Consider the following 72,089-nt stretch of genomic DNA (forward strand, 5'->3'; position numbering starts at 1 on the left):
CCACTTGGAGGTCACCAAGTCCACAATGACACCTCAGGAAATGATGCCAACACCACTGGAATGCAACTGGGACAGCAGGGGAAGCATCTGACACCCCAAAATCGCTGGTAATAAAGTCACAAGTCAATGTTATACAGGTGAATTACCTGGTTATTAGAGATGAGTGAATAGTGAAATATTAGATTTGATTGGATTAGATTCAAATAGCTCCAGTTTTTCGACTATTCGAACGAATATCGAATCCCATTATAGTCTATGGGAGAAAAGTCCTTGGGACCTGGAAATCAAGATTCAACGAATTGGAGGTCACCAAGTGCACAATGAAACCTCGGAAAATTATGCCAACACCTCTGGATGCATATGGGACAGGAGGGGAAGCATGCATAGATGCCTCTGAGGCTGCCTACTCGCACTATTACACCAAATTCTGGGCAACAGCATGGAAGTGATCACACAGTGAACCATTAAAACAGAGGTAGCATATAAACCATCCCAAAATTGGTGACAGCAAGCAAGGTTACTGTGTGTTTCCATCCAGTGACAGCAAACAAGGCTACTAGGTGTTTCCATTCATTGACAGTAAACAAGTGTACTGGGTGTTTCCATTCATTGCAGCAAACAAGGTTACTGGGTGTTTCCATTCAAATATGTAGTAGCAAATCTACAAGGGGTAGTGCAAGCACTCTGCTGACAAAGTGCTTGGTGCTGCTGATATGTGCTTGACTGCTCGATCTAAAAAAAAAAGAGTAGTACGTGTGTTCATCCAGTGCTACGTGCTGCTACGTCATACATAAATACACAGAGTGGTACAAGCAGACTGCTGTGCTACTATAAGGCAACCTGTTTACCAAGTGCTACCTGCTACATAATAGAGCCGCCCAGCATTACCTATAAAATATTCATACACCCTTAAATAACCAGGTAATTCACCTGTATAATGGTGCGTTTACACAAAGCGATAATTGGCCCGATCGTACGATTAACGATGTCGGAGTAACAATTTTTTTTTCATAACGATCAGCATTTAGACGGTGCGATATAACGTACGGAAAAATCGTTTTGCCGCTGCCCGGCCCCCGCCGCTCTCATCGCCACCCGCCGCCGCTCCGGTCGCCCCCCCCCCCCCCCCCCGCTGCCGCTCCGACCGCCACCCCCGCCGCTGCTCCGGTCGCCCACCCCGCCGCTCCGATCACCACTGCTCCGCTGCTCCGGTCGCCCCCCCTCCGCCGCTGTCGCCGCTCCGATCGCCCCCGCCGGTCCACGGTCATACGTTACCTGCTCCGCGCAGCAGGTCTTCAGCCATCCCCGACTCCGCTCTTCAGTGCACTGATTGGCTGAAGAGGGGAGCCGGGAATTTCAAACGGCTCCTCTTCAGCCAATCAGTGCTCCTCTTCAGCACTGATTGGCTGAAGAGGAGCCGTTTGAAATTCCCGGCTCCCCTCTTCAGCCAATCAGTGCTGCCTTGCATTGATTGGCTGAAGAGGAGCCGTTTGAAATTCCCGACTCCCCTCTTCAGCCAATCAGTGCACTGAAGAGCGGAGCCGGGGATGGCTAAAGACCTGCATACGTTACCGGAGCAGGTAACGTATGACCGTGGGCCGGTGGGGGCGATCGGGGCGGCGACGGCGGGGGGGTGGCGGCTGGAGCAGCGGCGGCGGTAGGCGATCAGAGCGGCGGGGGTAGCGATCGGAGTGGCGGGGGGGGGGGCGACCGGAGTGGCGGGTGGTGATCAGAGCGGTGGCGACGATGAGAGCGGCGGGGGTGGCGAACGAGCCGGCGCAGGGGGCTGCGAATGGGGGGCCGGGCTGCGAACGGGGGGCCGGGCGGCGGGCGGCCGGACTATCGCGCGACGACTGTTTACACGGAGCGATCGACGAATTTTTTGCGAACGACGAACGACGATTTGATGACATGTTGAAAGGTCAAAACGGACGATTGCTCGTTCGTCGTTTGATCGTTCGCTGCGTTTACACGTACGATTATCGTTCGATTTCGATCGTTATTGCGCAAATTCGCCCGATAATCGTTACGTGTAAACGCACCATAACATTGACTTGTGACTTTATTACTGGCGATTTTGGGGTGTCAGATGGTTCCCCTGCTGTCCCAATTGCATTCCACTGGTGTTGGCATCATTTCCTGAGGTGTCATTGTGGACTTGGAGAACTCAAAGTGGTCGAATAGATGTTTTTCAATAATCGAATACTTGTTCCCATAGACTTTAATGGGATCGTATATTCAATCAAATATTCGAATTTTAGGAGATATGCGTACGAATATCGAATATTCCAGATTCGTTACGAACTTTCTCAAAGTTCGGTTCGGTGATGAACCGAACTTTTTGCGAAGTTCGTAACGAATCTGGTTTGTTACGGTTCGGTTCGCTCATCCCTAGTTTTAACCCCTTAATGACAAAGGGCGTATATTTACGGCCTATTGCCGGTAAGGGTGTTCAGAGCGGGGCCGCACGGTGACCCCGCTCTGAACCGCGGCGGTCCCAGGTGCCGCGTGTAGCCCGGGACCGCAGGTACTAGTGGCCACGGTCCGATCGCCGTGCCCGCTAATACAGTAATCAGATGCAGCTGTCAAACATGACAGCTGCATCCGATTACCGGATTCAGCTTATCCCTGGTGTCTAGTGGCGGAGATCGCTCCGGAGGAGCGATCCCCTTGTCTGAAGCCGGCCGGGGACTGCTCCAAGATGGCGCGGTCCCCGGCTCGGCACTCGTTTACTTCTGGCTGCAGCAGCCGGAAGTAAACGAGTGCCTATCTCATGGATCTCTGCAGCATATCTATGCTGCAGAGATCTCTATGAGAGATCAAAGCACTTATACTAGAAGTCCCCCAGGGGGGCTTCTAGTAAAAGTGTAAAAGTTAAAAAAAAAGTGTTGTTGTCAATAAAAATCCCCTTCCCCTAATAAAAGTCAGAATCACCCCCCTTTTCCCAGGTTATAAATAAAAATAAATAAATAAACAAACATGTTTGCTATCGCCGCGTGCGTAATCGCCCGAACTATTAATTAATCACATTCTTGATCTCGCACGGTAAACGGCGTCAGCGCAAAAAAATCCCAAAGTGCAAAATTGAGCATTTTTGGTCGCATCAAATCCAGAAAAATTGTAATAAAAAGCGATCAAAAAGTCGTATATGCGCAATCAAGGTACCGATAAAAAGTAAACATCATGGTGCAAAAAATTACACCTGACACAGCCCCATAGACCAAGGGATAAAAGCGATATAAGCCTGGGAATGGAGCGGTTTTAAGTGACATATATTTGTTGACAACGGTTTGAATTTTTTACAGGCCATCAGATACAATATAAGTTATACATGTTACATATCGTTGTAATCGTAACGACTTGAGGAACATGCATAACAAGTCAGTTTTACCCCAGGACGAATGGCGTAAAAACACATTTCCCCCAAATAAACAAAATGCGTTTTTTTTTTTCAATTTCACCACACATTTATTTTCTTTTCTGGTTTTGCAGTGTACTTTATGCAAAAATTCAGCCTGTCATTGCAAAGTACAATTAGTGACGCAAAAAATAAGGGCTCATGTGGGTTTCTAGGTGGAAAAATGCAAGTGCCATGGCCTTTTAAGCACAAGGAGGAAAAACGAAAACGCAAAAATCGAAATTGGCTCTGTCCTTAAGGGGTTAATCGTACCGACTTGAGGAACATATATAGTTAATACGGTTGAAAAAAGACACATGTCCATCAAGTTCAACCAAGGAGGGGATGGATACAGGGAAGGGGGAGGGGTGATATGTTCTATACATATGCATCTATATTATTTTGGTCTAAGAACTTGTCTAGGCCGGTTTTGAAGCCCTCTACTGTTTTTGCTGTGACCAGATCCTGTGGTAGACTGTTCCACAGATTCACAGTTCTCATGGTAAAGAAGGCTTGTCGCCTCCGGAGATTGAACCTTTTTTTCTCCAGGCGGAGGCAATGCCCCCTTGTCCTTTGAGGGGGTTTTACCTGGAACATCTTTTCCCCATATCTCTTGTAGGGGCCATTTATATATTTAAATAAATTAATCATATCTCCCCTTAAACGTCTCTTCTCCAGACTAAACAAATTTAATTCTTTTAATGCTCTATTTCCCTTATTAGTTTAGTTGCCCGTCTTTGTACCCTCTCCAGCTCTAGAACGTCCTTTTTATCATTCGGATTCCAAAACTAGACAGCATACTCCAGATGAGGCCGCATCAAAGCTTTATAAAGCGGTAATATTATATCCCTGTCCCGAGAGTCCATGCCTTTTTTAGTGCATGACAATATCCTGCTGGCCTTAGAAGCAGCTGACTGACATTGTGTGCTGTTCTGTAGTCTATTATCTACAAGTACACCCAGATCCTTCTCCATCAGCGACTCTCCCAGAGTAACTCCCCCCAGGACATATGATGCATGCGGGTTATTAGTACCCAGGTGCATAACTTTACATTTATCCACATTGAACCTCATTTGCCAAGTGGACGCCCAAACACTCAGTGTGTCTAAGTCATCCTGTAACATCTGCACATCCTCCATAGACTGTACTGTACTACAAAGCTTGGTGTCATCTGCAAAGATAGAAACATTGCTGTTAATTCCATTCTCAATATCATTTATAAACAAGTTTAAAAGGAGGGGGCCCAGTACTGACTCTTGGGGTACACCACTTATTACCGGGGACCATTCGGAGTAGGAATCATTGACCACCACTCTCTGGGTACGATTATTAAGCCAGTTTTCAATCCAGTTACACATTAAACTTTCCAAACCGATAGACTTTAACTTACCCATCAGACGTCCATGAGGAACTGTGTCAAACGCTTTTGCAAAATCCAGGTACACGATATCCACAGCCGTGCCCTCATCCAGGCTTCTACTTACCTCTTCATAGAAACATATTAGGTTGGTTTGACAGCTTCTGTCCTTAGTAAAGCCATGCTGGTTATCACTTATAATACTATTAGCCACTACATATTCCTGGATGTAGTCCCTTATAAGCCCCTCAAATAGTTTCCCCACAATGGATTTTACGCTTACGGGTCTATAGTTACCTTTTTGAAGATCGGCACTACATTTGCCTTATGCCAGTCCCTCGGCACAATACCAGTCAGCAAAGAATCACTGAATATTTCATACAAGGGTAGAGAAATTACAGAACTGAGTTCCCTAAGAACTCTGGGGTGTAATCCATCAGGCCCTGGAGCTTTGGTTACATTGAGTTTATTTAATTTATCTTGGACCATATCTATAGTAAACCAGTTCAGTACATTACATGTGTTAGCAGCACTGGCCCCACCCAACACATCTCCATCCTCTTCTTTTGTATATACAGAACTGAAGAAGCCATTAAGTAACTCAGCTTTCTCCTGATCCCCAGTTATTAATTCCCCTTCACCATTATTTAGGGGTCCTACATGCTCTGACCTTGGTTTTTTTGCATTAATATATTTAAAGAATTTTTTGGGGTTTCTTTTGCTTTCTATAGCTACCTGCCTTTCATTGTGAATTTCTGCTGCTTTTATTACATTTTTACAGGTTTTGTTGACTTCTTTGTAATGTTTAAAGGCTACTGCTGACCCCTCTGATTTGTATTTTTTGAATGCCCCTTTTTTGTCATTTATAGCCCCTCTAACCTCGGTTGTAAGCCATGTGGGATTGGATTTTAACCGTTTATATTTGCTACCCTTAAGAATATATTTGGCAGTACAGTTATTTAATGTGGATTTGAATATTTCCCATTTATTATCTGCATCAGTATGTGCCAGCAGCCGCTCCCAGTCTATGCCCTGAAGTTGTGCCCTTAACCCAGGAAAATTGCGTATAACATAAATAACATGTCATTTTTTCCATAGGACACACGGCGTAAAAACGAGGCCCCCCCCCCCCCCCAAAAAAAAAAGAATTGCATTTTTTTTTTTCACTGCGCATATAATTTTTTTCTGGTTTTGCAGCATATTTTATGCAAAAATTCAGCCTGTCATTGCAAAGTACAATTAGTTAAGCAAAAAATAAGGGCTCATGTTGGTCTGTAGGTGTAAAAATGCAACTGCTATGGCCTTTTAAGCAGAAGGAGGAAAAAACTAAAACACAAAAACGAAAATTAGCCCGGTCCAGAAGGGGTTAAAAGTTCAAAATTCTTCAAACGGTTAAGAAAATAACTCTTATGTCTACTGTGATAAATCTCATCATATCAAGAATACCATGTGGTGCCAATGATTTTGTGTCCTAGGCTCCAGATTACCTTTTGGATTTCCTATTAGATTTCAGAAGAGGGACAATGGCAACATTTGCCCCATCAGATTCCATTACATTTTGTTCTATGTGATTCCATACTGTACACTGGGAAGAATATTCATCCTTAGGAATAGGTGTCCTTTTGGCCCCCATCTGGCTGATACACATCAGCAAACTACTTTTTGTGGCATGAAAGAGTGTAGTAGAGTGCACTATACCATACAAAAGTATACAGGTAGAAAAGTAAATGTATGTTCTTACAATAGACACCTATTAGCCTCATATCCAATTGTATGTCTATATGTCGCAGTTTCCTGGAATGGAAGTTGTGATTAATCTGCCAGTAAATCTGCACGTTACGGATATAGGTTATTGTTGCGTATTTGTGACAGATCTGCATGAAGAAATTCAGACAAATTAGTAAAAGAGGTGGAATTCTCTGGCAGAGCCCCCACAGTGGAATCCCTCCTGTCTCAGTGTATCAATGGGATTCTGCATGCACCTCCGCTTTCCGCTCAAAGAATTGACATGTAAATTCCGATGCTTTTACGTTTTTTAAGCTATGTTCACACAACGTATACTTTCGTTAAACAATGGCCATTGTACAACGACTGTGATCATTATGAAAATATATGTTACCTTTCTGTGTATGGGATCCCGGCCGAAGCGTATACACATGATATACATTCCGGCTGGGATCCCTAGCGGCGCCGCAAACAACTGACATGTCAGTTTTCTGCAGCTGCTATTCATTGAATAGCACACTGTCAGTGCACACTAAGGAGCGTGTGGCTCCGGCTGTTCGCTCCATAGCATGCAGCGGAGAGTTCTGATGTGGGCGTGCACTCTGCGTATCAGAACTCTGCGGCGCTAAAGATCATCCAGCCGGTACTGCAGTACCAGCCGGGATGATCTTTTCAGAGACCGGATGTTCCGTGACCCGGCCAGGTCACGAAACGGCCGGTCTCTTACAGCGTGTGCACATAGCCTTAGTGTGAACATACCCAAGAGGGGGTATATTCAGTCCAAGCAGCTAGGGCAGCAGATGCTGTAAATTCAGGAATGTGTTCCATGCTATCTCCTCTATTAGTGATCATGGGATCATTCAGGGATCATTCAGTGTGTCAATTATTTCATGCCCTTACATATAAGTGTGTCAAGTGTCAGTGTCCCATGATTCACAGACACCAATTATTGTTGAACCATTATTCTGTTCTCCAAGGCTAAAAGCTAATGTATGTGTGTATGCGGATCAGATGTCACCATCATTTTCTAAAACTGCAGGGGTTTTATAAATATGGCGTTTACCTCAAACACTATAGTTACTCATGCTTTTATGCAAGAAAATTGCAGCATGTACTTTAAATTCACTCCCCCAACACAACATTACAGTGGTACCTTGGTTTAAGAGTTACTTTGTTTGAGAGCGTTTTGGTTTAAGAGCTCACAGTTTTTCAAAATTGTAAATTGGTTTAAGAGCATTGCTTTGGTATAAGAACTCCCTGTACTAGGTGGGAGCGTGAGTGGGGGAGGGGCATGGTCTGCATAGCAGGGTCTACAGCACTGTACTCTGACCCAGGAAGTCTCCCTCACCTACCAAATAATAGCAGATTCACTTCATGCTGGGGCTTACATCAGGGGACAGGACTGTGGAGGTAATCTCTCCATAGCTGTAACCCCTCTCTCCCCGGACAGAGAGTGCTGCTATACTGTGCCCACATCTGCCCTGCTCATTCCTTCATGCTCCCTACAGTCTCTGTCCCATTCTCTCCATTACTGTACAGTAACGTATAATATCACATATTCTGCTGTTTCTAAAGGTTTGTTTCATTTGTTTTACATGTTACTCAGAATAATAAATCATTATTTTTGGGGTGTGGAACCAATTGTCTGCATTTCTATAATTTCTTATGGGAAAATTTGCTTTGGTTTAACCCCTTAAGTACAGAGCCTGAAATGGCCTTAAGGACAGAGACAAATTTTATGAATATGACCAGTGTCACTTAATTCATTAATAACTTCGGGATGCTTTTACCTATCTGGCTGATTCTGAGACTCTTTTCTCGTGACATATGGTACTTTACATTTCTGGTAAATTGGAGTCAATACTTATAACGAATCTTTATGAAAGAAACCAAAATAACGTGAAAAAATTCATTTTTCCAACTTTGGAACTTTTCTGCTTATACAGAAAATAGTTATGCCACATAAATTATATATCAAATAGCATAAGCAATATGTCTACTTTATGTTGGCGGCATCTATTAAACTATCTTTCATTTTTTTTAGACAATAGGAAGCTTAAAACATTAGCAGCAATTTTCCTAATTTTCAGTAACATTTCAAAATCAGATATTTTTAGGGACCTGTTCAGGTTAAAACTGTAAGTGTACCCTAAGGTACTCTCACAGAGTTTGTAGAATTTCACACCATACTGTGATCTCTTATTGGGAGGGTACTGGCGGAAAAGACGTGTCTGGGGAGCAGCGTACGATACGCTACCCCCAGACACGTCACTGGATGATGAGGATGAGGATGAGGATGAATGGAGGAATAAAGGATCCCTCCATTCACCCTCACTGGCTGTTTCTGTGTCGGAGGCAATAATAACGTATGTCTCCGACGCCGAATAGTGTAAAACTTTATTTCATGTAGTGTGGTGTAATGTAGTGTTTTTTAAGTTTTTTTTGACAGTAGGAAAAAATATACCTACGCCAAGAAAGGAGCTGCTGATAAATGCCGCACTTATGTGTGGCACTTATCAGCAGACAGTGGCGGTAGGATAGAGGGGGGAAAAACGCCCCTACACCAAAAAGGAAGAGTTGCTGATCAGCGGCACACTTACTTGCGATGCTGATCAGCACTCATCGGCATTAGGGCGCATAAAAAGGAAAAAAAATTGAAAAAAAAAATCCTTTTTAACCCAAAGCAACTGATTAGCCGCTAGGGGGCAGTAGAGCGAAGATTGCCAAAGCCCGCCGAAGCCCGAAGAGGCGAAGATTTCCGAAGACTCGACCAAACCTGGAAGTCGCAGACAAAGACGCCGCAGACCGCCGATCGTTGCTCCGAACGCTGGGATCAGGTGAGTATAGTGCACCTACACTATACACACCTGTTCTGCACCCCTCAGCTAGGTAGCTGAACAGAACCCGGGGGGACACTTTTTTAACTGTTTGAACGCCGTGATGGGCTGGCCGGTACTGGCCGGCCTATCACGGCGATCGTGGGGGTGGCATCGGCGCCATCTTTAGTGGGGACACTAATGGCGATTGGTGCTGTTCCGGACAGCACCAATCGCCATTGTTTTCCCGGTCACCGATGACCTGGAAAGGTGTTTTCAGCTGCTATCGGCTGATCTGTATTGATCAGCCTATAGCAGCGATCGTCGGCACGGGGTGGGGGGGGGGATGGTTAACCACCAACCCCCGTGCTGATGAGCAGAGATGGCACCACGGTACAGGAGAAAAAATACTATTGCACCCTGTTTTGTTTGTTTGTTGCATAGTTGATTTAAAGTATAAAATAGTGCACAAGCACATAAGGCATATTTATATATTGTTTTTCTACTACTTTTGCATGTTTTTTTCAGTCACACCTGTTCACTGAAACTTAAAGGGACTCTGTACCCAAAATCTTCCCCTCCCCCACCCCAAACCACTTGTACCTTTGGATAGCTGCTTTTAATCCAAGATCTGTCCTAAGGTCTGTGCGGCAGGTGATGCAGTTATTGTCCTAAAAAATAACTTTTAAACTTGGGACCCTGTTTCAAATTGGTGTGGCCTAGAGCAGGGTTTCTCAACCTGCGGTACACGTGCCTCAGGAGGTACTTGCCGCAGGTTGAAAGGGTACGTGGGAAAGGAGGGGAAAAAAAAACTTTTGGTTTTAGTGCCGGGACACTGCTATCACTCAGCAGTGTCCCGACGCCTATCCCCGCGGCGGCTCTGATCTCCCTCCAGCAGCAGCAGCTCACCCGCTGTACCAGCATACTGTGTGAGTGATGCTGCTGAGGGAGAGAAGTCAGGGCCGTTCCTATCAGCCAGCGACCACAGGAGGCGCTGGCAGTGACATCCCCCCGAACCCCACTGAGACGCTCCCTCCATCCCGGGACCCAACACCTGATGCTGAGCCAGGGGGAGGGCGGGCTGCCGCTCTTCTTAGAGTGCGGTCTGGGAGGGAAGGGGAATCAGGGTCATATCGGGTCCAGGGGGATGTCACTGCCAGCGCCTCCCGCGGTCGCCGAGTGATAGGAACGGCCCTGACTTCACTCCCTCCCTCAGCAGCATGGTGGGTTCTATGTACCGCTTGCCTCCAACACCAAATTCAACCCCCTTTCACCTTCTCTCACCCCCCATGACCTCCTCTCACCCCCATAATCTCCTCCTCTCACCCCCATCATCTCCTCCTCTCACCCCTATCATCTCCTCCTCTCACCCCATCACCTCCTCTCAACCCCATCACCTCCTCTCACCCCCCCCCCATCATCTCCTCTTATCCCCATCACCTCCTCTCACCCCTATCTCTCCTCCTCTCACCCCATTACCTCTTCTGATCCACATCACCTCCTCTCACCCCCATCATCTCCTCCTCTCACCCCCCATCATCTCCTCTCATACCCATCATTTCCTCTCACCCCCCATCATCTCCTCTCATCCCCATCTCCTCTCACCCCCATCACTTCTTGTCACCCCTATCATCTCCTCCTCTCACCCCCATCATCTCCTCCTCTCACCTCCATCATCTCCTCTCAACCCCATCATCTCCTCCATTCACCCCATCATCTCCTCTCACCCTCCTCCACCTCCTTTCACCCCCATCATCTCCTCTCACCTCATCATCTCCTCTCACCCCCTTCATCTCCTCTCATCCCCATCATCTCCGCTCACCCCCATCATATCTTCTCACCCTCCTCCATCTTTTCTAACCCCCATCATTTCCTCTCACCCCCATCACCTCCTCTCACCCCCATCACTTCCTCTAACCCCCATCATCTCCTCTCACCCCCATCATCTCCTCTCATCCCCATCATCTCCTCACCCCATCATCTCCTCTCACCCTATCATCTCCTCTCACCCCATCATCTCCTTTCATCCCCATCAACTCCTCTTCTCACCCCATCATCTCCTCTCTGCCCTTATCATCTCTTCTCATCCCCCTTCATCTCCTCCTCTCACTGCCATCATCTGCTCTCATCCCCATCATCACCTTCTCTCACCCCCATCATCTCCTCTCACCCTATCATCTCCTCCTCTCACCCCCATCATCTCCTCTCTGCCCCCATCATCTCTTCTCACCCCCATCATCTTCTCTCACCCCCAGTGTCAGACTGGGGTACCTTGGGCCCACCAGGGAATTTAATTCTTGGGGCCCACATTACTTACACCAGATATAACCAGCGTCATACCTTTCACATTACTATAGCGACTTTGCACAGCACTGTGTATGTGACCAGTGTTGGACTGGGATACCTGGGGCCTGCCAGAGGAAATGATCCTGGGGCCCACCAATAAAGAACCAGTGAGAAATGACATGTCAGTCAGTGTTAATGCAAGTTCTGAGCTGGGGGTCCTCTGGTCCTCTGGTGGGCAAGTCCGACACTGTATGTGACCAGCGATGCTAGCTCACTGCTAGTAGCTTGTCACTCACTCACGTGCCACATAAGTATCTTGACAGGAGAAGTCCCATGAAACTAACAAATCTCAGGCAGGCAGGGGGGTGTGGGAATATAATAACGAAAGTATACATACCTGTCCTCGTGCCCTCGTAGCGCATCCTTAACCCCTTAAGGACCAAGCCCTCCTCATGTTTAAAAGGCTATAGCTCTTGCATTTTTGTCAACTACATTTTTTCACCTATTTTTTACATAAAATATGCTGTGAAATACGTGTGCGCCAATTCACCATAGCACACAATGCAGAGTGTGGCCGGAGCTGCACTTTCCATTGTGTTTACTCTGGATTTTGCAGGGGGGGGAGCTACCAAGGCCACACCTGGATGTATGTGTGTGCGGGTGCAATACTTTACCTTGCCCCTGATGCTGCCCACGTACACAAGAACCACTGGGTTGTGTATATACACTATGATGTATATTTATGGTGGTTTTCATGTTGCAATAATGTGCTATTTTTTTTACCTTGCAGCCTTGCAGATATAGGTATAAACCATGCAATGCATGTTTTTTCTTCAAGATTTGAGTGCCCCTTTAATCCAGGGATACATATATACATGCTCCATCCTACTTGCGCTTATTGTGCAGGTGATAGATCGTGTAGCAGGCAGAGGTCCAGCTCTATCACTTTGCAATATGTGACGGATCCCCAACTCCCAAGAATAAGAAGTTCAACCAAAAACACAAAATAAAGACACAACACATTGTAATCAGGTGTCAAAGGGTGCCAATTTTATTTAAAATGACATGACACACCGAAAATGGCAGACCCCCGACTCACAAAGAGTCACTCTCCAGCACTCAGGCGAGGAAAAAACCCCTGTGGGGGAAACCTCGAGGGAGCCATGGCTGGAGAGTTGCCCCTCCTCTGGGCTTAGAGGATAATATCATACTATAAATATAATCTCTCTGAGAGTGATCTGGCTGAAATATGTCACCTTATTGATGGCTAGGCAGGCAGATGTATCTCTTCTAGGTGTAGACTCGATGAAGGGGTAGTCTAAAGCAGACCACCCCTTTTCCTCTGCTAGAACCTCCAAATTACATCAAGGGTAGGGGGCAGTAAAGTAGTCAAGCTCAAGGTCCTCTGGCGCATCCAAGATGGCACTGATCAGGCTGCGGTGCATTGCTTTATGGAACCTTTGTTATGACATAAGCGCTTGTCATCACAGTACACGGTTGCCATGGTTACTGCAGGTAAACACATCTGAAGCATTAACCCATTAATGACAGGCAATGCACTTCACTGCAGAGGTTATTAAACACACTTGTGACCAAGCAAACAGCTTATGGTTAGGCCACACTAAGAACACTAAATAATATGGTTTGATATGGTCCATAGCAACCAATCACAGCTCTGCTTTCGTTTCTCAAATTACTCTGGCAAAATAAAAGCTGAACTGTGATTGGTTGCCATGTGCAACTTAGACACTCTGACCTGCCCATAGCAACCAATCAAAGCTCAGCTTTAATTTTATAAGAGCTTGTTAAGATATGAAAGGTGAGCTGTGATTGGTTGCTATGGGCGAATCAGACCATGTTTTGTCTGTGGCCGTATGATAAAGCTGCTCCATCGCTGTAAAGCTTATGATGATGATGACTGAAAACACATGACATCAAGCTTCCCCATAATGCTTTGCAGTCAGCCCTTCCTCCATATCTCCCATCTTTTTGGAGGGACACTTGTGGTTCACAGAAATGTCTATACACTACAATTCCCAGCATTTCCTGTCACTCAGTTTAGAATCCACTGGTATACGGTTATATACGGCGGATTTGTTTACATGAAGGAGACGGCTGACTATCTGATGTAATTGTATGTGGAAAGGGCTGCCAAAGAGTAATATACATCAAGCTGCTGAAATGAATAGAGAAGAAGGGTATCCCTACCTGGAAATCCCCCAGAGTAAAGACAAGCAGTATGGGTGGCATGTAAAACATTTCCCAGGCTTTCATAGGAAATCAGTGATCACCCGATTAGTTGATCACTGGAAAACAGAATTGACTTACGAAAGGGGTTGTCAAGTTGTTTAAAAGTAAAATAGTCCACAGTATTAATGGGGTACTCCACAAAAAAAAAAATATTAACAAAACGTGGTGCCAGAAATTTGTAATTTGAAGTGGTGTATTATTTCCAGTCTGACACAGTGATCTCTGCTGCCACCTCTGTCCATGTCAGGAACTGTCCAAATTAAGTTCCTGACATGGACAGAGGTGGCAGCATAGAGCAATGTGTCACACTGGAAATAATACACCACTTTCTGCAGGACATACAGCAGCTGATAAGTACTGGAAGGCTTGAGGGTTTTTAATAAAAGTAAATTACAAATCTATATAACTTTCTGACACCAGAATTTTTTTTTAGCTTGTTATCCCCTATCCTATGGATTTAAGGGGGAGCACCGGCCCAGCCAGACTGGGGTACTTGGGCCCACCTGGGAATTTGATTTTTACACCAGATATACCAAGCACCAAACCTTTCATATTACTATAGCAACTTTGCACAGAGCTTTGTATGTGACCAGCGATGTTAGCTCACTACCAGTAATTTGTCAGTCACTTTATGCAAACAGCATTACGTGCCACTTAGGTTTTGTGAAAGGAGAAGTCCCATTAAACTAACAAATCTCAGGTAGGTAGGGGGGTGCAGGAACATAATAAAGAAAATATAGTTTCCCGTCCCTGTGCCCCCGAAGATCTCCCTTAATGATATCCAATAGCCACCAGCCTCCTGCAGTTCCTCCAGCTGCAACATCACATACTCGGCTGATGGATCGCCCGCTCAGCCAATCACTAACTTAATCTGTTTAAAAATTACTGAAAATGACTTTCAGCGGCTGTGGGAGAGAGCAGTGCAGGGGCACAGGGACTGGTGAGTATAGTTTCTTTATTATCTTCCCGCACTCCCCTGCCTGCCTGTTATTTGTTACGAGACTTCTGTCAGCTGTAATGCGTGTTCCAAACCGCTGATGCTGTTAGGTCAAGAAGACACATGGTACCTTAAATATATTTGTCTGCGCTTATATAGCATGGAATATGTTTTCATTCTCTAGTAGAAAGAGTCAGACAGGGAGGGCCACCTCCTGCCAGGGGCCCACCAAGGGGTAGGGCCCACCGGGGGATTCCCCTGCTCCCCTGTGGGCCAGTCCGAGCCTGCTCACCCCCATCATCTCCTCCTCTCACCCCCAATTATCTCCTCTCATCCCCATCTCCTCCTCTTACCCCCATCATCTCATTCTCACCCCCATCTCCTCTACTCACCCCTATCCTCCCGTCTCTCCTCCTCTCTCCCCTGTCCTCCTCTCCCCCTTCACCTCTTCTATCCTCCTCTCTCCCCTGTCCTCCTCTCCCCTTTCACCTCCTCTCTCTTCCTCTCCCCTTTCACCTCCTCTATCTTCCTCTCCCCTTTCACCTCCTCTATCCCCCTCAGACCTTACTCTCCCATTGATCTCCTTGTGGCTCAGAGGCTGGAGAAGAGAGGAAGACCTGCTCCATTCCCAGATTACGTGAATATGAATTTTTTGTGTGTGTGTGTGAGTTGGGGCAGGAGGGAGAGGGAGTAGAATGGTGGGCATTACCATGAGGGCAGGGCAGGGGGCATTATTACTATATGGGGGGGTCATAGAAGGGGATATTATTTTTAAATCCTAAATACGATGACAACCCATACACATACTCACTTTACAGCACCTGACACCAAACAGCAGAATTATTACTGTATGGGAGCCTATAGGTAGAAAAAAAGGGAGGTAAGTTAAAGGAAAACTGGCGCCTAAGATGTTTGGCAGGTTCTCTGGCAAGAGATAAATCGTATCTGCAAGAAATCATCATGGTGGTCTGGGCCAGATGGAGAAGAAAAGGAAAGTAATATCTGGCTACATGGAGGGGTTATCTGGCTATAGAAGGAGGAATCTTAACTACATGGGGAGATGTCTGGCTGCAAGGGGGTAGGTATCTGGCTACATAGGAGGTGGCATCTGGCTACATAGGTAGGTATCTGACTACATAGGGAGGTATCTGGCTACATAGGGGGAGCTATCTGGCTACATGGGGGAGGTATCTGACTACATGGAGAGGTATCTGGCTACATGGGGAAAGTATCTGGCTACATTGGGAGAGGTATCTGACTACATGGGGAGGTATCTTGCTACATGGGGGAGGTATCTGACTACATGGGGAGGTATCTGGCTACATGGGGGAGGTATCTGACTACATGGGGAGGTATCTGACTACATGGGGGAGGTATCTGGCTACATGGAGGGAGGTATCTGGCTACATGGGGGAGGTATCTGACTACATGGGGAGGTATCTGGCTACATGGGGGAGGTATCTGACTACATGGGGAGGTATCTGACTACATGGGGGAGGTATCTGGCTACATGGAGGGAGGTATCTGGCTACATATAAGGAGGTATCTTGACTACATGGGGGGAGGTATCTGAAAACATGAGAAGGTATCTGGCTACATAGGGGAGATATCTGGCTACATTGGGGGAGGTATCTGGCTACATGGGGGAGGTATCTGACTACATGGGGGTGGTATCTGGCTACATGGGGGAGGTATCTGACTACAAGGGAAGGTATCTGGCTACATGGGGGGGAGGTATCTGGTTACATATAAGAAGGTATCTTGACTACATGGGAGGAGGTATCTGACAACATGAGAAGGTATCTGGCTACATAGGGGAGATATCTGGCTACATTGGGGGAGGTATCTGGCTACATAGGGGAGGTATCTGGCTACATGGGGGAGGTATCTGACTACATGGGGGAGGTATCTGACTACATGGGGGAGGTATCTGGCTACTTATAAGGAGGTATCTTGACTACATGAGGAGGTATCTGACTACATGGGGGGAGGTATCTGCCTACATGGGTGGGAGGTATCTGGCTACATAGGGGAGATATCTGGCTACATGAGGGAGGTATCTGACTACATTGGGGAGGTATCTGGCTACATCGGGAGGTATCTGGCTACATCGGGAAGATATCTTGCTACATATAAGGAGGTATCTGAGAACATGGGGGAGATATCTGGCTACATATAAGGAGGTATCTTGACTACATGAGGAGGTATCTGACTACATGGGGGGAGGTATCTACCTACATGGGTGGGAGGTATCTGGCTACATAGGGGAGATATCTGGCTACATGAGGGAGGTATCTGACTACATTGGGGAGGTATCTGGCTACATCGGGAGGTATCTGGCTACATCGGGAAGATATCTTGCTACATATAAGGAGGTATCTGAGAACATGGGGGAGATATCTGGCTACATATAAGGAGGTATCTTGACTACATGAGGAGGTATCTGACTACATGGGGGAGGTATCTGACTACATGAGGGAGGTATCTGACTACATGGGGGAGGTATCTGGCTACATAGGGGAGATTTCTGGCTACATTGGGGGAGGTATCTGGCTACATATAAGGAGGTATCTGACTACATGGGAAGGAGGGATCTGGCTACACGGGTAGAAGGTGTCTTGCTACATCAGGGAGATATCTGGCTACATAGAAGAAGGCCTCTTGACTACATGGGGGGAGGTATCTGACTACATAGGGGAGGTATCTGACTACATGGGGGAGGTATCTGACTACATGGGGGAGGTATCTGGCTACATGGGGGAGGTATCTGGCTACATATAAGGAGGTATCTTGACTACATGGGGGAGGTATCTGACTACATGGGGGAGGTATCTGACTACATGGGGAGGTATCTGGCTACATGGGGGAGATATCTGGCTACATGGGGAGGTATCTGACAACATGGGGGGAGGTATCTGGCTTCATCGGGAGGTATCTGGCTACATCGGGAAGATATCTTGCTACATATAAGGAGGTATCTGAGAACATGGGGGAAGTATCTGGCTACATATAAGGAGGTATCTTGACTACATGAGTAGGTATCTGACTACATGGGGGAGGTATCTGACTACATGAGGGAGGTATCTGACTACATGGGGGATGTATCTGGCTACATATGGGATATATATGGCTACATTGGGGAGGTATCTGGCTACATGGGGAGGTATCTGAGAACATGGGGGAGGTATCTTGCTACATATAAGGAGGTATCTGACTACATGGGGAGGAGGGATCTGGCTACACGGGTAGAAGGTGTCTGGCTACATTCCACCTGCTTCTCTGGCACCCGGTTTACTGACGGCCTGCTCAGCCAATCAGTGCACTGTCCCACCGTAGCCACTGATTGGATGAGCTGGCTGTCAGTGAGCCGGGAGCAAGAGAAGAAGGTGGAAGTACAGGCAGGTAAGTATGAACTGTTAACTCCTTAAGGACCGGGGCAATTTAGATTTTTAGCGTTTTCGTTTTTTCCTCCTTGTGCATAAAAGGCCATAGCAGTTGCATTTTTTCAGCTAGAAACCCACATGAGCCCTTATTTTTTGCGCCACTAATTGTACTTTGCAATGACAGGCTGATTTTTTGCATAAAGTACACTACAAAAGCAGGAAAAAATTCAATGTGTGGTAAAATTGAAAAAAAAAACATATTATGTGTTTTTAGTGGATATGTGTTTTTATGCCGTTCGCCCTGGGGTAAAACTAACTTGTTATATATGTTCCACAAGTCGTTACGATTTAAACGATATATAACATGTATAACTTTTATAGTATGTGATGGCCTGTAAAAAATAAAAAATTAAAACCGTTTACAAATAAACGTTCCTTAAAATCGCTCTATTCCCAGGCTTATAGCACTTTAATCCTTTGGTCTATGGGGCTGTGTGAGGTGTCATTTTTTGCGCCATTAAGTGTTCTTTCTATAGGTACCTTTCTTGCGCATATGCAACTTTTTGATCGCTTTTTATTAACATTTTTCTGGATTTGATGCGACCAAAAATGCGCAATTTTGCACTTTGGGATTTTTTTGCGCTTACGCTTTACCGTGTGAGATCAAGAATGTGATTAATTAATAGTTCGGGCGATTACGCACGCGGCGATGCCAAACATGTTTGTTTATTTATTTATTTATTTACTTTTATTAATAACCTGGGAAAAGGGGGGTGATTCTGACTTTTATTAGGGGAGGGGGCTTTTTATTAATAACAACACTTTTTTTTTTACTTTTACACTTATACTAGAAGCCCCCCTGGGGGACTTCTAGTATAAGTGCTTTGATCTCTCATAGAGATCTCTGCACCATAGATATGCTGCAGAGATCCATGAGATAGGCACTCGTTTACTTCCGCCGGGGACGGCGCCATCTTGGAGCGGTCCCCGGCCGGCTTCAGAAACGGAGATCGCTCCTCCGGGACAACATCCCGGAGGAGCGATCTCCCCACTAGACACCAGGGATGACGCTGCAAACGGTAATCGGATGCAGCTGTCAACTTTGACAGCTGCATCCGATTACTGTATTAGCGGGCACGGCGATCGGACCGTGCCCGCTAATACCCGCAGTCCCGTGCTACAAGCGCGGCCCCGCTCTGAACGTCCTTAACGACCGCAGGGCGTAAATATACGCCCGCGGTCGTTAAGGGGTTAAGGGTCGGCAGCTAATTAGGTAAATAGGCTACATTGGGGGAGGTACATTCTCGCAGCAGGATGAAAATCCTCTGTGAGAATGCAGAGCCATAGGTCATAACAGTGCAGAGTATCGCAGTGGATTTTGCTGCGAAACGTACACGTGAATGTACCCTGAGGCAATGTTATTAATGGATGGCATCCTCGGGGGTACTCGGCTGGAGCATCTTGTCGCATGGGGGTACTTGGCTTGAAAAGGTTGAGAAACACTGGCCTAGAGAACCCATGTCCTAGGATTGTGACACCCCTCCGTCCCTCCTCTCTGCCTTCTTTATCATTAGTAATGCCCCTAGAACAATTTCTCCTATTCATCACCTGTGTGAACACTGAACATGTGCTGGATCGTTAAAGCAAATGTGTGTTTAGACAGGTGATGAAAAGTAAAAATCCTGCCTGGGAGCATTCCTAATGATAAGGAGGGCGGGAAGGAGAAACAGAGAGGCAGTGCAAGCCTAGGACATGGGTACTCTAGGCCACGCCAATTTGACACAGGGGTGCAAGTTTAAAAGTTATTTTTTAGGACAATAACTGCATTACCTGCCGAACAGGACAGATCTTGGATTAAAAGCAGCTATCCAATGGTACAAGCATTGGGGGGGGGGGGGGGGGTGTCAGATTGTGCTTACATAGTCGCTTTAAGTAGGAACAAAAGTCCCTCTGTCCCATAAAAGACCACTAAAAGTGGCCCTACTCTTTCAATATCTAAGAGCCAAATGATCTTTCAGAAAATAGTTATCTCTCCCATCTGGCCCTTACTCTCCCTATACACAGGAACTTTCAGCAAAGGCAAGTAAGTGACCTTGTGTTCTCTATGGAAAGAAGAGGGCTAAGCAGCCAGACAGATCTCTCCCATAACAAAGGGGTCGGACAGTGACATTTTTTCATCACACCCAACCCTGATCTCCACCAACATCATCTGTCGGTGGGCAGTCTTCCTAGTTTGGAGACCTTAAAGGAGAACTGCTTTAAAGTCTGGGGTGATTTTTGGCAAGGGTGCTGGGGAGCAGCTCTGGTCTCCCAGTCCAGGACGTTTCTGGGTTTGAGTGGGGACCTGGGACCTGACATGCCAGGCCCACCCAGCCAGGCAGCAGCTGTAGTCGGGTCTCACCTCGGGTGCTGACTGGCTGGGTGGGCCTAAGACGTCACATCCCAGATCCCAAATCAGATCCAGAAGTGGCCAGGAACGGGGGACAAGAGCTGCTGGATACCGGAACCAGCGCTGAAGCGGAGGAGGTGACAGCATGTTACTTACTTCATCCTACCCAGCACTCTGTCAAAAATCGCCCTAGCCTGGAGTTCTCCTTTAAGTTACATAAGCTGATGTGTTATATATGGGCGACCCTGTTACAATTTTGCATTGCAGCTTCAAGTTACCCTTTTATGTTCTTATAGCTTGATTTTTTATAGACGATTAAGTATTTATGGTCTATTGAAGATCTGACCACATTTGCCCTTTGGTTTGGAAGTGAACAGAGGACACAACTTTTTGACTTTGTTTCAACTGTTTGACACAGCCCTAAATAAACATCTATGTACCTTTTAAAATGTGCATTACTATAAGTCAGGTCTCTATTATTTCCGAGTGTAAAATTGGAGGAGATATTTTCCGTAGCAGACAGAACTTTGTAATATGCATGTCACTAAAGAGGCGTATGCAAAGCTTTTACTCTGTATCCATTTATTCCATTATATCAATCCAATAATTTAGATATCTCTGAAACTGTCCATCCTCGGGTAAAAGCTAGAGTACACATCCTGAATGTAAAAATTTAATATGCCTCAAGCTAAAGGAAGGCAAGGCTACGTCTGTCTCCGCTGATTTCATCCCCTGTCATTATGATGCTCTAGATAAGTGATTTGTGGATACCAGTGGTGTTTTCCTGTAAAAACAAACTGTCTGGTTTACTATTTTCTTGGAAACTATTCAACTTCAACCTCATTGCAAGACCGCAGTGCAGACAATTGGGTTCTTAGCACAAATTAGATGAGAAAATGTAAGGGTCTAACTCCAAAAATGTAGTCAATAATACTTTGTTTTACAAGTCCTTTCCAAGTGCCCAGGGGGTGGTAACCAGTCCAGTAGGAAGCGAGGATTTGCCAGTCCATCTCATCTTGCTGTCCGATGCCTACCTTGAGTATCAGCTAGACGTGAGGGCTTATTTTTGCACAATAACTTGCATTTTATTAATAGCAGTTATATATAATGTATTGAAAAAAAATATTAGGTTGGTGATAAAAATACATAAATACTTACATCACTTACATCACTTACATTTATGAGGCTTTGTTTTGGAGGGTTTTTTTTTTTTCATTTAAATTTATGATTACCACCAATACCTGGACCAGTAAGCATGGCCAGGGGCGTTACATCTCCCTAACTTCTCACTGGATGAATGAAGTGGTAGCTAAACCTGCCTTGTGTCTTGCCACCACCCACTCCTCCTCCTACTTTACTTCTTCCTCTGCCACCCCCTCATCCAGCCATTGTAGCCCATGCACCACCAATTTCAGAACAGCTAGTTGGAACCAACAGCAGTCTGTGCTAAAACTGATCTGTCTGGGGGATAAACCCCATACCGCGCAGGAGCTGTGAGGGTCATTGGAGCAGCAGACAGAGCAGTGGTTGCTGCCACTGAACTTGAAACCTGGCAAGGCAATGTGGGACAATGGGCAAAATCCGTTAGCAGCTGTAGGTATAGCCAGTTTGGCGCACATCCCTTGCCTGGTGCATGTGCAGAACTTGTTGCTGTAGAACTTCCTGGCACTTTACGCTGATATGCGTTCTGCTTGTTGTTGCTCGCCTGTCCGTGCTGCAGTGAAACTTTGACCTCCCTACTCACTGCCTCAAATGCAATGTACCCACATGCTGGAACTCAACCCTGCATATGTTACAAAGAGTCTGCAAGCAGCAGTAGGCCATAGTCAAGTTTCAGCTGTGCCACACATGTGTGATTCACGGCATGGAACAACAACACTCCAAAGGCATGGGCCACCATGTAGAACATTTGTGCTTCCTTAAAATGCTTTGAGTACTCCACAAATACAGTCAGCGCTGAAGACACCATCATCAGCTCTACCATACCCATCTTATGCATGCTAAAAAGAACACTTCAGGCTATGATGGAAGATGTCATAGTGGCACAGGAGGAAGAGGAAAGTTCATTCTCCCAGAAGTCAGTGCACTGAGGGAGCATAACTACTGTATGAATGCACAGAGGGGAATTAGCTCTTATATGGGGGCAGAGAGGGCACCTACAGTATACTGTATGAGCAAGGAGCCTAAAATGTTTGTCTGGCAGATTCTTTGGAGACAAGTTGTGCCCGCGAGAAGTCCTCATGATGGCCGTGCCAGATGAGAAGAAGAAAAAAATTATCGCCTATGATGAGAGAAGATGCCCACTGTGAGTCACTAAGTGTAACTGCTCTGTAATCACTTATATGGTGTGCAGAACCTGTGTCTTGTAGGTATGTATCACTATTTGCATCAGTGTACGGAGAAATATTAGTCTTTGTATAGTGGATGTTATTTAGTAATCGCATGGTGGTATTAGTCACTATGTGGCGGTCAAGGTGTGGCAATAATATTTGTTTCTTATGTTACTATTGGTCTTGTTGCTGTTATGGTTGGTCTTGTTATATTGGAGTTCCGTAATGGAATGGTAGTATTAGCCACTATGGGGTGGTAATAATGTGGTGAGATTTGTTCCTTTATTCTAGTATTATTAGTAATATTGGTCTTGGTTTACTGGATGTGGTCAAAAACAGTGTGGCGGTATGATAATATGATGTATGGTGACAATATGGTAACATTATACTGTATATTTGTTTATATATATATATATATATATATATATATATATATATATATATATATATATACAGTGGTGCCTTGGATTACGAGCATAATTCATTCCGGGACCGTGCTTGTAATCCAAATCCACTCTTATACCAAAGCAAATTTTCCCATAAGAAATCATTGAAATGTAGACAATTGGTTCCACACCCCAAAAATCATTTTATAATCATTATAGCAGCAGTGTGTATAGCTGAGTGTGAGTGCAAGCACATTATAGCAGCAGTGTGTATAGCTGAGTGTGAGTGCAAGCACATTATAGCAGCAGTGTGTATAGCTGAGTGTGAGTGCAAGCACATTATAGCAGCAGTGTGTATAGCTGAGTGTGAGTGCAAGCACATTATAGCAGCAGTGTGTATAGCTAAGTGTGAGTGCAGGAACATTATAGCAGGAATGGAGAGGATGGGAAACACAAGGATTGGCAGAGACTGCAGGGAGTATGAAGGAATGAGCAGGGCAGATGTGGACACAGTATAGCAGCACTCTGTCCGGGGAGAGAGGGGTTACAGCTATAAAGAGATTACCCCCACAGTCCTGTCCCCTGATGCAAGCCCCAGCCTGAAGTGGATCTGCTATAAATTGGAAGGTGAGAGAGACTTCCTGGGTCAGAGTACTGTGCTGCAGACCCCGCTATGCAGGCCATGCCCCTCCCCACTCACGCTCCCACCCAATACCAGGAGCTCTTAATCCAAAGCAATGCTCTTAAACCAAGTCACAATTTTGAAAAACTGTGAGCTCTTCTTGCAAAACGCTCTTAAACCAAGTTACTCTTAAACCAAGGTACCACTGTATATATATCTAATTTATTTATTTATTTTTTAATTCCCTATTATTACTGTTCTAGGGTTACTTCCACACACTGAACCTTCACAGAATGATGTATTCTGATTTTCTACAAAGCATCCAGTGTACAATACACTATAACCCAGCATTTACTGACAGCCTGCAGTCCTCAGGATGTGCTGGGAGATCTAGTACAGTGTACAGTGACCACAGGCATTGTAGTCGGATGTATTGCTGGACCTCCATTTATTAAGAGTTTGTCCTCTCAGAAACTACAACTACTGTACCAATATACCCTGACAGCTTCATAAGTGTAGGGCATTCTAGGAGTGGTAGTTTAAGTTATGTTTCATAATTAAAATGTCCATTTTGTAAAGGCATTTCAGCATTGATTTGTCTACCGTGTTAGGCAGGGTTCATACCACGATCCTATGAGGCTTGGATAAATTGGGAAACTGTCTACACGACATGTGGCTGCATACCTGCCTGGAACAACACAGGCCCCATTTATGGCATGAGCATAGTTAGCTAGTGACTACGTTCGGGTAACTTTCTGAATGTATACATGTTTTGTCTTGGAATGAAAAGTGCTACTATCAATGCTTCTCAGTCTGGGCCAAAACTAACATATGTTCAGAAAATGACCTGAGTGTAGTCACCAGCTAATGCTCAGGCCATTAAAATGAATGGGGCCCCTCCCATCCAAGCAGTGATGCAACAACATGTCATATTGACAGTTTCCCAATGTATTCCTACCTCAGAGACACAAATTGTAATGTGAATGAGCCCTTAAAACAACACACTTGTGTCAAGCAGCCTTGTGATTTTATGAATAAGTCCAATCATAGCTCTTGACCACTGCAATTTCTATTTCTTCATAAAATAAGATCTTTTCATTTGCATCTTTCTTGGTTTTTGATACCAGAGGCTGATTGCAAATTAGTAGATGTCTTTGAGATAAAAGAAACATAGAAACATAGAAGATTGTCAGCAGAAAAAGACCACTGGGTCCATCTAGTCTGCCCTTTTAGTATTTTCTTTCTTATTATCTTAGGATAGATATATGTTTATCCCAGGCGTGTTTAAATTCTGTTATTGTAGATTTACTAACCACCTCTGCTGGAAGTTTGTTCCAGGTATCTACTACTCTTTCAGTAAAATAATATTTTCTCACATCGCTTCTGATCTTTCCCCCAACTAACCTCTCACTGTGTCCTCTTGTTCTTGAGCTCAGTTTTTTACTAAAAACACTTCCCTCTTGAACCTTATTTAGTCATTTAACATACTTAAAGGTTTCAATCATGTCCCCCCTTTCCCTTCTTTCCTCCAGACTATACAGATTCAAATCTTTAAGTCTTTCCTGATATGGTTTATGCCTCACACCCTCCACCATTTTTGTAGCCCGTCTTTGGACCCGTTCTATTTTATCAATGTCCTTTTTTAGATGAGGTCTCCAGAACTGGACACAGTATCCCAAATAATTAAACAGAACAGAAAGTTGTGTTGTTTTTTTTAATCCAGTGTGATTGCCGTCAGGGTTGACAAATTTTTCAACAATTCAGAACCACTGAGCCATTAATAATGAATATTCTTGAACATCTAAGGGTGCATTTACACACAGAGATTTGACAGATTTTTGAAGCCAAAGCCAGGAACAGAGTATACACAGAGAACAGGTCATAAAGGAAAGACTGAGATTTCTCCTCTTTTCAAATCCGTTCCTGGCTTTTGCTTCCAGGTAGATCTGTCTGTGTAAACACACCATAATGGCCCTATTACACAGGGCGATTAATTGATCAGTAATGCTGCGTTTACACGAAACGATAATTGGCCCGATCGTACGATTAACGATGTCGGAGTAACGTTTTTTTTTTCCAAACGATCAGCGTTTAGACGGTACGATATATTGTACAGAAAATTCATTTTGCGATCGTTTTGCGATCACTTAAGCCTATCTCACGCATTGGTTAAATCGGCGAATGACTGTTCACACGGAAGGACCTGCGAATTTTTTGCGAACGATCAACGACGATTTAAGAACATGTTCAAAGATCAAAATGAACGATTTCTCACTCGTCGATTGATCGTTTGCTGCGTTTACACGTACGATTATCGTTCGAATTCGATCGTTATCGCGCAAATTCGCACGATAATCATTACATGTAAACGGAGCATAAGGCAGATTCGGGCACATATCACCCCATGTAATAAAGCCAATGAGCATGTTATAAAATCATCGGCCACAGACCGCGCATCCCTTCATGAAATGTGAACAGGCGACGGCTGATTAACCTCTTGCCTCTATAGCTTATTTTGGCCTTAAAGGGATAGTTTACCCACAAAAAATATATTTCAAATGAACTGGTGTTCGAAAGTGACAAAGATTTCTAATTTACTGCTATTAAAAAATCTAAAATCTTCCAGCACTTATGAGCTGCCGTATGTCCTGCAGGAAATGGTATTCTTTCCAGTCTGGAGAGGGTTTTCTATGGGAATTAGCTACTGCTCTGGAAAGTTCCTGTCACACACAGAGGTGGCAGCAGAGAGCATTGTGTCAGACTGGAAAGAATACACCACTTCCTGCAGGGCATACAGCAGCTGATAAGTGCTGGAAGACTTTTTTTTATAGAAGTAAATTACAAATCTCTGGAACTTTCTAGCACCAGTTCATTTGAAAGAAAACATTTTATTTTTTATTTTTTTGTGAACTTGCATTTAAAGAGTCATAACATTTTTATTTTTCTTCCTACAGGGCTGATTTGCGAAACAATCTCCAGTTTTTATTAGTATCATACTTTTTAATATTTTTTAAATAGTTTTCTTTTTACATTTTTTTTTTCTCATAAATAATGTGTCAAAAAATAATCTGCAATCCTGGCATTTTTTTCCTGTTTTTGTTCTTGTTGTTCACCATAGAGGAATTGTATTGTTTTATGTTAATAGATCGGACAATTGCGCACGCTACAATATATTATATGTTTATTTATTTTAACGTTTTATTTGTAAACTGGGAAAGGCGGGTGATTTCAACTTTTATTGTGGGAGGGGCTATGCAGGACCATATTTACCACTAGGCCCCCGTGGTCCTGTGCCTAGGGCAGTACCTTGCAGGGGGGCAGCCCCAGGGAGCAGCGGGAAGGAAACAACTTTTTTTTGTTTTTAGTTTTTTAGTTTCCCACCTGTTCAGACTTGCCAATAATTCAGGTGTCTTTTTGAGAGGGGGGGGGGGGATGGTATTGGTCAGGTTTGGTGTGACAGTCTTATCCAGTCACAGTATGGCGGTTTTGGTCAGGTCTGGTGTGGCGGTGTGTAAATGTGACGCTTGGAGCTATTACCTACCAATCTTCCAATCCTGTGGTGAGAATTCCGTTAGACAATATGCAGACGGCTCTAATCATTGATTCAATGTGGAAATTTTAAGCAGTAAAAAACCATGAAAAACTCCATTTAGACCAGTGCTTCTCAATTCCAGTCCTCAGGCCTCACCAACAGGACATGTTTTGAGGATTTCCTAGGTATGTCACAGGTGATATAATTATACTCAGTGCATCAGGTATTAGCACAGGTGATCTTTGTATGGGAAATCCTTAAAACATGACCTGTTGGTGAGGCCTGAGGACTGGAATTGAGAAGCACTGATTTAGACAATAGGGGGGAGATTTATCAAACTGGTGTAAAGTAGAATTGTCTTAGTTGCCCCTAGCGACCAATCAGATTCCACTTTTCATTCCTAACAGAGTCTTTGAAAAATAAAAGGTGTTATCTGGTTGCTAGGGGCAACTAAGACAATGCTACTTTACACCAGTTTGATAAATCTCCCCTCCAATGTTTCTACATATAGAGAAATGCATGTGGCCGAAACCACGCTCCCATTTCTTCCCCAGTAGTCATGTGCTGTTACTAGGATTATTGGCCATACACCTATTGGTTACTGCAAGAGGGTCTGGTTTTATCTGTGGTGTCGTACAGTTAATGTGGAAACATGGCCTAAGATTGATCAGATATCAATATGATGTTCAGAAACTAGAAAATCATGACGCTAATTGGTGAGTGAAGATGGGCCGTGCGTCTTCAGCTTTAGTACTTAGAGAAGCAGCTGTTCATACGGCCCTGGGGCTATGTTATATTTTACAAAACAAATTACATTTTTTAACACATTTTATTTCCCTTTAGAGGACTACTTCATGCAATCATTAGATTACTAACACTGGTCAATGCTATGCCATTGCCTTGCATTGATAAGTGTAATCTGCGATCTTCTCATACAGTCTGCCTGAGGCAGACTTTATGAGAAGATCGCAGACATACCTGCAGGAAGTTAGGCATTAGACCTCTGGTAGACAGGAAAAATTTCTCAGGACCCCCGCAGTCACACTGTATGCACGTTTTCCAGGGCCCCCGAGGGCTGCATTCGACTTCTTCAGCCACCGGTAATTAAATAAGTAAGGTTTCGATAATCATCTCTAAAAATAATAATCATGCATGAAATATAGGTTGTATATAACACAGCAACCGTGTTACCTAAGAATGATGCTGTTATATCTGTGTAAAACACATGATCTCTAGCTGCTAATATATATATCAGTGGGGTGAAACAGGTTGTACACCGTTAACAACTCTGGTGTCATGTGTCAGTCAATAGGGACGCCTCCTCCCCAAATCAGAATAAAGATACTGACACAAAATTGCGTTCGTTAATGCTTCTTAACTTATATTCAAATCTATGTTACAAATCACATTTCCTTAAATGTACACTTGAAAAAGGAGGAGTTACCTCCAAAACGTTGCGTGATGACGTTACCACCTGGCCTCCCAGCTGCAGTGGAGGTCTCTGCCATCTAAAGGATACTTGGACTTCACCAGCACCAAAGTTGGACACAAAGACGGAGCCCCGCTAAAGTATCCTCACTAATGGGTGTCGATGTAAAGGACTTTGTAAAGGTTTGAGGAAATGTGATTTGTAACAAAGATTTGAATATAAGTGAAGAAGCATTAACAAACGTAATTTTGTGTCAGTATCTTTATTCTGATTGATTACAGCGATACCCAAAGTATAGTGTTTTCTGTGATATGACCCCAAAAAAGCCCACAATTCTGGCATTTAATATTTTCATTTCAATTACAGTTTTCACTGTGCAGGGTTAATACAGTTATATTGCAGCAATGTCAAATATATTTAATTTATTTCTTTGGCGCTTACATTGGCCATGTTTACACAGTGTGAAACTGCAGTACTGTCCGGATGATTTTTATTTCTGGTGAATTGTGATACTGGTGTCTGCCTGTATCCAAATTCACCGCTGCCACGCACTCCATTGTGTGAACTGACATGTCTTGTGCGTCCGCTATTCAATGAATAGCAGCTGCAGAAAAATGATATAAGCTCCAGCCGGGATTCCGTGCATTCCAATACAATGTATGTTTTGTATAAATCAAATTGCAACAATGGCCATGATTTATGCAAAACATACGTTGTGTGAACATAGCCTATATCTGTAAAAATAAAAAAAGGGTGGTAATTCCAATTTTTTTTATGTTTTTTTTTTTATATATATTTTTAAATATAGAAAATCCTCTCTTCTAACCATCTAGATGCCACTGTCAGCACTGACAGTGGCAGCTATAGGGTTAAATAAGTGTAATGGTGTAACAGAGCTATTATAATTAACACAAAAAATTCTTGTAAATAATGTCTGAAATCTAATCCAGTTAATAGCTGGCATATACCTTTCTTGCATTTCGTGCATTGACAGCCATAGATGCTAGCAACAATAAAGGGATTATCCAACAAAAGTTTTCCCTTTCAAATCAACTGGTTTCAGAAAGTTATATCAATTTGTAATTTACTTCTATTTAAAAATCTCTAGTCTGCCAGTACTTATCAGTTGCTGTATGTCCTGAAGGAAATGTTGTTTTCTGTTCAGTCTTCGGCCATGTTCAGACACTGTAAAAACAAATGCTGTCTGTGATGTTCCCTTGTTAATTTGGAATGCAGGCACATTCAGGTGTGTCCGCGCTCCAATTGGCCATAGCACACAATGTAAAGTACAGCCAGGAGCCGTACTTTACATTGTGTGCTCAGAACAGCAGCTGCAGTGAATACAGGGTTTATATACTGCAAATGTTTTTCCATAGAAGATAATGTTATTTCACACTTTCAATAAATAGTGGCCGGTGTTGCAATCTGCCACAACAGCAGTTATTTATTGAAAAAATACAGTGTGTGAACATGGCCTAACACAGTGCTCTCTAATTAAATCTCTGTTCAACACAGACTGCCCAAAGTAATAGCAAATCCCTATAGAAAACCTCTCCTGCTCTGGACAGTTCCTGTCTCAGACAGAGGTGGCAGCAGAGAGCACTGTGTCAGACTGAAAAGAAAACATTTCCTGAAGGACATACAGCAGTTGATGACTTGAGACTTGAGATTTTCAAATAGAAAAATTGATTACAAATCTATATAACTTTCTGAAACCAGTTGATTTAAAAGAAAAAGATTTTCGCTGGAGAATCCCTTTAAAGATTGCTTCATCTTATTTCAGTAACTGACTGAGCGGGCTGGAGACGGCACAGAAGAAGACATCGAAGACACCGGAGACACAGAAGAGGGTCACTGAGGGAGCATGGACAGGTCAGCAACAATTTTTAAAACAAAGTTTAGCTTAGTCAACAAGGAAAATTTTTTCAAACTTTACTGCAAATCAAGCTTTGCTCATCTCTATTGTGGACTGCCCATGCTTTTACAGACATGTGTCAACTAAGCCTACACCTAACACCTGTGGCAGGGGTAAAGGTCAAAGGTCCTGCTATTTTCTTCAGGATGTGATATGTTGGAAAGTAATGTGTTAACTTGGCTGCAAAATGTTACAAAATTATGTACATGTGTCTGGTTGCTGTGTGTGGCTGGCCAGTCTGGTTCTAACATGCATGGAATAAAGTAAGCAGCCTTAAAGGGAACCTGTCGCTCTGCACCTGGGGAAGAGCCTGTCCGACCCCCCGGTAGAGCCCCCAATACTTATCCTCTCCTGCTGGTCGCACTCTGGAGCAGTGATCTCCTATGGATGTCGGACTCTTCTCTTCTAATTTACATATTGAGCGTGCAGACCGTCGTGCGGCGATAAGTATTGGGGTGACAGGTTACCTTTAAAGTCTGGTCTGTGTTCATACACTACATTGGGGATCCCATAACCAGATTCTGGGGAACCCTGTTTGGTAATGACTGTACTGGACAATAAAAAACTGTAAATTACACATAATATAAGTCATCTATAAATAAATTGTGCTATGTCTGTAAACAGGTATACTAGAGCTCCTCGCACATACTGGGATGCGAAGCTCCTGACTCCATCAATAATACACTCCCTGCTCCTCGGAGACTTCTCTCCTGGGCACCTCACAGGAAAAGACTTCAGGTTCTGTAACCTTCCTATATAACTGGGACTGTTCCCTGAGTTACCTGCACAGCTGCAGCTGCTCCCCTAGGAGCCTGGATTCTACATCACTGTAATATTACATTTAACCTTTTCAGGTACTATACACTTAACAATGGATTTTCTGCAAATACGAAATGTAAAATCAATGACAAAATGTTATTTAATTTGTCTTTTCAACCCCAACAAAGATCTATTGCTGAAAAACGCTAGTTAATAATTTACTGCCTGGTATCTGATGGATTGCTGATCTGTGACGATTTACAGTCAGCAAAATGTGACTGTAAACCTGATGACTGTAAACCAATTAGCTGTTCTTTTTTATGCTTGACACGCATTTCTATGTCCATTTATTGCTGTAAAACTGCTAATTTTGCAAATGCTTTATCCAGAATATAACATCGGCAATGTCCAATCGGTGAGGGGTCTGACTACACTGACATGTATCTGTAACGTGGCCAAGATTTGTTGGAAGGAAGCAGATGGCATCTGTCTAAAGCCCCTCTTACATTAGGCGATGTGGATAGCAAGCAAGTGCCGCTATTACACGCGCCGGCAGCAAGCGAGGAGAAGTAGGTAAGAGCTGGAGGGGGGGGGGTGCTTGGGTGATCGTCAGATCGTCCGGGCAGTCCACTGGAGACAGCAGCAGTCTGCTGCCGCCGCTCCTATTGCTCAGAGTGATGGCGGTAGATCGTCAACAGGCTGATCGGTTGGCGTTTCAGTGCATGTCGGCTGATCGTTGTCTTCTATTACACAAAGCAATTATCGGCCGTAACGGTCGGTATCGGCCGAATATGGCCAATAATTGCTTTGTGTAATAGGGCCTTTAGTCCAACACAATGTTACTGGTATATAGTAGCTCATGAGTAGGGATGTGCTGGCTGGGAGTTGGGGGTTCTCAATGCAGCAATGAAGGAAATGGTCAAGTCAGGCACAGGAGGGCACTCTGCGTGGCACACATGTTCACAGACCGCATCATAAGATCTCAGGGGCTAGATGTGGCCCACAGGCCGTCCTTTTTTAATATCATCCAACCCTTATAACATAATGTATATTATTACAATAGTATCTTAGTATCCTGGTATAAAGTTATATATAAAAACAGTGTAACTTTGTCACAAATCTGTGAAGTTACAAAGAAAGCAGAACTTTATATATATATATAGAGAGAGAGAGAGAGAGAGAGAGAGAGAGAGATAGGCTATGTGTTATTTCTATCTGCACATTGTCAGTATATCTGGTTCCCTCAGTAGAAAGCAATCTGCAGAGCATAAAATAACCTATTACCTCCATCTAGAGGAACAAGGTGAACTCACATCACAGCGTGTGGCCTTATCGGTTCATTCTCCCTTTGACAGGCGAAGGTTAGGGCTATTTCACCCTTACTCTGCTCTAAGCTCACAGCACACAGTAAGAACAGTCTGCAGGGACTATGGAGAAATGCTGCTCATTGTATCAAGGTCAATAGATCTCAAGAAGTATCCTGTCCATATATAATGTCCTCTACAAGACTGTGGATCGAAATATTACAAGGCTGTTTGCTTGTCCTATGGTTTATATCAGAATAAGATAAAACAGAAGTACTAAGCAGAAAACATTTAATGCTGTGTTACTGGATTTGAGGCTTAAAGGGAATGTCCACCATTATTTGTATCTAAATAGGTCCAGATAGGGGCTAATATGTCTTTATAGCTGGCAGGGGCTGGGGGAAAATTGATAAGTACCAACTTACCTCTCCAGTGCCCGCAGTGAGCAGTGAGACTTTCCTCTGTCTGGCTCCGAGATCTCTGGAGCTGACATGGCACAACCCAGCTAATGGACTGGCCTCTCAGCCAGTCAGTGACTGGGGTAGGACGCCACTACCTGGCTGAGGGGCCAGTGACCTTTTTTCCTGATGTTATCACAACTTAGGGGAAAATGCTGGACATCACTGCAGTCAGGGCAGATCAAAAGACTACACAGTAGGAGCCCTGGGACTCACCCCCAACCCCCCACCCCCAGCAGTATATAAAGTTTTCTGAATGTCCAGATCTTTTACAGTGGTATTCTCTTGCTCCTTTGTGGAAAATGATCCCTGTTCTCGGGATCAAAGGTAGTCCCCACAGATGAGGATAACTGTTAGCACTGGATGGTGGCAAGGGCTGTAAAACAGATACAGAAAGACAGTAAGCCCTGGCTGTTCCCACCCACTGTCCCTGCCTACTTGTCACGGACAGCCCTAGGCGGCTGCAGACAACCACGAAGGTGGTCCCTGCTCTGTAACAAGTGAAAACATAAAATAAGTACAGATAGACAAACACAATAATTCAGGGTCAACAGTCCGGGTCGGCAATGGCGAGCAGCATAGGTACAAAATCGTCAGGCAAAGGAAGGGTCAAAAGTCAAGCAGAAAGGTCAAGGCAGGCGGCAGATAGAGAAGTTAAAGAACGAGCAAAAAGATCAGGAGAACTACAAGTCACAGCAAGAATACGCTTAGCCTAGCAGGAATACTAATAGCCAGTCTGCTGGGCTTACACACTATAGTTATGGAGGATCAGGAACTCAGTCCTGCAGCTGATTGGACCGGCCCCTGATCCTCCACACAGCTCACCTGCACAACAGAAGGTTAAAGGGGTAGTGCGGCGAAAAACTTTTTCCTCCATTCCCTCCCCACATGAAAAGTTATATAGATCCATAATATATATTGATAGCGAATTCCAGCCCCTTACCCGACTTTTCCTGGTCCCGCTGGCTACCGGAAGAGGCTTACTTCTGGGTTTCGGCCAGGACCATGTTACAGCCAACTGGGGTCGACACATAGGGCTCATACGTCACAATACGGGGTGTTCCTGAGGCTCCCAGCACTCCCTCCCTGCCTTGGCACACCTCCTAAGCTCTGCTATTGGCCAGCGTCTGTAACAGTAATTCCACTACTATTAGAACTGCAAGTCCCAGCACACCCGATATACCCAGCACACCCGACATGTGTATGGCCGTTGGGTGCGCTGGGACTAATACTAATAGTAGTGACATTGCTGTAGATAGCGAGGCAGGGTAAAGCAGGTCATACACTGACTGACAGTGTACAACCTGCTTTACCCTGCTGCACATTACCGCATATACACCCACATGTGCCGCCATTCCCCATACACTATACAGTATCTCCAGGGGGGGAGGCCTGACCCCGCAGTTTATTGTCCACAGAGAGAGCCCAGCAGCGATCACCCCTCCACCCCGCACCGTTGACAGCTCCTGCTGAGCAGCTCCTGCAGACGGGCTCAGCGTGTCCCGGGGCTCCAGAGCTGTCAGCCGCGACCACCCCGCACCATTCTGCACCTCCTGCAGTGCACCGGCCCCGGAGAGCCCAGCAGCGGGAGGCGCAAAGAGCATCACACCTCATGCAGTGGCCGACGGCCGGTGAGCAGGTCTGACAGCTCTGGAGCGGCAGACGGGCTCAGCGTGTCCCGGGGCTCCAGAGCCATCAGCGCTGCTCACCGGACACCTCCGGCTTCTGTATCCTTATAATTGCGCCTCAGGGCATCCCCGGGAGTAGGGGAACGGTGCGGGGTGGAGGGGTGATCGCTGCTAAATTCGCTCTGTGGACAATAAACTGCGGAGTCAGCTCCGGGGTCAGCCTTCCCCCCCCAGGAGATACTGTATAGTGTATGGGGAACGGCGGCACATGTGGGTGTATACAGGGGCGTAGCTAAAGGCTGATGGGCCCTGGTGCAAAATTTTAGCTTGGGGCCCCCCCATCAGGCAAAGTCCTATCTAACGTTTTATCCAATTACTCTAATGTGCCACCATGTTCTAATGCCCTGTCACTGCCTCCACCTCATGTACTGCACTACTGCCCCCTATAATTAATGGACTGTACTGTGTCATTGTCTAATCATTGTATTCCAATCTTTGACTCTACAGCTGAAAAACTACAACTCTCATCATGAACTGCCAGTTGGAAACGATGGGGGTTGTAGTGCTGCAACCTGAAGAGCCACATGCTGCAAAACTACAACTCCCATTATAAACTGTCAGCAGGGCATGATGAAGTTTGAACTTCTGCAACCTGGAGAAGTCACCTGATATCACCTGCAGTCCTATGTAACACCACAGATAACAGTGATATCCCTCTGAGTACAGATAATGTAGTAGTCATCTGCAGTCCTATGTAACACCACAGATAACACAGTGATATCTCTGAGTACAGATCATGTAGCAGATGTCCCCTGCAGTCCTATGTAACACCACAGATAACACAATGATATCTCTGAGTACAGATAATGTAGATGCAGCACAAGCTGGAGCTCAACGCGGTAAAGATACGGCCATAGGACATAGCTTGGGCCGCCAAGGCAGATGTCTGGAGGAGGGGGCGCTGGTACTTGCTGTCATCTGATTAGGTAAGAGGCCCAATCAGATGACAGCATGTGCCAGCGGGCGCAGCGGGACAGATTATCGCAGTGCTTCCCAACCTTTTCCACCTCGGGGCACCCCTACTAAATGATGTTCTACAAAATAAGAAAACCGTCATACAGTGACTCACCGGTGATGTCTTCTTTGATCTGAGGCGTCACTTTCCCTTTTCCTCTTCATCCGGCCCAGTCCTCCAAGATGATTCCTTCCAGATACGTTTCATCCCCTTAGAACCTGCGAGACAAACAATTTAGGCTCCGCACATTTCTAGCAACTTCCTTCCCTTCCTCCCTCCTGTAGGCTCCCATAGTAACTGCACTGTTTGGTGTAATGTGCAGTAAAGTGAGTAGGAATGTGGGATGCCCCCTGTATGTAGGATTCCCTGCTGTGCCCCCATGAGCTAATAATGCCCCCAGAGGTGCCCCCATACAATAATAATGCCCCCAGAGGTGCCCTCATGAGCTAATTATGCCCCCAGAGGTGCCCCCATGAACAAGTAATGGCGCCAGAGGTGCCCTCATGAGCTAATAATGCCCCCAGAGGTGCCCTCATGAGCTAATAATGCCCCCAGAGGTGCCCCCATGGACTAATAATGCCCCCAGAGGTGCCCCCATGAACTAATAATGCCCCCAGAGGTGCCCCCATCAACTAATAATGCCCCCAGAGGTGCCCCCATGAGCTAATAATGCCCCCAGAGGTGCCCCCATGAGCTAATAATGCCCCCAGAGGTGGCCCCCATGAGCTAAAAATGCCCCCAGAGGTGCCCCCATGAACTAATAATGCCTCCAGAGGTGCCCCCATGAACTAATAATGCCCCCAGAGTTGCCCCCTATGAACTAATAACGCCCCCAGAGGTGCCCCCATTAGCTAATAGTGCCCCCAGAGGTGCCCCCATGAACTAATAATGCCCCCAGAGGTGCCCCCATGAGCTAATAGTGCCCCCAGAGGTGCCCCCATGAACTAATAATGCCCCCAGAGGTGCCCCCATATACTAATAATGCCCCCAGAGGTGCCCCCATGAGCTAATAATGCCCCAGAGGTGCCCCCATCAACTAATAATGCCCCCAGAGGTGCCCCCATGAGCTAATAATGCCCCCAGAGGTGGCCCCCATGAACTAATAATGCCCACAGAGTTGCCCCCATGAACTAATAATGCCCCCAGAGGTGCCCCCATACAATATAAATGCCCCCAGAGGTGCCCCCATATACTAATAATGCCCCCAGAGGTGCCCCCATACAATAATGATGCCCCCAGAGGTACCCCCATGAGCTAATAGTGCCCCCAGAGGTGCCCCCAAGAACTAATAATGCCCCCAGAGGTGCCCCCATACAATAATAATGCCCCCAGAGGTGCCCCCATACAATAATAATGCCCCCAGAGGTGCCCCCATACACTAATAATGCCCCCAGAGGTGCCCCCAAGAACTAATAATTCCCCCAGAGGTGCCCCCATATACTAATAATGCCCCCAGAGGTGCCCCTAAAAAAACAAACATCCTACTCACCTAATCCGCGCTGTGCAGGCAGCAGCTCTCCTTCTCCTCTTCGGGCTCCATCTTGCGAGCCGCAGGGACAGGACTTTTGGCAGGCGTGATGACGTCACATCCTCACGCCTGCCGGAGAGGTCACGGCCCGGCCTCCCATAGGCTGCTGGTATGAAGTGCCGGCAGCCAGCCTATGGGAGAGAATACAGGAGGAGGACACTGACAGGTCCTTCTCCTGTATTCTGATCGCTTTAATGTTCCGCCCGCTCACTGTGCGGGCGGAACATCAAAGCGATCAGTGCATCCCGAGAAGCTGCGCGGCCGCAGCTTCTCGGGAAGCTTAAAGTGACAATGTCACAAGTGGCAAGGGGGGGCCGTGCGAGCCCCCCTAGCGTAGGGGCCCGATCGCCATGGCGACCCCGGCGACCTCTATAGCTACGCCACTGGGTGTATATGCGGTAATGTGCCGCAGGGTAAAGCAGGTTGTACACTGTCAGTCAGTGTATGACCTGCTTTACCCTGCCTCGCTATCTACAGCAATGTCACTACTATTAGTACTGCAAGTCCCAGTGCAACAGACGGCCATACACATGTCAGTTCGGTGTATGGCCATCGGGTGCGCTGGGACTTCCAGTTCTAATAGTAGTGGAATTACTGTTATAGACGCTGGCCAATAGCAGAGCTTAGGAGGCGTGCCAAGGCAGGAAGGGAATGCCGGGACCCCAGATGGCTGTAACATGGTCCTGGCCGAAACCCGGAAGTAAGCCTCTTCTGGTAGCCAGCAGGACCAGGAAAAGTCGGGCAAGGGGCTGGAATTCGCTATCAATATATATTATGGATCTATATAACTTTTCATGCGGGGAGGGAATGGGGGAAAAAGTTTTTCGCCGCACTACCCCTTTAACCCTCAAGCTGCCAAGGTTGACAAGCAAGACGGGTGGGGCTGAAAACCTAAAATAAACCTGTGTTCAGACAGGGTTCCGGAACTGCACCAACTCAGCATTTTCTCGGCCGCACAGCCCGAACCAAGGAGCAGTAGCGCACAGTCCTGACAATAACAAATTGAGATACCACTTTAACCCCTTAACGACATCGGGCGTAAACTTACTCCCTGGCGCCCTGGTACTTAGCGCATCAGGGCGTAAATTTACGCCCGATGTTTCCCCGATCGCTGCGTGTTCACACACAGCGGTCGGGGAAGATGGCCTGCTATAAATCATAGCAGGCCATCATAGCTTCTCGGCACGGGGGGTGGTTAACACCCCCCGTGCTTACGATCGCTGCTATAGGCTGATCAATTCAGATCAGCCAATAGCGGCGATCGGAACCTTTCCGGGTCATCGGTGACCCGATGACCCGGAAAAAAATGGCGGTCGGTGCTGTCCGAGGACGGCACCGACCGCCATTACTGTAAAAAGTAATGTTGATCGCCGTGCCACCGGCCCGATCGCCGTGAACGGCCGGCCGGCCGTTCACGGCGATCGGGCCAGTGGCACGGCGATCAGAGTCCCACAAAATAGTAAATACCTGCCCTGGACCCCTCAGCTAGGTAGCCGAGGGGTCCAGAGCAGGTATTTGTACATTACTCACCTGTCCCGGGCTCCTGATCGGCCGCTTCCGGGTTCGCGGCGTCCTCCGTCATTCCGTTCGGTCTTCGGGTCTTTCCGGCGGTCCTCGTCGTCTTCTTTCGGCTATTTTCGGCTCCAGCCTCGTCATTTTCCGGATTTTGCGCTCTGCTGCCCCCTAGCGGCTGATATGTGTAATACACTTATCAGCAGCTACAGGGATATTCAGAATATAGAAAAAGTGTTTTTTTTTTCCCCAATTTTTTTTTTTCTATTTTCCGCACCCTATCGCCGCTGAGTGTTGATTAGCATCGCATGAAAGTGCGCTGCTAATCACCAACTCCTCCTTTTTCGGCGTAGGGTGTTTTTTTTCTATATTCTACTGCCACGGTCTGCTTATAAGTGCCACACATAAGTGCGGCATTTATCAGCAACTCCTTTGTTGGCGTAGATTTTTTTTATACTTACTGTAAAAAAAACACGTAAAAAACACTACATTACACCACACTACATTGAATAAAGTTTGACACTACACCACTACATACCCCATATACCAATCCCCGTATAAAGATGGCCCCCAGGGTGTTTTCGGTGTCAGAGGGATACGTTATTATTACCTCCGACACCGAAACAGCCAGTGAGGATGAATGGGGGGGATCGTTCTTTCCTCCATTCATCCTCATCATCCAGTGACGTGTCTGGGGGTAGCGTAGCGTACGCTGCCCCCCAGACATGTCTTTTCCGCCAGTACCGTCCCAATAAGAGATGACGGTATGGTGTGAAATTCTACAAACTCTGTGAGAGTACCTCAGGGTACACTTACAGATTTAGGGTACATGCACACTGCGGAATGGCGAAGGATAACCCTTTGTGCATTCCGCAGCTGGCACCCGCCGGCGGACTGATGGAGGCGCATGTCTCCACCCGTGTCATAGACTCCATGTTATGCACGGGCGGATTCCGTCGTCCTTCCAAAGAATGAACACGTTGGGCGGAGAGCGGAATCCGCCCGTGCATAGAATGGAGTCTATGACACGGACGGAGACGTGCGCCTGCATCAGTCCGCCGGCGGGTGCCAACTGCGGAATGCACGAAGGGTTATCTGTCGCGATTCCGCAGTGTGCATGTACCCTTAGAGTGTATGTAGGAAGGAACACCCGAATCCAGCCCCAGATGCCCCCTCCCCCTCCCATCCTCGGAACAAGAGGGAAGATCGTCCGGGAACTGATCTTCCCACTGCTGGATAAAGGTCACCACCTGTACGGGGATAACTTTTATACCAGCACCCCCCTCTTCCGGTCCCTCGCTGCCCGAGCTACTGTAGCTTGCGGCACGATCCGAACATATCAGAAGTAGTAATAGCGCCCTAATATTTAGCAGCCATGGAGCGGACCCAGCGCTTCTGGATATGAGGGACCCCGTATCGCACCAGGGCAACATTTTCCAGGTGACGTCCCCCGAACTGGAGAACAGGAGACCCCAGAAGAAGTGCAGAGTGTGGCGTAACAGGGGGATCAGGAAGGACACCATTTCCAGTGTGACGCCTGTCCTGATCACCCCGGCCTCTGCATACTGGATCGCTTCCAGGTGCACCACACGTCACTGGGGTTCTACATTATCTAAATTCTGTCCCTTATTCCTATTTCAGGGGTCAAGTTGGTCCGGGGATTATTCTGATCGCCATTATGGAGTCGGGAAGGAATTTTTCCCATTGATGAGGCTACTGTCGTCTGCCTCACGAGGGTTTTTTGCCTTCCTCTGGATCAACACAGGTTGAATTTGATGGACACCTGTCATTTTCAACCTTATAAACTAATAATTGCCCTAATACCCCCAAATAAATTAGAATTGTCCCTTTTCCCCAGCTAAGTAGGTATGGCCGCCATTCCCATTAGAGGATGCCATGATGCAATTACAAAGCCTCTGTGCGGCCAGGACAGTAGAAACCCCCCACAAGTGACCCCATTCTGGAAACTACACCCGATAAGGAATCTAACAAGGGGGGCAGCGGGGATATGGCCCCCAAGTGACGGCCACATTTGGGACGTGAAAATGAAAAAAATGGTATTTTTTATTTTCTCGGCACATGTTCTACGTAAGTGCCTGTCACCAGTGGGGTCCATATGCTCACTGCACCCCTTGTTAGATTCCTTATGGGGTGTAGTTTCCAGAATGGGGTCACTTGTCGGGGGTTTCTACTGACCTGGCAGCACAGGAGCTTTGTAATTGCGACATGGCCTCCATCCTCCATTCCAGCCTCTAAATGGCGCTCTGTCCCTTTGGTGGCTTGCCCTGTGCCCATATGGCACATTATGCCCACATATGGGGTATTTTCGTAATCAGGGGAAACTACCCTACACGTTTTGTGTTAATTTTCTTTTTTAACCCCTTATGGAAATGGAAAAAATCAAGGCTAGACCAACATTTAGTGTAATTTTTGTAAAATTTTTACTCTAAATCATTAATCTTGTCATGATTTTTTCATTTTCACAAGGGGCTAAAAGATAAAAAAAAACACTAAATGTGTAGAGCAATTTCCCCTGAGTACGGAAATACCCCACTTGTGTACATAAAGTGCCATTCGGGTGCAGGGTAAGCCTCCAAAGGGAAGGAGCGCCATTTCGTTTTTGAAGGCTGGATTTGGATGGAATGGATTTTAAGGGGCCATGTTGCATTCAAAAGGCCTCTGTGTTGCCAAGACAGTTGAACCCCCCAACAAGTGACCCCATTATGGAAACTACACCCCTCAAGGAATGTAACAAGGGGTGTAGTGAGCATATGGACCCCACTGGTGACGGGCACAAATGTGGAACAATGTGGCGTGAAAATGAAATATTACATTTTTTACACTATAATGTTGGTTTAGCCTTGAATTTATCATTTTCACAAGGGGTTAAAAGAGAAAAAAACACACAATATGTGTAGAGCAATTTCCCCCGAGTCCGTAAATACCCCACATGTGGACATAAAGCGCCATGTGGGCGCAGGGCAAGCCTCCAAAGGGAAGGAGCGCCATTTGGATTTTGGAGGTTGGATTTGGCTAGAATGGATGATGAACGCCATGTCGCATTTACAGAGCCCTCGTGCTGCCAAAACACTGGAAACCCCCCACAAGTGACCCCATTCTGGAAACTGCACCCCTCAAGGAATCTAACAAGGGGTGCAGTGAGGATATGGACCCCTTGATGACGGGCACATTTGTGCCATGAAAGTGAAAAAATGAAATTTTTTACTTTTACGTCACATTGTTCCACATTTGTGCCCGTCACCAGTGGGGTCCATATGCTCACTGTGCCCCTTGTTAGATTCCTTGAGGGGTGTAGTTTCCAGAATGGGGTCACTTGTGGGGGGTTTCCAGTGTCTTGGCAGCACGAGGGCTCTGTAAATGCGACATGGCCCTTGAAATCCTTTCCAGTGAAATTCAGCTTCCAAAAGCCAATTGGCGCTCCTTCCCTTTGGAGGCTCGTCCTGCGCCCCCTTGGCACTTTATCGCCACATGTGGGGTATTTCCGTACTCGGGAGAAACTGCGCTACACATTTTGTGTCTTTTTTTTCCTCTTATCCCTTTAAGAAAATGAAAAATTGAAGGCTAGAACAACGTTTTAGTGTAAAAAATAAATTTTTCTTTTTTCACACCATATTGTTTGGAAAATCTGTGAAGCACCTGTGGGGTCCAAATGCTCACCGCACCCCTTGTTACATTCCTTGAGGGGTGCAGTTTTCTAAATGGTGTCCCTTTAGGGGTGTTTTTTAGGTTTTGGCACCCCAGAGCCTCTGCCAACCTGAAGTGGTACAGTCAGAAATGACCAAATATAACGGAGGCGTTGAAATTCACTAGGCGCTCCTTTGTATCTGAGGCTTGTGGTTGCGTCAAATAGCGCAATAAGGCCACATATGGGGTATTTCTATAAACTGCAGAAACGGGGCAATAATTATTGGGGTGCATTTCTCTGGTAATAGGTTTATAATTATGAAAAATATTGGATTACAATAAAATCTCTGCACAGAAAATTAAAATTTTCAAATTTCTTACACACTTAGCTTTTATTTCTGTGACTCCCCTAAAGGGTTAAAACACTTTATGGATATGCTTTTGCAGAGTGTGGGGGGTGCAGTTTCTGAAATGGGGTGCTTTGTCGGGCTTTCTAACATACAGGCCCCTCAAATACACTTTAAACCTGAACAGGTCCCTAAAAATATCTGATTTTGAAATTTTACTGAAAATTTGGAAATTTGCTGCTAATGTTTTAAGCTTCCTATTGTCTAAAAAAAATTAAAGATCGTTTAATAAATGCCGCCAACATAAAGTAGACATGTTGCTAATGCTATTTAATATATAATTTATGTGGTATAACCACTTTCTGTATACGCAAAAAAGTTTCAAAGTTGGAAAAATGCAGTTTTTCACATTTTTTCACATTATTTGGGTTTTTTTCATAAAGATTTGTTATGATTATCGACTCCAATTTACCAGAAATGTAAAGTACAATATGTCACGAGAAAACAATCTCAGAATCAGCCGGATAGGTAAAAGCATCCCGAAGTTATTAATGACTAAAGTGACACTGGTCATATTCATAAAATTTGTCTCTGTCATTAAGGCCATTTCAGGCTCTGTCCTTAAGGGGTTAAAGATAAACAATTAGCAAAATACTCCCAAACTCCCTCTAGTGGTGGCTACAGCCCTTTAAAATGAACTGTATGTCTAAGCAGTGTGGTAATGTTCCATAACATTATAAAATGAGAACACCCTTTTAATAATTCTAGGAGGTATGGAATATCAATAACTGGTTATGCAGTAAGATGATAGATAGGTAGATAGATAGATAGATAGATAGATAGATAGATAGATAGATAGATAGATAGAAGATAGATAGATAGATAGATAGATAGATCGATCGATAGATAGATAGATAGATAGATAGATAGATAGATAGATAGATAGATAGAAAGCAATACCATGCACATTACTGTATGGCCAGCCATACTTTATAATGTATACATGAATGTGATAGATATATAGATAAATATATTAGAATATGTACTTTACACTATATATATAATCTTGGTGCTAGAAAAAGATAGGTAGACAACAATCTAATATCACTCACTTTATAATGTTTATATCACTTCAATACTAAGACCTAGTTTTCACATGAATATATTATGTCTGCAATTGCTGATCTGATGATGATCTGACATATTAGAGACCCATAGATTTCTATGGCTCTATTCACATATTCATAGTTTTTATGGATTTGTGACAGGGACTCTACCAAGGAACGGCTCCCGCAGGCACATGCTGCCCCAGAGTGTAACATTGACGGTCAGTCACCGGCAGCGACACTATCCAGGCCCCACACCTGCTCGCCACCAAAATCCTGTCCACTTCTCTGCTGTACTCCCTGCTTGTCCTGGGGCTGCTTATGTCTTTTGGCATCTTCTTCTTCCTTCTGCAGTTATAATACCACTGGCTACTAGGGTGCGCATGCAACCACCTGCTCTGGATTTATAGGGGCAGGATGTCTCTACCTGCTACTGCTGTCTGCCAGTTCAGAGCCGCCTAGCTCCACCTGCTCCACCTTGCCTGAGCCTTGTTGCTTTGCTGCATACCAAGCAAAGGTGTCTTTCTGTGATTCTGTTGACTCTGTGTATCCTGACTTGTGCCTGTTTTTCAGATTACGCTTGCTGACTCAACCCATGTTTGTACCCTGTGCCTGACTCTGCGCTAACTCTCCTGCTGATGACTTATCTTGCCAACCACATGTACTCAGTCTGTTTCCTCTTTCGGTTGAGTAGCACAGCAGGTCCACATTGCCTGCCTATTACAGCTCTGGAAGAGCTGGTTGAGAAGAGCAAGCTGGTTGAAAAGAAGCATCTTACTCATTCTGGTAGCCCAAAGATGCTGGCATCAGCAGTGCTCCTGTAGGCCCCTATATCAACAATTACAAACAGTCACTGTCGTCCAGGGCCATCAGGACCCCCGAGAAATACTGTATGTAGATGAAATATAGGGACCCATAGTGAGCTGGCTTTTCACATGGATGTGCTTCCCATCCAGCACCCCAATGCAGTTTGGAAACTGCGCATCACTGTAGAAGCCCTCAGCAAGGAGTATCCTGTCCTCTGCCTTGGGTTGTGGCATCACTGCAGTTCCCAGAGGCTACCAGATAAATGCAGGACATTCTGATAAACAAATGACCATTTTGACCATTTCCCCATTTTTACAGGCAACATCTCACTTTTTGCTGATCTGCAAAAATACGGATGAATAGGGACTAGAGATGAGCGAACCGGGTTCGGGTTCGAGTCGATCCGAACCCGAACGTTCGGCATTTGATTAGCAGTGGCTGCTGAAGTTGGATAAAGCTCTAAGGTTGTCTGGAAAACATGGATACAGCCAATGACTATATCCATGTCTTCCACATAGCCTTAGGGCTTTATCCAAGTTCAGCAGCCACCGCTAATCAAATGCCGAAAGTTCGGGTTCGGATCGACTCGAGTATGCTCGAGGTTCGCTCATCTCTAATAGGGACGCATTGTGGATGCATGTTTCAGATCAAGGATGTGAAAATGCAGACTCATTATGAGGGCCACAAAAATGTAAGGATGTGTAAATGTAGCCTAACTAGATAGGAAGATTTTAAATAAGCAATTTTTAAGAATTTAGCTACTTTTTATCATTTTAATTTGTTCCTTAAAAAAAAAAATGTTCACTTTTGATTGAAAAAACATAATGCATTACATGGACTGAGCTATAGCAATGCGATGGAGCAGTCAAGGTATCTGGGGCAGATGGAGACAATGTAATTTAAATATATATATGTTTATGTCAGTATATTTCCAATATATAGATCTCTCATGGATTGAACTTGTTAAAAAAAAAAAGAAAAAACAAAACAAAACTGTTGTGTCAACCATCACCGACTAGTGGTCAAGAATTTTTTTTCTTGTAACTAAAGATTATTTGAATAAAGTTCTTTAAGGGTACAAACCCACACACCGTATACACAGCAGATACGCAACAAATACGCAACAAATACGCAGCAAATACGCAGCAGATTTGTTGGTACAGATTTGATGCTGTGTTCAGTTATTTAGATATAATCTGCTGCGTTTTTGCTGCGTATTTGCTGCGTGTTTGCTGCGTATCGCAGCAGTAAATACGCTGCTTATACGGTGTGTGGGTTTATACCCTAACAGCAAAACTTACAAGTGCTTATAAAATCTTCCTCTTTCTCTTAAGCCTCATTCACATGTACATAATTCTGTCCGCAATTGCACCAATACATTTCAATAGCCCTGTTCACATGTCCAGACTTTGGCCACAAACATGCCCACAACCCCGTCCTCATTCCCTAGCTCCTCTATTCCCTGCCTCCCTCTATCTATTCCCCTCCCACTGCACAGCTTAGTCCTCTACACAAGCAGTAATGGTAAATACTGACAACCCAGACCCCTTATTTGGGTGTCCAGTGAATAAAAACTGCAGCCACCATTGTCTACTTTTAATATGGCATGATGCTGAGGGTTGTGGTTGTGCAACCTGGAGTTGCACAGCTTGAAAAATTACTACCAGCATCTTGTCCAAGAGACAATGATGGTGGTAGTAGTTCTGGAAGCTGTGCAACTCCAGCTTGCACACATACAACCCCCACTATCATGCCATGCTGATACTTGATGATGGTCATTGCGCTTATGAAGCAGAGGAGACCTCGGACACCAGATTCAGCTATAACTCATAGTCCAGCAGCTGACAGCAAGCAGCAACATCTTTAAGGAGCTTGAACTCGGCCAGGATCTTCCAGGGAGCATTGAAACAAACCCTTTCAGCTCCAGAAAGATGTTGCTGCTTGCTGTCAGCTGCTGGACTATGAGTTATAGCTGAATCTGGTGTCCGAGGTCTCCTCTGCTTCTCAGTCATTCTGAAGGAGAATCCTGTAGCATCAGACACCAGTGATCTCCTAGCAGGCATCTGGCATTGAAAGGGTGCCAAATGCCTCCTATTAGATCAGTGACATCTGATGCTGCAAGCAGCTGCCGATCTCCAGGATGACTGAGAAGCAGAGGAGACTGAGATCTTGCAGAGGAGGTAGCCCGACAGATAATATAGTATGTATTGTAAAACTGGGCGGGCAGAGGAGGAGTGGGGCGGGCAGAGGAGGAGTGGGGCGGGCAGAGGATGTGTTGAGGGGGGGGGGTTTCCCTGTGACAGAGAGGAAATACATCACGTCTCAATATGGCACCTGTGGAACAGCATTGAGACGTGATGTGTTTCCTTTTTCCTGAACTGCAGAACTTCCTGTGGGACTTTGATTCTTTGAAAAACGGGTAACATTACAGCTGTCCTAATGAATGTAAATGGCAATGTTATATAACTTTCCTTTGTAAGTGCAATGTTAAATTATGTAATTTGTGCGGAGTGCCCCTTTAAGGGACTCCTTAGGGATTATTTTGATCAAAAAGTTTAATCATAAATCGGCTACAGGACATTCTGTTACATGAATAGAAGACAGTTTGGATGACAACATTCAAATACATGTGCATATTTAGGAAATTTATCAACTGTGTGGGGATGAAAAATGTTTCTAGCTTTGTACTACAGTTGAGAAATGTTAATGCATTGTCATGCTCTTACCTGTCTTGAGCTCGGCAAGACTCTCGGCTCGTGGTGTGGGCCAAGACTCCGCCGGTAGTCAAGTTTTTCTGTTAGTATAATGTTTTTGCATTTGACTAAACAGTAATTGATTTCCTTACCACACCCATCTGTTCCCCGCAAAGTTCCCCTTTGGTCACTTCAAAGTTAACTGTTTGCTTTGGTAATTGACATTAGATTTCTCCATTCACCCTGTGTCTGTTTCTGTATGTGATCCAATAAAGCATCTCCTGTGTCGTCACTTTTTGCTGGCTATTAAGTTTAGGTTATCTAGCAAGCTCAGTGTACTCTGTGTTTTCCTGTGCAAGGTTTCTGGCTTTTCCTGACCCCGGCTTTTCTACCCTGATCTCCCTGGTTATCTGGCTTCCCTGACCCCTTGGCTTCCATGACCTGACTATTCTCTGGACTATATTTCTGTTCCTTTGCTAGCCTCTCGTTGTTACCTCGGCTTACTGACTACTCCTTCATTGTTTGTCTGTCTTACCCATGTTTAGTGTTAGCACTTATACTAAGTCAGGGTCTGCCGCTAAGTTATCCACAGCCGCATAGGGCTGATAGAGGCAAGTAGGCAGGGACAGTGCAGGGTCTGCCCCATTCCTATCCTGACCTGTATTTTCCAGTAGTTCGGTGACATGCATAGTTTGTTCCAAACCTGCATGGTTTTATTATATTTGTATTATATTGGTGCTCCCTGAGTCCCTGAGGGTTCCCTCCATGGTGAACAGCTATTTCTTATTCTCTCCATTTCAGGAGGAAAGACGCACAAACACATGTGGTATGCCACCGGATGATATTGTGCTAATTGTTATGATACAGCTTAGCCAGTGATGGTACGGTTGTGATGCCAGTTCTAGTTTAGCACACAGGTTTGGCGTTACACCTGCTTTTAGTGGTGGCTGGCTGTACTGTTCCCCAATGGTTGGTGACCTGCCGGGTTATGATGGGTCCCTTGGGCTCTTGTCATAGTGGTCCAGAGTGGGGAGAACCCAACCGGACTGTCAGTACCGCCACCCATAGAAAGGGGAAATTAACTCAAGGAGTCTATAGCCAGTGTGTGTAGGTGCTGGTGCAATGATCACTGAATCCTAGTAGAATAAACAGAATGACTTTACTGATACAGTGATAGTGGTGATAGAAAACGTCTTATGTACAGATTTGTGCATACCGAATCTGTGCTGGGAGATACGTTAAGTGCTAGGGTAGAATAGTGGTGCTTGTGTAGCTTAGTGTTGAGCAGTGAAGAGAAGAGGAGAGGAGTTTGTTGTGAGAGACCCATCCAGGGTAGTAGTGTGCACTGCCGGAACTTGAAAGAAGAATACTTGTGAGAACAATCCTTGAAAGAAGAATACTTGTGACCATGTTTCCCTAAACCACCTTCTGCCCTGCAATGTTGGGGGACCCGTCCTAACAGGGTGACACAAGCCCTAGTTTTGCTTACCTGAGAGTAGCTAAGTGTCTAAAATTATCCGGTGTCACCTGCACTGTGAGATAGAGTACATAAACCTTTGTTACGGTAGCTTTGCTCTATCCGGGTCAGTTCCTCTATACTAGGACACTGCCCAGCACTTTTCTGAGAGGTTAACGGCGTGGGCTGGGGTGATCTCTGACTTGTCCCCCAGTAGTGATTAACACTGCATAGTGTCTTTAGTTTTAATCTTTGAAGTAAAAGGAATGCCTGTTCTGTGTGTGTTTCCTACTCCTGAGAGAATCAGAGGGAAACTGACGCTACACTTCCTCTCCCCAAGTGACTACTTCCTACAGGGTATGTAAGAGTCCCTGTGAGTGGTGGAGAAGAGAGTGTGCAAAAGAAAGAAGTATAGGGATAGGTAGAGAAGAGAGAAGTATCTCCACTGGTCCACAGAATCACAAAATACAGAGAAACAGTGACCCTATAGTGACTACAGCTATGAAATACATATATACAAGTTTACACAGTAAACACTGACATCTGATGGTGAAACTCATAAACATCTTCATCACCACCTTACTTTGGAGTATAAGGTTTTTGTGACAGGTGTCAGACAAGGAACACCCGTGTTAGGACACCACACACAAGTGCTTTGTTTAGTTTACCTAAGGACACAACTCCTTTAAGTTAGCAGAAATCGGTATAATAAATACTAGCTTGGTGCTGCTTTGCAAGGAATTAATTTTAGTAAGGCACTATATGTACCATGTATGTTTAACCAGTATTTCTACACTGGGTATCATGTTACATCAGACAGCGGCATCGTGGATTACATAGTGCACGTCACCTCCATAGACACTAACTTTCAACTAGTCTTAGCACAGGGCCACGACAGCATTCTCCTATATGCATGCTTTGCGTGGGCTGCAAATGTCAGTTTTATGCTCAAGGTTTAAGTGTCTAGCCAGGTTTTAATCCTGTGATCAGCCAAAACTAGATATGCTTTAATTCCTGGTAAATCCTCAAGGTGAGATTCGCCTATAAAAGAGATTGATTTAAGGGTTGCCAGCATCCAGGAGCAATACCAGAGCACACAGGAGTAAAGGTAATGGAGCAATTAGATTTTACCTACTGTAAAATGTAATGTCAGCATAGAATCAATCACTGTAGGGACTACAGATTTATCTTATATAAGTGTCAGGTAATGAGACTGTTTATCCTCTATTGATCTGTCTATACTCACACAAGACAATTTTTCAATGCTAAAAAGTTTCAAACTTTCTTAAATAGGACAAAATATAATAATATTTTGAATAGAAAATGTAAAGTTAGAAGAAGGAAAGCAACACAGGTTTGGTACAGGATGAGAACGAAATAGTTGATTTCTTCCAAAAGCAGCGTCACACCCATAATATTACAAGTCAGCTCCATTTACTTTAATGGAACTGAGCTGCAATACCACACACAAACTAAAGGGGGAGCTAAAAGAAATCAGCAGTTTTCTTAAATTCTGATAAGTTTCACTATGAACAATTACTTTTTGTTGCTGTACCTAAAAAAATAGACGAGCCACAAGGCATTGCATTGACCCTCCACAAAGCTGCAAATTGTGGAAAACCTTATAGCACTTTACACTTTCTTCCAGAGACAGCCCCAATCTTGTCTCCAGTTTGAGTGGGGGGGTTTCAACTTAGTTCCATCGAAGTAAATGGAGCTTAATTGCAAACCACACCTGAACTGGAGACAGGAGTCGTGGCCATGTTTTTGTAGCGCTGAATAACTTTAACTTGGAAGGTCCATGCAAAGAAAGCGGTCTGTGGAGCCCCAGCCATGAGTCTTAAAACATGGGAATAGCCAGCTATGTCTCCTGGGAAGGAAACTAAAGTAAACTAGTTGCTAAGGGGTGCCTCCTAGTGAGGAGATCACCTCACTTAAGGGGCTACGTATCAGGGTGGTTTAATGATCTCCCCAATGGGAGGCACCCCTTAGCAACAGGGTTCCTTCCCAGAGGGGATATCTGGCTATTCCTGTGTTTTGAGACTCCTGACTGAGGTGCCACAGACCCCTTTCTTTGCATAAAATATTATTTTTTTATAGGGCAATGTATCAATGGAGACCCCTGAATGAAACTCCATTGGAATTTTTTTTTTTTTTTTTGCTGATCTCCCCGAGCTCAGTGATTGTTGTGTTTTGCTGGTCTACTATTAATTGCCCCACTAGCCAGAATCCTGCAATACCCCGAAACAGCTGTCCATGGAATGATACCTGGCTTTGGTATTTCCTTGGTCATGTTTCAATACTTGCAACTGCGGTATACTTTTATGTAGAAGGGTCCTAATCCTCGCAACTGAGTGGGACTTAAGGGGCTACATATTCGGGTGTTTTGGTGATCTCCTCACTGGGAGGCACCCCTTAGCAATGGGTTTCCTTCCCAGGAGGGATATCTAGCTATTACCATGTTTTGAGACTTCCACAAAGCACTTTCTGTGCATATTCAGTTTTTTAGAAAGCAATGTATCAATGAAGACTCTTGAATGAGTACTTCATTGGAATTTTTTTTTTTTTGCTGATCTCCCTGAGCTCAGTGATTGTTGTGTTTAATGTGAAATGTCCTAAGAGGGTATTTAAGCATGGGTTTCCTTAATCAGACAAAATCCAACAAATGTAGGGATAATTTGCTATAAAGTTGCATACATTTAATAGTTCCCCAGAGTAGGGAATATTTCTCTATAATGTTCCAATATGTGGTTAGTTTGTCCAAATAGCCAAGTGATACTACTTCATATCACATTTCTTCACTTTCTATCACTACAATGTAATATGCCAGTTAGCTCCTCTCCAGAAGGAAGAGTACTGTCTCAAATTATTTAAACCAGAGTCCCATCTAAAAGGAAGAGTCACCCATCCGTAGACCATTGTTCTTGGGGTTCTTTTTTTCTTTTTCAGTACAAAGCAGGGCATTGGTTGGCTACTGTATCCATATATCCAAAGTTTCTAACTCCAGCTGCCGGAGTAATGCCACAACTACCAATTTTGGTGGAGCCAGATGACTACCTCACATGAGTTATGCAGTCTCCCCTACTGGTAATGTCAGGAAAAAGGAGGATTGAGCAACTGAATTTTAACATGCCCAATCTTTTTTTCAATGGGGAGATAAGACGTATATGTTTAGCTGAGCTGGGTGTCTGTGTGTATGGAGGGGTTAGGAGAGGTAATTCTCATAGACACAATCGGCTATCTAGCAGGTATGGACAACTGTAGTGTTACTACATTATAATAAAAAAACTCTATTGGTCCTTGTGAAAAGATTATTCATCTGCTAGTGAAACACTGTTGGTGCACCTGATCTATCCAAGCTGCTGTATTATATAGAATCATGTCAGCACATAATACTGGTGCGGGATTGCCTTGCTTTCATTAATCTGAAATTACTGTCAATGTGATTATGCAGATCTGCTAACAGACCATAACTAATATTATCATCCTACATGATGCTGTCATCCCCTCTTAGAGTACTATCAAAAGGTCATGTTTTCAGAATTTCCATATTATTGTACAATTGACATAATGTCCATAGAAAGTAGACAGTCTCATAGAATGGGGCATGCATTAAGGTGCTGAGTTTTCCCAGCCCAAACATAAAGGTCTGCTGTTTGGTTCATTTTCCACAAGATTGTTGGGGAGCACGGAGGTCAGAACCCTCACAATCTCTTACCTATTTTCTGGTTAGGGGACAAGTAAGTTTTAAATCGATAAACTCCTTTAGGGTAGCTTCACACGTACCGGATCCGCAGCGGATTTCACACTGCGATTTGCAGCTAAATCCACTGCGGATCCTGTGCTGTGAAGCTGAATGGGTCTCATACACACAGCGGATCCGCTGCCTGTATGGGACCCGGCCCCGCCCGCAGCCCCGGCCCCGAGCATACATTTCCTGCTCTGCGCCGTGGCTGTGTGAAGCTCCCGGCTCCCCTCGCTCCTCTTCAGCCAATCAGTGCTTTCTCCGGAGTACCACTTGTACATAATAAGATCTTAAAGAGACAAAGGAAACATTGTGTCTATTTGAATGTTTCAAAGCTTTTAATTATTTAATGAACTTAATTTTCATTAACCTCTTTCAAAGTCTATCCAAGAAGATGGGGTTTTTAATGAAATTAGTAGAATGTATTGCTTTAAGGCATCCTATGGCATATCAGCAAATATACCAATTTTTGTTTTCTTGCTTCGACATGATCTGTTCTTTACATTTATATTCAGTTACTACCGGTAAGCCTAGAGCAATCCAGTGTAAGCATATAGCCCCAGCAGACAGCATGGATTATTTTTGGTGTTACCTGAAATCAGAGAACATTCCAGAGACACTGGCACACTAAGTCCTGAGGCATGGGCCTTACCATTGTATTACTGATATAATAATGAAAGAAATAACGGAACATTTCTTTTACCATCACTGTTCTAATTTGACAAACCTCCAAAATATGCTGATAAATCCTGCAGCTGGTTTCCCTAGTGATCAGCTATAATCTACAGTGGAGTCTGTAAACAAGTGTTCAATTCCCCTACAGTGCCACCACAGAAGATATAAAGCTTTACCAGTACGCATTGAAGAGAGGTGCTCTTTGTAGTTACTTATTTCTGCAGGTAGTTTATGGAGGTTACAAACAAGGAAGCTCCCTTAAAGCAACTCTGTACTGGTACCTTGCAGACCCCTTGCCGATACAGAGTCGGGGGTCAGCCTATCTCCCAATGCCGGTATTTAGAAGAAAAACTACTTTTATCAATGCAGCAAGGCAAGCAGTCAAGCTGGCGTGAATTAGAGCATCAGTGCCCTAGGCCTGCGGCGCCTTTCTCCTCACCTCCATCCAGCTCAAGAGCGTTTTAAAGGTGGAGGGAGGTGAGGAAAGAAGCACTGCAGGCCTAGGGCACTGATCCTCTAATCCACACCAGTTTGACTGCCCGCCCCACTGTGCTGCATTGATAAAAGTTGTCTTTCTTCTAAATACAGGCAACGGGAGAAAGGCCGACCCCCCCCCCCCCCCAACCGAGCATGGCATTAGGAGCTCTACAAAGTGGTGCCAAAGGTTCGGGGGCCTAATGGTTTAAGAACTTCTAAGAATGGTCTAAGAATTTTGCAGCGCAACTCTCTGCGGCGGAATCGCGCCAGCCTCTGTGTCATACAGGCTGTCTATGGGAGGGCTTGCGTGCCACCTCTCTCTACGCCTCTCCGATTGTAAGTATTAACATGTCAATTCTTACGAGCGGAGAGCATAGGCGCACAAGCCCTTCCATAGACTGCCTGTATGACACAGAGGCTGGTAGAAATCCGCTGCGGAGAGTTCCGGAATTCTGCCTCTGGCCCTAATAGTGCAGAGCTGCGGTTTCTGAAACACAAGCGGGGGGAGCACCACTGTACTGGGAAGAACAGTGAAAGCTCTACGGCAGGGATGGGGAAGCTTCGGCCCTTCAGCTGTTGCAAAACTACAACTCCCATCATGTCTGGACAGCCTTCGGCCGTCCAGGCATAATGGGTATAGTAGTTTTGAAAAAGCTGGATGACTGAAGGTTCTCCATCCCTGGTCTACAGTGCTGAAGCAGATAGGATCGATGAGGGTCCCGGATGTTGGAACCCTAATGATCATAAAGTGATGGTGTATCATTGAGATATTCCATAAAAATATAAGAATAGTGTGTTTATGTCACCCATGAGTCACTTGCATGTTCATCTAAAAGTAAATCTGTTCTGTTGATAAGTATACTAAGTGTCTGGGGTTTTATAATTGTTCAGTGGGAAGTTAAAACTATTTTTTCTATATTCCACAGAATGGAGAAGTTGTTCCTATATGTGCTGGTTTTGTGTTGGAAGATAATTCCCTGCACAACATGCCAACTATCTAACATTACCATTGTGCTGGAGAAGAAGGAATGTAGTGCCTGTATCTCTGTAAATGCAACTTGGTGTTCAGGACATTGCGACACACAGGTGAGTAGGATGAGTCTATAATATGCTTATAAATACCTTTAGGGTGGGTTCACACATAACAGAATTGCAGCGGATTTCACGCTGCGAGTTTGTAGCGAAATCCACTGTGGTTCCCATAAGAGGAAGTATCATTTTAAGCACGTACACTGTACAATACAGATACCATTACTTTTTCCCAAATCTCATTAAGGAGTTTTCTGGGGAGAAATACATTTTTGTTATATACTTAAGGTCAGTAGTTTATAAGCCGCCACTGCTGTAGCCCAAAAATATATGGTGCTGGTGTCGAAGTACAGCAAACAAAGTGATATATTGGGAGATGCAAAAGAAGTCCTGTGTGCAGTGCTCTGCTGCAGTAGGCATTACAGTCTCATAATAAATCTTAAGATCCGAAGTAGAAAGGATGCACAGCAGCACTCACCACTCCTTGTAAATTCTATATATAAAAGCACTGGAGCAGACAAAAATGTTCAGCCGTTAGACTGTATTGGCGAGCTCTGCCAGTTTTTTTATATGCCCGAAAAATTTTAAAAAAAACCTGCATGGTCACCTCCTCCACTGTCAAATCTTCCAGTTCCAGCCATGGTCCTCTTTTTCCTACTTCCGATGCTGTGTATTGCATCAAAATGTCATCAGAAGAAGAGGCAGAAGAGGCAGTGATGGTGGCAGGAGAGGTGAGTATGCAGATTTTTTTTATTTTTAGTGCAGGGGGAGGCATATATTAAAAATTTATTTTTCCCTGAAATACCCCGATTTTCCACAAAATCAGTTCATTATCACAACAGTTTAGCCAAACCCTTACATTACGACCTATGGATGCCCACATACAAAGCCATAGCATAAACAATTCCTGACAGAGTATTGTGAAATCATATTTTTCTGTTTTCAAAGCTGGTCATCTTGTGACCCCCATCCTAGAATATATTAGGGAGTATACATAATATATAAGGGAGGATACATACTGTAGGCTCTGTTTAAACTAATACTTCCATGTTTTATGTAGTTTCTTTTTAAATATAAAAAAGAGAATATTCTGAAAATTCTACTTTAAAAATTGATAATATTATAAATGCCTTTTACTTCACTCTATTTCTTCAAGAATTGCAGGGCATGTGTTCGCTCCACTGGTCTTCCACCATTTACAGTTCCTGAGGACCTCTCCTTACAAGCTTTTATACATATAATTGATCTCATGAGTATTGGATACAAGGCTAAAAATGAAAGGGAAAACTTTGCCAGAATACATGAAGCTCTGATACTGCTGTGCTTGCTTATGCCTTGTTTTCCTTCAGCGCTCTCTTAAAGCAGTAGTGCACATAATCTAGCTCTATGTATTTTACATTGCTAATAAAGTTTTCTGATATTCTTCTTGTTTTGCATTTTACTCCTTTACCTGTTATCTTTACTGATGCAGTAATGTAAACAATGCTGCCATGATTGCTTGTTTTAGGATAGCCATAGAGTAAGGTCAGACATGTACAGACAGCTTTTGCAGCCAATATCTATGTATCCCTGGCTCCCCCATAACCTCAGAGGAGCTTAACATGTATTGTTATCTCAGTTGACCTCAACTGGTATCAGAAAGTTATACAGATTAGTAAATTTGTAAAATTGTAAAAAAAGTTTTTCAGTAGTTATCAGCTACTGTATGCCCTGCAGTAAGTCATGTATTCCTTCCAGTGTGACACAGTGCTCTCTACTGCCACCCTGTCCATGTCAGGAACCGTACAGAGCAGTTGCAAATCCCTATTAGAAACTTCTACTGCTTTGGACAGTTCCTGTCCTAGGTAGAGGTGGCAGCAGAGAGCACTGTGTGAAAATGGGAAGAATACATCACTTCCTGCAGGGCATACAGCAACTGTTAAGTCTAAAACCAGTTGATTGAAAGAAAACATTTTCCGGAGACCCCCTTTAAGGCGTAGAGTGGTGAATAACATCGTTGTTTCTGGCGAATGCTAAATCAGGACGCCCCTTTCATGCTCGAAATTGATAGTGATCCCAGCCTCCACCAGTCACACAATGGTGGTTGTCTTAGTGTACATTTTATGGATATCCCAGTAGTGTTTAGACCCATTAAGAGTCACCAAATTAACATTTTATTTGCAAAAATTAAAACATCATTGTAAATTCATTTTCTACATATTCAGTTGTTATTTTCAGTTGAATATGATATCTGGTTTTGTATAATACATAATGTTTTCTTTTTTCAGGATCTAAATGTAATGCACCCCCACAAGTCTGAAAAACAGCAAGTCTGCACATACAAAGAGGTCAATTATGAAACTGTGAAAATCCCTGGTTGTCCCGAGAACGTCGATCCTTTCTACACGTATCCGGTGGCAGCCGATTGTCACTGTGGGCGGTGTGACTCTGAGACTACTGACTGCACAGTGAGGGGCTTAGGACCCACTTACTGTTCTCTCAACCAAGAGTGAAAGTTAAAGATTAGAACTTTCTTATATCCATATATATCAGCAAGTACGCAATATTATATCTCCGTTAAAGAGCAATTCTATCTAAAAACACTGAATCAAAGGAGTATGTGAACATTTTGCCCCTTTGCCTGATTCCGGCTTTGCTTGCCAAACTAAATAGCAAACTGAGAAGTATAAGGATCTATAGAAACATTGCTTAATCCATCTTTCGGCCAAGGAAAGCCAAACACAGCTGTAGGGGAATAATGGTCAGCTGAGCACTTTAAACCCAATCAAAACGTCTGACACATCAGAGATTTATTCAAACCCTAGTTCCCCTTTAATAATCCAATTCTTAGTTGTATTTGCTTTTTGGGAACTTATTATGAGTACCAAAATTGCTACCTTAAAATTTTCCAGTTGTATGCAGACTCTCATCAGTCTCTTGAATGGACCAATGGCTCAGTCATGTAATCATACATCCCCTATTCTTACATAAAAAGACAGATTAGACTCTATATGGACTCTTATAGAAATGAATAGCTTCTGTTAGTTACATAAGTGGAATTACAAGACACATGTCCATCAAGTTCATCCTTTTTTAGTGAATTCTAGATAATTAAAGGGATATTCCTATATCTCTGACTACTGTCTATCTGTAGGGCAGTGCTACACTGTTTCCACAGTTCACATTTACTTCTATGGGAATTGTGCATAAAGCCGTCTCTGCTGGTTCTGGAATCCTAGTCATCTCTGGCTGCTACAACCAGGACGGTGCAGCATGGGGAAAGGGTGTCTGTTTAATAGGTAGGTACAGGTCCCAGAAGCCGAACCCACATCTATCAGCATTAGGATATGCCACATATTGGTATATCACTATACCTGCCTACCTCTGAGGATAGTTTAAAGCGACTCTGTACCCACAATCTGCCTCCCCAAACCACTTGTACCTTCGGATAGCTGGCAGCTGATGCAGTTAGTTGGCAGCTGATGCAGTTATTGTCCTAAAAACAACTTTGAAACTTGCAGTCCTGTGTCGAATTGGCTTGGCCTAGAGTGTGTATGTCCTAGGATTGCAACACCCCTCCGTCACTCCTCATCACTAGGAATGCCCCTGGGCAGGATTTTTCCTATTCCTCATCTGTCTGAACACTGCATAGGTGTCTTAACAATCCGGCTCATGTGCAGTGTTCACACAGGTGATGAATAGCAAAAATTGTTCTAGGGGCATTCCTAATGATGAAGAGGGTGGGGAGGAGGGACGGAGGGGTGTGGTAATCCTAGGGCATGGGTACTCTAGGCCTGGCCAATTTGAAACAGGGCTACAAGTTTAAAAGTTGTTTTTTAGGACAATAACTGCATCAACTGCCGAACGGACCCCAGGACAGATCTTAGATTAAAAGCAGCTATCCGAAGGTACAAGCAGTTTGGGGGGGGTCGGATTGTGGGTACAGAGTTACTTTAACTACTTTAACTGTAAAGAACCCTGCCCTATACTAAGGTCAACAAGACCTTTCATCTAAACCAGTGCTTCTCAATTCCAGTCCTCAGGCCTCACCAACAGGTCATGTTTTGATTATCTCCTTAGTATTTCACAGGTGATATAATTATACTCAGTGCATCTGGTATTATCACAGCTGTTCTTTGTATGGGATATCCTCAAAACATGACCTGTTGGTGAGGCCTGAGGACTGGAATTCAGAAGCACTGATCTAAACTACATAACTCTGGTAAAGGCCATGGAAAGAATATAACATGTGCCAAATCTTTGCAATAACTACACATATACACATTTTTTCAAGCTGTACAAGCACAATTTTCCAGCCTCATAACCACCTTTAAATTCTTTCCAGCTCCCCCATATGTTTTTTATAGTGCAAAACCCCAAACCAAATGTAGTAATAATAAATTAGCTTTTATCTTTTTATATACCCTTGACTCTTACTTGTTTTCCTTCTAGTCAGCAAAACCTTGCTTTATCCTCTGTAGTTTGTAGTGCCGTAATTACCAACTTTTACAAGGGAATACATAAAGAAGCATCTTCAACATTCTTTACCCAAGAGAACGAAGCAAATACATACTTTTCAAGATTTTTTAGGTGGAATTGCACTTTCAAAAAGCTGTATAGTAATGTATAGATATGTGTAATACTACTTTCTGCATCCCATTATTGCTATATAGCTCTATCATATACAGAATAAAAATGTATTTTAGTTTGTATTATGTTCTTGTTTCCACATATTGAATGGAGTTAAATGTGCTGTCTGCAACAATGTGGTGCATTTTTATGTAGATAAAATATATATCTTCTACTCATGCTGGAAAAAAACTTTTATTTTTACGCTTCATCGATGCAAACGAAGTTTAATGCTGAGTACAGAATCAACATAGAAATAGTAAACAGGTGATAAAGTTGGCTGGATAACCCATAAGCTCTAGGTTGTATAGGACTTAAATGTGAATGTGAACACTCCCTGCGAACACTCCTAACGCCCTGCCCAGCTCAGGCTCACCTCAGCCCCAGGGCTGAATTACCAGCTGCTGCTGCCCTAGGCACTAAAACTGCAGACGCCCCATCTTCACTCACCAATTAGCATCATGATTTTCTAGTTTCTGAACATCATATTGATATCTGATCAGTCTTAGACTAGAGATTATCGAACACTGGAAAAAGGCTATCGAACTCGAACCTTGTTGAACCTTACGCAATTGATGCCTTCCCGGTCCGTGGGGAAGGTGGAGACAGCCCGAGTACTGCCTGGAATTCCGGGATAAGGTCTAGGTAATAGGCTATATCCCGGAATTCCAGGCGATATCCGGGCTGTCTCCTCCTTCCCCTTGGACCTGGAAGGCATCAGGAATCAAATGCGGAAGGTTCAACAAGGTTTGAGTTCAATAGAACCTAACTTTTCCGGTGTTCGATCACTTCTTTCTTAGACCACGTTCCCATATTTACTGTACGTCAGGACATGGAGCCAAAACTAGAGACTCATGCGGTAACAAATAGGCGTATGGCCAATAATCCTGGTAACATCACATGACTACTGGGGAAGAAATAGGAGCCTGGTTTCGGCCACATGCATTTCTCTACATGTAGAAACATTGTCTGAATCGCGTTTTTCATGTTTTTTCACTGCCTAAAACGTAAACAAATTTCCACATTGAATCAATGATTAGAGCAGTCTGCATATTGTCTTAGGGAATTCTCGCCACAGGATGGGAAGATTGGTAGGTAATAGCTCAAGGTGTCATAACACTACCACACCAGACCTGAACAATACTGCCATACTGTGATTGGATAACACCGCCACACCAGACCTGACCAATACCACCATACTGTGACTAGGTAAGACCACCATACCAGAATGAACAATACCACCATCCCCCCCAAACACCCCCACCCCCCTTGAAAAGACACCCGATTTACTGGCAAGTCTAAAAAGGAGGTGGAAGATTAAGAAAATAAAAACAATTTTTTTTTTACTTCCCCCTGCTCCTTGGTGCTGCCCCCCTGAAAGTTGCTGCCCTAGGCACCAGACCATGGATGCCTAGTGGTAAATATGGCCCTGCCCAGCCCCCTACCATGAACCCTCTTGGTGCCCAGCCCAGCCCAGCCCAGGCCTGCCTAAGCCCCCTAATGCAGACCCACCTGGCGCTCTCCCCAGCCCAACTGCATAACACAGAACCAGCCAGCGCCCTTACCAGCCCCCTAATGTAGACCCTGCCAGCGCCCCTCCCAGAAAAGGCCCATCCTAGCCCCTAATGTGGATGTTCCCTGTGCTGCTTCCAGCCTAGGCCCCTCCCCAGCCCCCTAACGCAGATGTACCAATTGTCCTTCTCAACCCAAGCCCATGCAGCACCTTTTAAAGCCTAGCCTGCCCCAGACCCCTAATGCAGACCCAGTCCAGCTCCCTAACGCAGAACCACCCAGCCCCTAATGTGGACCCTGCCGGCACCTTTCCCAGGCCAGTCCAGGTCCTCTAACATAGACCTACCTGGCGCCCTTCCCAGCCCCCTTATGTCGACGCTCCTGGTGTCGTTCCCAGCCTAGCCCTGCCCCAGTCTCCTAATGTGGACCCTTCTGGCACACTTCCTAACCCAGGCCTGCTTATTCCCCTAACATGGACCCTCCCAGCACCCTTCCCAGCCCCCTAACGCAGACCCTACCTGCATCCTTCCCAGCCCAGGTTCACCTCAGCCCCCTAATGCAGACCCCCCCAGCCCCCTTCCCATCCCAGGCCAGCCCCCTAATGTGAACCCGTACTGCACCCTTCCCAAGCCAGGCCCGCTAGGGACTATGTATCAGGGTGGTTTGGTGATTTCCCCACTGGGAGGCACCCCTTAGCAATGGGATTCCTTCCCAGAAGGGATATCTGGCTATTCTCAGGTTTTAAGACTCGCAACTTAGGCTCCACTGACCCTGTTTTTGCATATTCTAATTTTTCAGAGGGCAATGTATCAATAAAGACTCTTGATTAAGTACTCTATTGGAGTTTTTTGCTGATTTCCTTGAGTTTAGTGCTTGTTGTGGTTTGCTGTTCTACTATTCATTGCACCAGATAGTCAGAATCCTACTCCACACTGATGAGGGGCAATACCCTCCTTCCTAGGAGGAATATCTGGCGATTCCTGTGTTTCAGTCCAGACCCAATGCCATGACCTAGGTCACAGAGGGATGCTGGAGAGACACGGACAGTGGACCCTAAGCTCAGCCCCGCCCACTGCCCCTAAGTGGCAGCGGGCAATTGGGCGTCGGTCCCTGGCCTGGATACATGAAACAAAAGACAAGGCGCATGAACACAATAAGAATAGTAAGCAACGGTAGGGCAGAAAAGGTACAAAACCAGGATCCAATATCACGGTCTTAAGTCAGGCAGAGGTCTGGGCTGGCAGCAAACAGGGAAAGTCAAGAAGGCAGGTAAAGATCAGGAATACAAGGAAATAGGTAACAGACAAAATAGCAGGCACAAGACAGATCTCAATAACCAGCAAGGTAATGCAGACACAGAGACCTAAAATGGAAACCAGGAACCACAGATGGACCACAGAGACCAGCTGTCAATCAAAATCAAAAACAGAGATTAGCCATAAAATGGCCAGAATGAATTCAGTAGAGCAGACACAGGTGGGGTGGGTGAAACAATTAGCAGAACAGAAGTGAAACAGTGTTCAAACAAAGCAAACAGAAAAAAACACAATTCATGGCCAAAAGCAAATTTCTCTGTCATACCTTACGCCCTGAGGACAGCATCAATGTCCCAACAGGTGCAGTCATCATACCCAGCCATCATACGTCTCTTCTTCCTGTGGATGGTGCTTCATGTTCAATATCCTACACAGGCTGGTTCCTTAACAGGAAGGAACAGACTGCATATAATAGAGAGATTTATTAAAACTGTTTTGTTGTCCATAGTAAACAATCAGAGCGTGGCTTCAATTTTCCAAGAGAACAATACAAAAGCGGAGGAGACATATTGTGCTTTGATGTTGTGCAGGAGTCTAGTAATGGATGGGAGCTATATGGATTTCTAGATAAACTGAAAAGACTCAATAATTTTACTAAATTCTTGACTGAAGCTCAAATAAAATGTCACCTAACATAACACTGTGGCGCCTTTATAGTGCATATTCACTGACACTCTTTCCTTACATGTTATGAGCACATATAGGAATTTATATGTTCGAGCAGTACAATCAGCACAGCACAGTCATTGAGGAGGCTGCAGTTGAAATCATAACATTTTGTGACTGGCTAATGAGTTGTTTTTTTTTTACTGAAATATATTTATTAACAAGTTGGTTTTAACATACATACAATGTGTTTTTTTTTCAGAATTTTCTCTATAAATTGCTCTTATTACACAGACCCTACAGTTAGGACAATATAGAAGAAGTGGATTTGTATAGTACAACAGTTGACAATCATAACTTCTCACTCTGCTTTACTATGCCACAGCTGTAGTGCTGGTGACACAGACAGCTTCCCCATGTGTCATATTAACATTCATTAGAACAGACGTTGAGGAGGTTCAGTATTTCTAGCGCCGCATACAGTAGCGTTAGTTATGTGTACCGCAATTTTGGATCCTGCGTCATTCACTGAGTGGCTGAGCGGACCTGAGACGTCACGTCTCGGGCCCGCGTCAGTCACCCGGATGCGGCCGTGAACCGGGCACGCAATGCGGGACCCGCCATATGAAAAAATAGCCCCCGCGCTGGACAACCCCTTTAAGGCAATTCTTGGCCTGACCTTGAGTCTGATGACCCAAACTAACAGAGAGGAACTTCAGAGAGGAAACCAGGACATGGTTAGGTCAATGGGGGAGAAAAACAGTACAGTGATGTAAAAAAAATAGCTCATTTGTACTCTACATATATGTATGTGGTACACAGGGCCGGTTTTAGACTAAATGTGGCCCTGGGCAAAGTTGAAGGTGGGGCCCCAAAACATTGTCAATTTAAGGTCCCCCATACATTTTACACTTTTGTCAGCGAGGTGGGGTGATCGTCAGTATAACATGTATGGGACTCTCTGGACAGATAATGGTGTTTAACATAGGGAGTCAGACATGATGCAAAATCAACGCCCAACCTCATTGTTTTCAGGGAGCTTACCGCTCCCATAGAGAACACAGGAAGGCTTGGCTCTGCCGAGCATTAGTGTATATGGGGAGAATGGAGGGGAGAGATAACTGTAAGCCGAAGGACTGTTCAGCCAGCAGCTAATGAAGGTGTATGGCCACCTTTAGTCTATATAGTGGCATAAAGACTTCAGTACATAGCATCTCCCCTGATAGTTACCCCCAGCAGACAGCATCTCCCCTGATAGTTACCCCCCAGCAGACAGCATCTCCCCTGATAGTTACCCCCAGCAGATAGCATCTCCCCTGATAGTTACCCTCAGCACATACTGTAGCATCTCCCCTGATAGTTACCCCCCCTTTAGCAGATAGCATCTCCCTGATAATTATCCCCTAGCACATACTGTAGCACCTCCCCTGATAGTTACCCCCAGTACTTAGCATCTCCCCTGATAGTTTCCCCCCAGTACTTAGCATCTCCCCTGATAGTTTCCCCCCAGTACTTAGCATCTCCGCTGATAGTTACCCCCCCTTTAGCAGATAGCATCTCCCCTAATAATTATCCCCTAGCACATACTGTAGCATCTCCCCTGATAGTTACCCCCCAGTTCTTAGCATCTCCCCTGATAGTTTCCCCCCAGTACTTAGCATCTCCCCTGATAGTTACCCCCCCTTTAGCAGATAGCATCTCCCCTGGTAATTATCCCCTAGCACATACTGTAGCATCTCCCCTGATAGTTACCCCTTCCTTTCCCAGCAGATAGAATCTCCTCTGATAGTTACCCCCTCCTTTCTCAGCAGATAGCATCTCCCCTGATCCCACCTCCCCTTTTCCCCACAACATGTAGGCCTCCCCACTGTGAGTTTCCCCTCCCCCATGTAGGGGAGAGATATGGGGGGTACTGTATCATACAGAATCCCCTCCTTGTATGGGCACAAGGCCCTGAACAGTATATGATGGAAGGGGAGACTGCATCATACATACTGTTCACTCTGCTCTGAAAAGTATATGGGGAGGGGATTACTGTATAATAAAGACCCCCAGAGGCTCCACCCACATGAGGACACATGCCCCGCCTACTTGGTTGCAAGCCCCGCCCCCAGCCTCCACAACCCCTACCCCCAAAACACCCACCACCACCTCCACCACCCTGCCTTTACTTGGTTTTGCCGGAGTAGGCGGTCCTCCTCTTCTCCAGGGCACAGACAGTCATGGTCATATAATAGCTATTGCCCCCCCCCCCTCAAAATGGTACATCACATCAGTCAATATACATACAGTACATATATTATAGATGCATCTCATTAATGGTGCGTTCACACCTACAGGATCTGCAGCTGATTTTCTGCAGCAGATTTCATTTAAATAACTGAACACAGCATCAAATCTGCTGCAGATCTGCTGCAGATCCTGTAGGTGTGAACGCACCCTAAAACTTTTTTTGGCTTCCTGTTATATCAGTCATAACAGAAATTTTGACTGAAATGCAAAGGTATACATAGGATTTACTGTTGATATTATATATTATAGGATATTATAGTCATTTCAATTAGTGTTTTATTACATTAGAAAAAGGGTTATTTTTCATTTAGTGGTGGTTAAAGTAGATTAAGGAACAGTACGGATTTGGAGCATTTATTATAACACCTGCGGTATTATAATCCTAATATGTCCTGTGACATTTTCCTCAGGGCTGCTGTAGACAAACACTTCTTTATTTTATGGTAGTATATTGTTGCTGGTTAAACCAACCACTGGAACTGCAGAAGCTGTGAGTAACGGATTTTATCTGTTTAAAGTAAACAATCACGTTCTCATTGAGGACAGGAATTTAAAAACGGTGCAGTTGTTGGCGTTATGCAATTGTTTAATTGCTCATAACTTTGCCATTCCTAGTTCCTGGTCTGCTTCCAAGTAAAAAATGGGTGTGATAGCATACAATTTTATATTTACGGCTAGTTGTATAGGCAAGTTTTATCTATTAGGTTTAGGCTACGTTCACATTAGCGTTCGTCCTTCCGGCACCATTCCGTCATCATTTTACGTTTTAGAGAAAGCGAAACGGAAATTGTCTGATCCGTTATAAATCCCATAGGTTTCAATGATATTTTATTGTGCTTCGTTTGACCAAATAGTGCTTAGTTAGCATGCAATCCGTTCAAGTTTCATTTTTCTGAACGGACGAAAAAATTGTGTTTGCAGTATTTTTTTTTTCTGTTTTCAAAAACGGAACTTAAACAGATCAATGCAATACTTTTTTTATAATGAGAGTCAATGGTGACGGATCGAAACGGAAGGTTAATCCGTTTGCGTCCGTTGTTCAAGTTTCCGTCCCATTCCGTTTTCTAGTTGGAGCATGCGCAGAAGGGGAGAGAAGACAGGAAGTTCCTCTGGGAAGGAAGGGGAGGAGCTGAACGGATCCAAACGGATGACAACGGAAGCGAACGGATGGCAATCTTCCGCTAATTTTACTAAAATAAACGGATACACCAACATTTTTGGCTATCCGTTGACATCCGTTAGCAAATCCGTCTTTAGCTATCTGTTTACAAAAAATGAACGGATCCGTCAGTTTCATGTAAAAACGCTAGTGTGGCCAAGCCCTAACTTCTTTACTTTTTGCACACATTTAACTAAGCCCTGAGCAGTTTTACTTGAACGTTTTCAGTTCGACATTGTGTAGATTTGTACAGACTTAATGTGCTGTGCGTGACTTTTTATAAACTATGCACATATTACGCAAAAAGGCTGTCAGTATATACACTCCAAATATTAAAGGGGTGGTGTCATGAAACAAAGAAGGTAAACTCAGGTATGTATATATTAAAGGGGTTATCCACCTAAGAGCGAAAAATTTATATGCTAGCTGGTCATACGCACCAAGTCCCCCTGAGTATTTTGAGCTATCTCCAATCTTTCTAGCTGCTGCCATTCCTAAATTTTTCTAAGAGGCAATCTATACCCAAGATAGGAAACGACATTTTCCATCATACATTTCCCTGATTGGTCCATTTACGTAGTCACCCCCTTAGCGTTCTTTCCTGACCACTGCTGTCATTACTATAGCACAGTAAACACAGGACTGTTTATTTTACTGATTTTGTATCAAATCACCCCAATATGTATTCCATACTAGCTGACAATGAAGCAGAGCTGACACACGCATAGCGTATATGCTGCATATCGGGCATCTGTTTACTGCGGTGGGGGGTGTAGTTTAGGTTTAGATCTCTGCTTGCTGACTGTGAATAAAAACATTCCAGTTCCATCCAGACTCTAAGAACATCTATAACACTTACAATTTACAGAGCTGTGACACAAAGACGGATACACATGCCTGCATTCACTGACAGCAAGCAGAGATAAAACTATAACATTTCATATTACAGAAACCTATGCTCAGGGACACATGTAAGTCTATGAAAGCAGCACAGGTGCATGGAGATTATGCGGATGATGTCTCCCAGGGGTTGGGTTGCCAAGCCAATAGACAGCTAACCCGGCCCCCAGAGAGGTGATCACATGTCCTGTGACTACACAGGGAAGAGGGAAGAGGGAGCTGAGCGTGGTCTGAGTGGACTGAGGATCACTTCCTGGTTTCCTCTAAAACGTGACCCTGCTGCTGCCCAGTTACAGTGCAGACAGTTTCTCACAATCCCCCTTTCGTCCATGTGAAGGGAAAACTAACTGCCTGTACTAATGGGACAGATCATGAGACTGCAACTGAACATAAGTGACACAACCTTGTGGATGCCTGGCGGGCTGTAACCAAGGGCAACCAGTAATCAAAACAAAGCATCACATGGGGGATTACTGAGTCTATATCTCTCAAATGATACACTGAGCATCCCTCTGCCATCATCCTCTCCAGCAGCCACAGCCAGCACAGCTCTGGGAGTCGGGTCGTGACATCACCATTTTATCCAGGAAGTGAAGCCTTGTAATGCAGTATTAAGTGCAGGGAAAGAAGCACTTTATAAGCATTTCCTGTAATAAGTGTATATTGGTGATTTGTATAACTTTTGGGGGGCGATACAATACTTTCATAAAAATTTCCACTTGTCTTCTCCTTTAACATAACGCATCAGTATAGACCTAGGGGGACATGTATAAAAAGGCATTTTTTAGGCGAAGATGGGGCAGATTGGCGTAAAAATATTCACAAATGGTATTTTTGCGAACATTTTTTTCGCATTTGCCCCATCTGGGCCACCTTCGCCAGTGGGGCGGAGAGGGGGCGTTACGGGGTTGGGCAGCACTCAGAGGGGGTGCGGCCTCTGCATGCACCGCATTTATCATTTTTCTGGTGGAAAAATTATACTGAAACCTACGCCAGCTCTAAGCTGGTGTAGGTTTCAAAATTTTCGCATGGACGGGATCCGTGCGATCGGGATTTATGTAGAGGCAATGCGCCTCTACATAAACCCCCTGAGCTCCGGAGCTGCTGGAAAATTTGTAAGCCCAGCTTAAAAAAAATGCCAGACTTCATAAATGTCCCCCCTAGTTTTCTTTGTGACCCAGATTACAGGTTCCCTTTAAGTTCCCCTCTATGCCTTGAAAACTTGAAAAAGTAATTGTTGTACAAAGTGTATTATAAAATTGTCTAACATTTTATTGAATAATGAATTAGCTTTATTTGCTAGACATAATAAGATAAAGACTCAATGAAAAATGTCTTTTTTTAATTGTCTTTTCTTCCTACCAGTGTTGCAATAAGTAAATCCTGGGTAAAATGATGAAGAAATATAAGCTGTTTTCAAATAAGGCTTTTCAAGGCAGAAGAGACCCTAGGTTTTCAAGGCTAGAAATCCCAGATCATATTTCTCCTAGATCCATCGGGTGTTTTTGTTATGTGGTTCTCTACAAGGTGACAAAATTTACTTTGCTTAAGTAAGCCTTTGGCAATTTCCAGCTTCCATCTGCTGCACTTTTTTATTGTGCTCCATTACAACTGTTGACTTTGCAGTTCTAGGCTATGTTCACATACAGTATTTTTGCTCAGTATTTTGGTCAGTATTTTGTTCCCAAACCCAGTAGTGCATTGAAAACACAGAAAGGCTATGTTCACACACTGTTGAAGTTAAGTGGATGGCCGCCATTTAATGGCAAATAAGAGCCATTATTTCATATCAATGGCTGTTGTTTTAAATACCAGCAATTATTTGCCATTAAATTACAGCCATCCACTCAATTTCAACAGTGTGTGAGCATAGCATTTCTGTGTTTTCAATCCACTCTGGTTTTGGTTGCAAAATACTGACCAAATTATTGAGCAAAAATACTGTATGTGAACATAGAACTATATGTTAAGGCTGGGTTCACACGCTGTAACTGTGCGGCTGTATTTTTTATGCGGCTGTAAATGTGCGGGTGAAACTACTGCCGTGGGAAAAAATAGACATGCGGCTCAAAACATACGGTCATTTACTTGGAAATCTGGTTCAACTAAAAATAAGAAATAAAATGTTAAGAAAGTGATGCAAACACCTCTGGATGCATCTGGGAAAGCAGGGAAACAGTTTACATGAATTGCTATTACCGGGGTTTGCCATCCTCTGCACTAATGCCGATGTCTCTCATGGTTAATATATTGAATTAATAAAACACATTTTCTTTGTAATAAAGTCACTTTTATTGTTCAATAATTAAATGTAAACGATTCCATCATTTTGCAATTAAATGTTAAAATAAATATATATATAAATAAATTTATATTTATATATATATTTATTTTTTGACAGTATATTTAATTGCACAATGATGGATTCGTTAGAATTAAATTATTGAACAAAGAAACTGTATTTATTTAAACGAAAATGTGTTTTCTTCATTAAAAATTAATTAGTACAGGAAGCTCTATAAGCCGTTAATTCATATGCCGGCAATAGAGCATTCTGTACTAATCATCACTTAACTTTAATGAAAACATCAAATGTTTCTTCTAATTATGTTATCACAATAGCATTATTAGAAGAAACATTTAGAATTATATGTGCGCTCAGCTGATTGGCTGTTCGGCTGAGCGCACATATAATGAGCCGGTCCGCAGTACAGTCACTTCATTGTGCTGCGGACCAGCGAAGAGGACACATCGGGGTGAGTATAGAGCTCTCCCCACCCCCTCCCCGGCACTGCACCCCTCCCAGCAAGGAAGGGGGGTCACTTAACCTCTTCCTTGCTGGGATGGGTGCAGTCTGACATCAGTCTGGCCCCCAAGGGGTTAAGGGGGATGCAATACATCCTCCCTTAACCCCTTGGGGGCCAGACTGTAAGCAGCGATCTGTAAAGATGCTGCATACTGTAAGGAGCACAACACCGCTCACAATGATGGGTGTTGTGCTCCTGTTTGTGTGTTTTTTGTGTGTTTCTCATTTTTTGTTTTTCAGATATCGGTATCCTGGGGATTACGTCGGATTCCATGGACTACGTCGATGACCGGCGGTTGTTCTTTGAATTTTTTTTAATAAAATGGTCAATGAGGGGTGTGGGGGTGTTTTTATTTGAATAAAAAAATTTGTAAACTTGTGTCTTGTCTTTATTTCTTTACTTTATAGACTTAGTAGTGGAAGCCGTCTAATAGACGGAATCCATTACTAAGTTGGGGCCTAGTGTTAGCCGGTATAAAATGGCTAACACTAACCCCCTATTATTACCCCAGTACCCAATGCCACCAGGGGTACTGGGAAGAGCCGGGTGCCAGTGGTCCCGGAGCGTCAAAATTGGCGCTCCTGGACCGGGCGGCAGCAGGCTGGTAAGATTTAGGCTGGGGAGGGCCTAAAACAATGGCTCTTCCCACCCTGGTGTTACCAGGCTGCTGTCGTTTGGTTTTTAACCCGGCTGGTTATAAAAATAGGGGGGACCCTATGCGTTTTTTTTTATTATTTATTTATTTAAAAAAAAAACGCATAAGGTCCCCCCTAAATTCAAATAACAACCGCTGGTCATCGACGTAGTCCATGGAATCCGTAATCCCCAGGATACCGATATCTGAAAAACAAAAAGGGAGAAACACACAAAAAACACACAAACAGGAGCACAGCACCCATCATTGTGAGCGGTGTTGTGCACCTTACAGTATGCAGCATCTTTACAGATCGCTGCTTACAGTCTGGCCCCCAAGGGGTTAAGGGAGGATGTATTGCATCCCCCTTAACCCCTTGGGGGCCAGACTGATGTCAGACTGCACCCATCCCAGCAAGGAAGGGGTTAAGTGACCCCCCTTCCTTGCTGGGAGGGGTGCAGTGCTGGGGAGGGGGTGGGGAGAGCTCTATACTCACCCCGATGTTGTCTCTTCGCTGGTCCGCAGTACAATGAAGTCACTGTGCTGCGGACCGGCTCGTTGGTCAATAATTTAATTCTAACGAATCCATCATTGTGCAATTCAATATACTGTAAAAAAATAAATATATAGATAAATATACATTTATTTATATATCTATTTTTTTTAACAGTATATTTAATAGCAAAATGATGGATTCGTTAGAAATAAATTATTGATCAACGAAAGTGTCTTGATTACAAATAAAATGTCTTTGATTAATTTAATATATTAACTATTAGAGGCATTGGCATTCGGCATCATTGCCGGCTATTTTTGAAGTACTCCGTACGGACCGCCTGTCAATCCTCGGCCGCATGTTCAGCCGCAAACAATGGTCTTGTTCATTTTTTACGGGTCCGTTTACGATAGGGCCGTAGATTCAGAGATAGTGTGCACTGTGCAGCCGTATATCCTATACTTCCAAGCATACACACGAACCACCAAAAATACCGCCGCACAATTACAGCCGCAAATACAGCCGCACTCTTACAACGTGTGAACCGAGCCTAATACTGTATGTGCCTTAGAAAGAATACTTGAGTTTCATTACATTGTAAGTATTTATTATTACCTATTATTATATTAGAAGTTGTCCGGTCTACACTCATAATCTGTGATTTTGCCAGGGCTGCGGAGGACATAACAATGCTATATACTTACATCTCCCGCTCTGTTGCAGATGCCAATTCCCGGGCTTCCCACTGTTCACTGGTGTCATCGTTTTGGACAGTACTTTGCTGTCTCCTGAGCAGCCATTTTCTGTGGGAAAGGCCCATC

General features: G+C 44.5%; 1 protein-coding gene across 1 annotated transcript; it reads left to right on the forward strand.

Moving 5' to 3' along the window:
* The first annotated feature begins 30,654 nt into the window (after positions 1-30,654).
* Positions 30,655-57,459, forward strand: FSHB (follicle stimulating hormone subunit beta). Its single transcript, XM_069968370.1, has 4 exons — positions 30,655-30,711; positions 31,903-32,086; positions 54,836-54,995; positions 57,206-57,459. Exons 2-4 carry the CDS (start codon positions 32,028-32,030, stop codon positions 57,428-57,430), a joined length of 444 nt encoding a protein of 147 aa, XP_069824471.1. The 5' UTR covers positions 30,655-30,711; positions 31,903-32,027; the 3' UTR covers positions 57,431-57,459.
* The last annotated feature ends 14,630 nt before the right edge of the window (positions 57,460-72,089 follow it).

Source organism: Dendropsophus ebraccatus, chromosome 4 (assembly GCF_027789765.1).
Source record: "Dendropsophus ebraccatus isolate aDenEbr1 chromosome 4, aDenEbr1.pat, whole genome shotgun sequence".
In the NCBI taxonomy this organism is placed as follows: Eukaryota; Metazoa; Chordata; class Amphibia; order Anura; family Hylidae; genus Dendropsophus; species Dendropsophus ebraccatus.

Coding starts and splice junctions, on each gene's coding strand:
- FSHB (XM_069968370.1), top strand. CDS start 32,028: ATGTGGATAGCAAGCAAGTGCCGCTATTACACGCGCCGGCAGCAAGCG. Junction 32,087..54,835: donor CAGCAAGCGAGGAGAAGTAG/GTAAGAGCTGGA, acceptor TATATTCCACAG/AATGGAGAAGTTGTTCCTAT. Junction 54,996..57,205: donor CAGGACATTGCGACACACAG/GTGAGTAGGATG, acceptor TTCTTTTTTCAG/GATCTAAATGTAATGCACCC.